This window comes from Miscanthus floridulus, chromosome 1 (assembly GCF_019320115.1).
Source record: "Miscanthus floridulus cultivar M001 chromosome 1, ASM1932011v1, whole genome shotgun sequence".
NCBI classification, from domain to species: Eukaryota; Viridiplantae; Streptophyta; class Magnoliopsida; order Poales; family Poaceae; genus Miscanthus; species Miscanthus floridulus.
Window position 1 is genome coordinate 84,548,671 of NC_089580.1, and position 72,089 is coordinate 84,620,759.

The following is a 72,089-nucleotide window of genomic DNA, read 5'->3' on the forward strand; positions in this document are numbered from 1 at the left end:
TCTCTGCAGCCTCCCACAGCTGAAGCATATCGTCATCGAGTTCAGCGTTTGCACCAGTTCCAAGGGGATAGAGGGCAGCTCCAGCACCATATGGTGGACAAGTAGATATTTTGTCCAGCTCAATATCCTTCATGATCTGGACTTGCTTCCCTTTGGAGACTTCAACATCTTGTTTCTCACGGTCAGAATATATTTCTTTTGCCTCCATGCGTGAGCTGCCTCTTGCTTTAAGCTCTTGAATTTCTGTACTTGCCGCCGCCAATTTAGCTGCAGACTCGGCTGACTCCTGATCTTGACGATCTTTAGCATTTAATACAACCACTTGAAGTGCTTCTATTCTTGCAATCAACCCTTGTAGCTTTGGAGTTCCTTTGGGTAAGCAATCAGATTCCAGCCCATCGTTGCCCTCTTGCATATGATGTACCCAGTGCAGTTTCCTGTAACAATCAAAGATCACTTGTCAAGAAGGGGAAGGATAGTATATATGACTGGAGGTGGCTTGATAAAGTGTCACATCCATGTAGTGCACAGACCATAATAGAAATATCCAACTAATAACAAGTGATGCTAGAAGGAAAAGAAGTTGCAAAAAAAACATAAGATTACAATCAAGTATTACAATATTAATATGATAAATATTAAGTGAATGGTCAAATTTTGCTTCACTGAAAGAATAGAATTGTTTTAAGTTTTAACTACATGAAAGATTTCAAAAAGGGTGCCTAGTTAATAATAAGGACAAACAAAGAAGCTTACCTCTTCGCCTTGTGTACTACATGGTTTCGACAGAGAACGAGCATCTTCTTCCAGCACACTGACATGATCAGCCAATGATGCTATGAGAACTAGATGTGTGTTCAACTCAGCTTTTAGTTCTGCATGTTCTTCCTGAATACCAGACAACTGTTTCTGCACCTCCTCAATGTGAGCATCTCGGGAAGAGATCTCCTTCATTAGCAACTCCTTTAGGGATATTGCTCTATTCTCTGTAGCTTTACCATTCATCAAAAGCTTGAATGCTTTTTCTTCATAGACCACAGAATTCACTGAAGATGTAATTGCATCATCCATCAGAACAACAAATTCCCTCTCACAATGCTCAACCTCTGATTGCAATGCCTCATTGTTTTGGTGAAGAAGTAAAATTTCGTCATCCTTGCTAGAACACTGTTCAATCAGTCTTGTGATTTTCTTCTCCAGTTCTCCTTTCACCACTTTAGCACCTTTGATTGCAACCTGAAGAGACCCAGCAACTCCACAGAGTTCCCGGTTCTTTTCTTGCAAGAGTTGAACCTTCTCTTCTGCTTCCATTAGCTCATCATCCTTCTGCACCAACTGTGTCATGCAATTCTCAAGTTCAACAACCAACTCCTGGCAGACACATTGATTGATGTCCAAATCAAACTCTGAAAGGACTAATCGAGTTCTGAGAATCTCTACCAAGTAGATGATATACTCCTTTAAGTGACTATTTTCTGATTCAAGCACCACTGACCTTCTGCTCAGCTCATTAACTTGGAGATCAAGATCGTCCTTAGCCAAACTCAACAAAGCCATCTCATCGGTAAGAGAAGCCAATGCAGATGCAATCTCATTATTATGTCCCCTAAAGAAGAGGCACAAGTTCTCGAGCATCATGCATTCTTCAAGAACAGTATCATTCTCATCTTCCAAGGAATTGTACTTCTCACTCAAGGACTGGTATTCCTTACACAAGGACTCATTTTTTTCGGTCAGGTTGGAAATTTCATCTTGTGAGGTCTGGTAGGACTCTCTCAAACAAGATAGTTTCTCTTGTATGAGGAATACTTCAGTTTTCAGCACCTTCCTCCCTTTCACTGCTTTCCTGTAATCCATTCCTTAGTTGTTCGTTCTGTTCCAACATCTGTTGGTTTTTGTTTTGCAAAGAAAGCGACTCTGCTTCTCCACTCTCCACTTCTTTCTCAAGGGCACACTTCCGTAAGTGCAGGTCTCTGAGCTCCATCCCTACTTGCAACAAAACTACTGAGAGAACTGAGAGCTCGGTGTCCATGAGCCTATTCACATCTTCAGTTTCATCCTTAAGTTTCAGAATGTTAATGGTTTCATCTGAAACAGTCTGCAACAGAACTTCGTCCTCAGCTAAATCAGCAGGTCCTAGATCTTTGCAGATATTCAGAACCTTCATTTGCTTTGAAATCCCTTCCCTCAGTTTTTCATTGTGCGTTAGCAATGTTTTTCTCTCCTCTCCATGATTTCTAGCTTCATCCATCAACTCTGAAACTAACATATTGACCGAATGATTTTCCACGGCATACTTCTGGCATTCAGTGAAAAGAGCGACCTTCTTGTCTTGTTCATCGACCAAACAGTTCTCCAAAATAACTGTACTAATAGAAGCACTTATGTTTTTCTGCTGTTCCTGTTGAAGCACCTCCTCCATATAATGGTTTTTCTCTTGCAGAGAAGAAATTTGTTTCTCATAGCTGTTTGCTTGCAGTTGATGTGACTTTGCTGACACTTCAAATTCCTCGTTCTTAATTCTCAACTGATCCTGCAGTTCCCTTACTTGATCATATGCAATATCCTTCTCTCTGGATACAGAGGAGTGCTTCAGTTCCAGATTGGCATGCATACCTTCTAGGGCTTTCATGGCCAATGTAATGCTCTCCAACTAAAAGAAAGAATTTACATAATACAATATATGAGAAAAAAAATGTATGTACAGAAGGACATGAGATGAGACCAGTTCAAAAATTATGACAGTGTAACAATATTAATTTCTACTTCAACAAAAAAAACTTAGTATGTAGGTTTACATCAGTATGTACCTGAGAGAACAGGTGGTTCTTTTCAGCAGAAAGAGCTGAATTATTTGTTAGGTGAGTCTGGCAGGATTCTTCAGAATCTTTCAGGTTTGTTCTCAATTCATCTAGCTCAGTTTTCATATCACTTAATGAGACATCCAAGATAGAATTCTTCTCTGAAACCTCAGATAAACTTTTACCAAGGATCTCTAGCTCTGATGCAAGAACAGCCTTTTCAGAAACATGACAGGAAATTGCTTCCTTCAGAGAGCTTTCTGAGGCCTGTAGTGCTTTTATATTCTCCCTCAATGCATCCACTTCACCAGAGAGAGCTGAGTTATTTGCAAGGAGAGCCTGACAGGATTCTTCAGAATCTTTCAGCTTTGTTCTCAAATCTTCTAGGTCCATTTTCATATCAGATAATGAGATATCCAAGATAGAATTCTTCTCTGATGCATCAGATAATCTTTTACCAAGGATCTCTATCTCTGATACAAGAACAGCCTTCTCAGAAACATGACAGGAAATTATATCATTGAGAGAGCTTTCTGAAGCCTCAAGTGCTTTTATCTTCTGCCCTCAATGCATCCATTTCACCAGAAAGAGCTGAGTTATTTGCAAGGAGAGCCTGACAGGATTCTTCAGAATCTTTCAGCTTTGTTCTCAAATCTTCTAGGTCCATTTTCATATCAGATAATGAGATATCCAAGATAGAATTCTTCTCTGAAGCATCAGATAATCTTTTACCAAGGATCTCTATCTCTGATACAAGAACAGCCTTCTCAGAAACATGACAGGAAATTATATCCTTGAGAGAGCTTTCTGAAGCCTCAAGTGCTTTTATCTTCTCCCTCAATGCATCCATTTCAGCATTTGCATCTGAAAGTGAGTTCTCCAGGAGTGAATAGTCTTCAGATAGCTTCTCCACCTCTTGGAGTTTTTCTGAGAGAAGTGCCTTCTCAACCTCACTCCTTGCACACACCTCCTTCAGTTTTGAGTTTGTAATTTGCAACTTCCTCAATCAACTTCTGGTTCATTGTTGCAGTGGCTTTTAGGGTATCCATCTCATCAACCAGAGTGTGGTGTATCTCCTCTAGATTTTCCTTGTCTTCCCTTTGAGAAGTAAATTCTCTCTGAAGTGCTTCTTTTTCACCTATGTGTAACCCCATTTCTGCCTGAAGTTTCACATTCAAATCCTTCAATGCGTCCAATTCAAGATGAAGGTCCTTTATCATAAGCTCAGTAGAAAGATTCTGTTCACGAAGGATATGGATTTCCTCCGTATGCTTGGTTACAATGTTCTCAAGATCAACCTTACTGTTCTCCACCTGTCTTAAATTACCATTCAGCTTCTCGAGTTCCAGTGCCAACTCTCTCACTTCATTTTGTGACTCGGAGTGAAGATTTGTCATCATAAGAAGAGATGCTTCACCTTCAAGCCGTTTTTTAGTTTCATCTTGTAGGCTAATTTGGAGGTTATCCGCTTCTTGTTTCTTATATATGAGTTCTTGCTCTATCATCTTAACTTTTCCTTCAACATTCTCCAGTTCAGTTTTCAAGGCCACGAGTTCAGATTCAAGATCCGATATTCTCGCTGAGGACTGCTGGTTCTCATGGAGGGTAGCATCTTTCTCAGTGTTTATAAGTAGGATGGTGTTGTTAAGTTCAGATGACAAGTTCTCCAACTCATACAACTTGCCATTCTGCTTCTCAATCTCTATCTGCAACCTACTAACGTCTTCCTGTGACTGGGAATACATTTTCTCCAATGACACAAACGATGTTTGGGCTTGTAGCCTCTTCTCACATTCATCTTTCAAACTTATCTCCAGGCTGTCGACACTTTCATTCTTCCGTGTAATTTCTTGCTCCAATAAGAGAATTTTTTGCTCAGACTTCTCCATTTCCAACTGCATCTTTGAGAGTTCTAACTCCAAATCAGATACTTTCTCTAAAGACTGCTGTTGCTGAAGGAGTGCTGCATCCTTCTCCGAGTTCAAACCTAAAATGTTGTTCTTCAGTTCTTTCAGTGTGCTCTCCAGGTCTAACTTATTATTTTCCAGCTCACTAAGCTTCTTTTTTGATCCATCAAAATCTTGTGTCAGCGTTCTCATTTCTTCTTGCAACTGGGAATGCAGACCCTCTGTCATGAGAAGAGTTGCTTCAATTTGCATACGCCTATGGCATTCATCTTGCAGCTTGAAATGGACATTGTCCGCTTCTTCTTTCTTCTTTTCAAGATCTTGTGTCAGCAACTGTATTTTCTGCTCAGCCTCATCTAGCTCTGACTGTAGCTTTGACAGCTGAGATTCGAGTACCGAAACCTGCTCCACAGACTGCTGGTGTTGAAGCACAGCTGCATTCTTCTCAGTGTTTAGCTGTGAAATGATGCTCTTAAGGCTTTGTATTTCACTTTGAAGTTCATTCTTTGAATCCTTGAGTGTATTTTTCTCGTCACCAAGTTTCTGTATAAGCACCTCAGAGGACTGGTTTTGTTCTGCAAGGTGCTCAACATCCTTCTTCAGCTCACAAACAGTGTCCTCAAGGACCTCCTTGGTCTGCTTGAGCTCATTCAACTTTTCATTCACTGTCTTTATTTCTATAGCCATCCTCTGTACTTCTTCATGAGATTGAGCAAGTTCCTTCCCCTGGGAAAGTAAAGCACTTTCAGCCTGCATGCGCTTTTCATGCTCCTCCTGGAAGCTCAAGCGGAAACTCTCCAATTCCTTAAGTTTTTGTTCTAGTTCTTGTTGCTGCATCTTCATCTTCTGATCCAAACCCTCAGCCTCAGACTGTATAGCAATATTGAGTGTTTCAGCATTAATTAGCTTCTGGACATCTGCAGCCATTTCATCAGTTAACTTCTCGAGGTCAGCCTGCGCCTTCGAGAGCTCAGACTCCAATGTAGATATTCGCTCAGAGGACTGATTATATTGCATAAGTGATGTGTCTTTATCAGCATTTAATTGCAATACTGTTGCCATGAGCATTTGCATCTCATTTTCAGCTTTGTTTGCCCGCTCTGATTCTGACAACATCTGCTGTTTCAGATTCTGGCTCTCGGCTAATAGTCTTGCAACTTCTTGTTGCAAATTTGCCATCTCATTGCTGATATCATCTTTCCCTTTAACTTCTGGGCTTTCAAAAGTTAGGCCTTTCCGCACCTTTCCATCAAAACCAGCACGAGGAGCATTTTCACCACTCGATGACAAATCATTGAACAGCTTTAGACCTTTTCGACTTGAAAATGCGCTGGTTTCCTCAGGGTGTGTACCATTCCTCTTGGAGGTGAAATGTTGTGGTGACACACCAACTCCATCCTTCTGAAGATCATCGGAATCAAATGCCGCACGTGTGAAAGTAGACATATCTGGAGTATGAGGCTCCATCTCTTGGCTGAAAGCAGAGGGTGACTCATCTGACATTGACGGCATCTGATTTGGAAATGCTTCAGAAATTGTTCTGTGAGCCTGGCGAAGTGCCCCAGTGGCCTGATCATATCTTTCTGCCAGTGCACGGTATGCTCGATAGAATTCCTCCACCAATTTCATTAGCTCTGGACGTTTCTTGTAGTACATCTCTGCTCTCCTTGCAAAAGAATCAGCATCTTCATTGATAAGTTTGATCATTGCTTTAACCTTTGTGTCCATGTCTGTTGCACAAAACAAGACCCAATTAGTTCATGGACCACACTTATAAATGCAGTCCTTTCATTGCAACCATATCTTCAAATTGATTCCATAGTTATGAAAAAAAGGAACACATATGGACCAATGTTAGTTACTTCGCTAGTGACAAAAAAGAAGGCATCAAAGGAAACATTTAAGCTGCCCAAGTGTTTCCAACAGAAATAGACTTCAGTTTAACTGGACCAATAAAAATGCCTCTCTCCCTCTCCCTCTCTCCAGAGAACTCTTTAACACATCAAAAGAAAACTCTTGCACAGATATATAGGGCAACAGTTTATGACCTAGTGTTAACAGATTATGAAAATATTTCCAAATTCAAATACCATATGTGCATTTTTTTTATCAAAGAAAGACTGACATTGAGAAAACAGTCCAATGCAGCAGAAACTCTCTCCAGAGAATTCTTTAACACATCAAATGAAAACTCTTGCGCAAATATATGGCCAACAGTTTAGAACGTAGTGTTAACAGATTATGAAAATATTTCCAAAATCAAATAAAATATGTGCAATTTTTTTATCAAAAGAAAGAATGACGTTGAGAAAACAGTCCAATGCAGCAGAAAGATTCATATGTAATTGCTCGGATCATGAGCAAAGAAATTCAGAAATGTTGTTCCAACTGAATAATAAGTGTACTGCATTGAATTTCCAAGTTGACTCGTATATACATTGTAGAACAAGGATAGGAATATCATGATAGATAGGACACAAACAGTGCATAAGCATGTGCTTGGCTGACTGTAAGCTTTGCCTTGAAGTAAAGTAGGAAAAATGCTCTTTGGTAAAGATGAACTGAAGATAGCAATGAACTCACCGCTGATATTTTCCTGGAGCCATTTCGAGTTCTTGGGGCTGATATGGCTAACCCACAACCAAGAGTACTGCCTTGAATCATGACGAACCAAAGTCGCCATTGGTGCCGGATAGCAACAGAGACTACTCCAACCAACAAATAATGCCTTACTTCTTCAGCACTTAGAACAATGCAGAGATGCAATATCTTATCCTCAAAACCATGAGGGTCCTCCCCTACTTTTCAGTTGTGGGATCAACGGAATCAGCACCTGCAAAGTTATTACAAACAGAAATGACTTGAATAAGATAAAGTAAGCAAGGTATCAGCAGCAACGATGAAGAGGACTCAAGGACACCATGCCTATGACTATGAGTTAGTACGTACCAGCGGCAAGTCTTGAACTGGCCCGAAGATACTACTAGTAGATAAATTGCCCACACTGCACCAAACTGGAACCAAGAAAAAGATAACACTGGCCCTCAGTAACTGGATGACGAGAAAAAATTATGCATGCACAGTAAGCGCTACCGAAGTGATAGTGCAACGCTTCCTTCGTGTGAAGTAAAAAAAGCAATCACAATTCTGTCAAACTGACCGAGAAACAAGGTAACCAATAGAACCGGTGAACAAACAAATCAAGGATTTATTTCACATATATCTATACTATAAATAAACAGGAAACCAACAGAACCCAAAATCCGTTTCCCCAGAAACGAAACCTCCCGATAAGACAGGAACATCGAGGCGCGATGTTTCTGCTAGGCACGATGCTGCAGACTGCTGCAGAAGGCAAGAAGCTGGTTTTGGAAGCAACATCTCGCGGGTCAGGCGCCATTCAGCAAGAAGAAAAAGAGAGGATATAGATCACATGATCCACGCCTGCTGCTCCACCAACCAAACCCACCCGTCAACACCAACCATTCCGGCAATCCAATTCCCAGCAAAGGCGAATCACGGAGCAGCAGCAGCAGCAGCAAAGATGGATCTTTGGAGCATCCAGGCGCGAAACACAGGTCAAGAAATACGATAAGCGGGTACTCAACAATCACGGCATAGGTGAAGGAAGCAAAGATCCAATCCAATCCAATCCTGGAGCAGCGGAGTCTGTCTAGTGAGAGGGGGAAGCGGGGAGAAGGGCATACCAGGTGGAGCGGAAGTGAGCGGCGGCGGCAGCGGCAGCGGCGAGATGCCAAGATCCAGCAGGCTGCCCACTTTGTGCCTCCATCTCTCCCTATCGCCTTTGCCTGTGGACAGTGGACTCTGCTGCGGGGTGCGGGCGGGGCGGGCGGGCGTAGTGCCAAGAAGAAAGCCTGCTTCAGCGCGGCAGGAGGTGGGCCCCACACCAAGCGGACGATACAGGAAGGGAACTCGTGACCCGCCAACCTTTGAAGAGAGACGGACGGAGGTGATGATGCCATGACCATGAGCTGGTGTTTTGGGCGTCTGTTCGGAGGGCCGAAAATTTTGGAGAGGGAATTATGAATTCATACGCTACCACGGACGAAGCCTTGAAAAAAAATTAGGAGAGGCCTGAATAAAATAGAGATTTTTTTATCTTTTCTTAACCTTAGCCTCTTATACCTAATATATATATGCATAAAATTTTAAGGAAAAGCTTAAGGGGCTCCACGTGCCCAGGATCGATAGGGGGAGCCTAGCCCCACCGCTGGCTCCGTCGCTGTACACTACTACTATGGAGTACTATGCATTTTTGATGCAACGGTTATGAGATATTAAGGCAGTGTTCAGCTGGGAAAGAAGCCGGCTTGTCGGCTTATTTTTCCAGCCGGAGCAGTATTTTTCTCTCACAATATTCTAACATGAACAGTTTAAAAATTCAGTCCAGCCGAGCACTGCCTGAGATGCTGCTAGGAATACGATGAGTATATTTTCCAAAGGATCGTGGGCAGGGTTTTTTATTTTAGCATTATTTTTTTTTGATCGCCCCTAAAATGATCAAATTTCATGAAATTCGGTCAAAAAATCTATTGAACTTTCTTTAGAGACTTAAACATGAAGAATGTGTTTTTAAAAACTTTCAGATCTAAACAAAATATTAGTATGATTTATGACTACACATATGTTGAGGAGAAGAATATAAAACATAAACAATACAAACTATAAATCTAGAGTTATATAGCACATATATTAGTGTAATACGAAATTTTGGGTTTTTCTTTTGGTCACCTCCGAAGTTGCTGGAATTCATGGTTTTTCAACAAAATTGTGAACCCTAATCATGGGAGATATTTTCAAATGCTACTGAATTATGCCAATATAGTAGTGCATGTCCTTTCTGACTATCATTTTTTAGAATGCACCATGCAGTTCGTCTAGTAGTAGCATAAAGACCTAGGGACAGGGCACCAAAATTTCGTCGAAAATTTTATCAATCTCAGAAATTTTGAGGGTGGCCGAAAGAAAATTTTATATTACACCAATACATATGTTATTATAAATATATAACTCTACACTCATATTTTCTATTGTTTATATTGTGAATTCTTCTATCCAATAAATATGTAGTCATAAACCATACTAATAGTTTATTTAGATCTAATTTTTTTTATGAAATCCTATCTCTTGCTAAAGTCTCTAAAAAAAAGGTTTCGATCAAAATTTCACCAGAATTTTAATAATTTTTTGGTGGTGGCTGAAAATTTTTTAGTACCTATACTAAAATTAAAAACCCTCCCTACTGACCGTTGGATGCTCCTTTGACGATCGGACAGTTGATGCTCGTATGGAGGTGCAAATTTTTGCGAAACTCAGCTCGCAACACCACAAGTTAAGAATTTTATTCTGATTCTCGGTGGATCTCCTTCTCCTCCCAACCGAAAACATTCGTGTTAGACTAGCAGCTTAGCTAGTGGTCTAGATCTAGCTATTCCAGTTGATTCGACATGTAAAAGCGCGGCGTGACTTTGCTGTTAGACTAAGCGTTTATTTTTACAACAATTAGACTAAGCATTTCCCCTGCTTGGCCTGCTTCCTTCATGTGCATTACTTTTTTTTTTTAGATGTCCCAATCCTTCTATTAAAAAAAAAGAACAAGATTATTCCGGACCATCGCGCAATGCAAGAAGAAGAATATATTGTATTAAATTACCATCGTCCTATTTGCTTGGCTTATAAGCCGTACTTTTTCAGCCAACAAACATTATTTTTCGCTCATAACAAATCATCCAACAGTACTTTCAGTCATGACTTATGATCAATCGAACAAGAGCTCATATAGCTCCACGAAGGCATGTAAGCTGACGGCCGTGGTCACATGCATGTCCACAACCACAATATAGAGTATTATTGCTGATGTGGATTATTTTTACTCATCATTAGGTACCATTACCTTTTGCAATGGTAGTACGTATTATTAGCCCTGGGTAAATTTAACCGAGAACCGAACCGAAAGAACCGGAACCGAAACCGAAAGAACCGGAATCGAAAAATTCGGTTCCTTATTCGGTTCCTGATATTGAGGAACCGAAATAACCGAAGAAAATTCGGTTCCTACTCTCGGTTAACCGAATTAACCAAAAGAACCGAATTATATGAATTATACTTCACTTACTTGTATTTTATAGGATTATTATGTTTGGTTTATGTGTAGTGTTTTATATTTGAACTTGTGTTACTATATTGCTATTGTTTTATTATATATTATTATTATTAAAAATGAATATAGTGTTGCATAAATTTGCCTTAGAACAAGTATATTTATTATTGTCTTGAGGTCTTCTGGAAAATTTCGGTTAGTTCGGTTAGAACCGGAACCGAACCGAAATGACCGAGAACCGAAATGCTCGGTTCCTAAAATTTTTTGGAACCGATCGGTTCCTATTTTCTAAGAACCGAATTTCATCGATAACCGAGGGAATCGAACCAAAACCAAACCGAGAACCGAACGCCCACCCTGACGTATTATGTCCATCCGGCAGGGAAACGGTGATGGTTCTTGGGCTGCCCTCTGCGTTCCAACGCAACGAGGCAACAAGTCGTAGTAGTCCTGCTACTGCAATCTGTCTTGTCCCTGTCGTTGTTGGGATTGTTAATGGTTTCTCGAGTACAATTACCAAGGGATCTGTTTGATCCGATCATTTTGCCTGCTGATTGGCTGTTACGGAGATCGAGAGGGCACAACAGAACGATGATCCCCATGTGAGGTTAAACATGTGTCACGTTGTTCTCTTCAACCGTTGCTGATCCGTGTGCAATGGACACACCGCCACACTTTCTTTGTTTTTTTCTTTGCTCCTTTACAAACACTGTTCTCAATTCAATGCCTCACTACCTTTTTCTTTTTCTTTTTCTTCCCGTGCGATTTGAAAATGCTGAAATCTATCCGGTCAGAATTCATTTTCGAAATTTATGCGGCACGTACTGTACCTTTGTCGCGAGAATTTCTGTGGAAGAAAAAATTGCAACATCATTCTCTGGTCGTACGCGCTGGCCGTTATAGGCCTCTGATGTGTGTGTGTGTGTGTTTTCTTTCTTATTGGGTCTCTGTTAATAACCATATAACATATTAACATCTGACAAGTCATCATCTTTAATCCCTCCATTAAGAATAGGTTTGTTGTCTTGCTCAACTTCGGGGGGAACGGGAAACGGACTGAAGCAGCAAACAGAGGAATTGGTGGTGTTGGTAGTTGGACAGGTACAGATGATGGGGTGCTGTCAGTCGTCGGTGGCAGCAGCTATCATCAATTATTCAGCAGCAAGCCTAACCACAAGGATTTCCCAGCGTTCTGTCCGTGTCATCAACCAGTGGTTGGAATTTTCCTTGTCTTCTTGTGTATGGTCGAGCTAATCTGACAGCGTGGATGGAAACTGATTTCGCCACATTGAAAACTGTCTCTGTCCCTGCTGATTCAGAGTTGAAACGGGATCGGAACTTTGCTGATCAGACCAGACTCCAAATACGACTAGGACTCTCCCCGCTTGTACGTAAAAGCTCCGGTTTCATTCAGGCACTAGTGTTTCTTTTTTGTTTATTAACAAGTGTGTTTCTTGTTCAAGGTTTGTGCTAGCTAGCCCTATCATTTGTCAATCGCTACTAGAGAGACGTCAAGTTGCCTAGACAGAGAGGATTGCTAGTTTCTGAAACCAGAACACACACTGCTACCATGAAGACACCTGATTAAACATGGCAGCGGTAACCGGATACGGACCGAGTGGATGACGCATGAACAGGCGATACGTTGCGGCAGACAAGAATTCGTGCGGTTCTTGCTCGCTGTCTGTTCTGACACCCCCAAGAAACTGCACAAGAAGAGTCTCAGTCACCAATGGCAATGGACCGGCAGCAGCCATCAAGCACCACGCCGTGCCCTGCCCACCCTTTCAGAACTTCTAGCAGTACTCCTACTACTGTACGAGTAACTGTCCACGGAAGGAATGATGGATGAAAATGGAAAAAAAACGAGATTCATCAGTGAGCTTGTTTGCTTGTTGGTTTCTGGACTGATAAGCTCGACTGGTACTGGTTTGTTGTGAGAGAAAAACACTGTTGGCTGGCTGATAAGCCCTCACAGATAAGCCCTGGCTGAATCCAAATGTGGGGATGGTTGGCTGGTGGTTGTTCTTCACAGTTCACATGGTCCGTCCTGCAGACTGCACGAGAGCATGCCTGGCCTGAGTGCCTGACCCAGATGATAAAAAAAAGATTGGCACTTTAACCAGACAGCCAGAGAGGCCTGCTGATATTACTCTCCCATTCATCAGTCATTGGGCGGTCACAAATAACTGGGGAGCTGTTGCTTTCGCAGGAAGGCTTCAGGTTCAGGGGGCCAGGGGGGTTTCAGCCGTTCAGTTTCAATTGGCTGGGTTCCTCGCAGAAAATTCAGAAACGAGTCCAATCAACTTAGCACAAGATCCAATCCAGAGTCCAGACAGGAAGAAGAGCAAGCAAGAGCTGGCCACGCAGCTTCCATCCAACCCAATCGGATCTCTATGGCGCTCGCTGCAAGTGCCATCAGCTCCATGAATGCCCAAAAGGCTCCGTCCGATCACACAATACATCACACCCCAACAAAACCCACCTTCATCTTCCACAAGATGTGGATGGAGATGGGAGGGTGGCCACGAGACACCAAAAAGACTCAGCACAAAGAACCACAAGTGTGCGTACAGCTAGGACCTAGGAAGGCATCCAGTCAGCCAGGGACGGCTATCTGCCTCTGAGCGAGCGGCACTGCGGCACATGAGAGTGAGATGAGACACAGCAGCTTCTGCTTGGACTCGCGTGCGTGCCCCGCGGCCACCCTCACATGGCGTCCATGTGTCTGCGTCTGTCCTTATATACGTGCTCTCTCGCCTCATGTGCGTAAAAGGAATATTGTCGCCGAATTATTCACTCCACAGAGAATTGGATTTGGATGCAAGTGCACCTCATCATACAACTATACAAGCAGAAAACGTCCGTCGATTAAGAAAATAAACTCCCCCCTGAATGAAGTGATTATATATATATATATATATATATGGATGAAGAGAGACAAACCTGAGAGAGAGTTGAAGTGATCCACGTGAATTTTATTTATTCATACTTTGAGTAGTTTATTTTTTTATAGAATAAAATAAACTGTCGCCTGAAGACTTAGAGACATCCCCTTCACATTGGGGAAAACACGCCCATGGTCCAACGTTGAAAGAAAACACACACACAAAAAAAATCTTGGGTCATAGATGGGCCTAGTTTGAACGTATGGCCTCATCGGCGCAACACCTGATTCCTAGGCCACATAAAAAAAAGGTTTGTGGGTCATACATGGGCCTAGTTTGAACATTCAATATGGCCTCATTGGCACAACACGTGATTCCTGGGCCACATGCTATATGACAATAGATTGAGTGATACAATAGATGGGTGATCTTGAGAAAATTAGTTTCTTGGCAAAAAAAAAAGTTACGCTTAGTTTCTTGGTTCTTTTTCTTTCGAACTTGCCTATTTGGCCCTAAAACGAATTTCGTTTAGTTTTTTTGGCCCTTCCTTTACCCCTGATGCCGAAGTCAACAGTCCAGCGACCTACAGTAGAGACATTCAGGCCTTTCAAACTGCTTATTATCAATAATTTTCTAAAATAAGGAATAATATTTTTTCAAGCATGAAATCATTATTTTATATATATATTGTGCAAAGATATATAAAATATATATATAAATAATGATTTCATACTTGAAAAAATATTTTCAGGTTGCCTACAGTAGAATCATGTGCAAATATATATATAAATAATTTTCTCGTACAAGTTATTCTGCATACAAGTAGAGGATTGTTGCCTTCGATGCTAGGGGTAAAAGAGTCATTTCGCGTACAAGTTAACACCATTAAACCATGGAACTAACATAAGGGCCAAGATACTAACCGGAATTCATTTTAGGGCCAAATAGGCAAGTTCAAAAGAAAAAGGGCCAAGAAGCTAAGCACAACTTTCTTTAGGGCCAAGAAACCATTTTCTCAATCTTAAAATAAATCTAGAAAATATAAGCATTTGTATCTTGGTGGGCAGGTTTTTTACCAACCCAACACAACCAGTTCACAACAATTTAAAGATATTGGCCTGCTTCTGGTGAATCACAATTGGGCCAATAATGCATTCTTTTGCAGCCCATGATAAGCCCAATCCACAACTGCTAACTAATCCCTATTCCGTTTCCGCTTGTTGAGGTTCATCGCTCAACCCCGCCGCAACCGCAACTGTAACGAGATTGTCTAAAGTCGGTCTCCGCAACTGCTCCCGATAGTCACTCCATCGCAACCGTCCGCTGCCATCCAACGGAGCAGCTGAGCCCAAGCACTATGCCTCATTCGCACGTTGGGGTGGCCCAATAACACGGCCTGTTAAGCCTAAAAGCAACGAGCAGCGAGCAACCCCTACCGAGAGCTCCCCATGGATAGGAAAATCGTCGCCGCCGTCTTCTGCTCGAGCGTCGCGCCGTCGCCATCCCATCGTGGAGAGCCACGCCATCGCCATCCCATCTCCCAGAGCCACGCTGTCGCCAACCCCTCTCCCAGAGCCACGCCGTCACCATCCCCTTGCCTAGAGCCACGCCATCGCCATCCCGTCGTGGAGAGCCACGCCATTGCCATCCCCTCTCCTAGAGCCACGCCGTCGCCAACCCCTCTCCCAAAGCCACGCCGTCGCCATCCCTTCGCCCAGAGCCACGTCGTCACCATCCATTCGTTGCGGGCCGCATCGTCGTTGTTTCTAGGCCGAGCGTCTCCCCGTTGTCGTCCCTTGCTAAGCGCCATCGTCGTCCTGGATGCTGCCGGCTTGCAGCGTTTCCACCTCGTCCAGGTGCTGTCTAGGAGCACGGCTGTTGTCCAGGAGCTGGACTAGCTGTGGCACAACTACTATCCAGGAGCTCTCTATCTCTAATGCTCTAAGTACAGTCTACAGAGAATGCCTGTAAAGTGCAATTTGTGCAAGAGCTTGCAAACTGTGTAACTTGTGGTTGTCCAAAGCATCAAAATCATGCAAATTTTTTAGATTGCCATTTTGTTGTAAATTGTCCTGGAATTGAATAAAAAGTATTGCTGAGTGTTACAAATTCAGAGATGCACAAAATGTTCTGTTGTTCTCTGGCATCTAGTAGGTGTATATGACCTTGTTTCTGGTGTAAGGTCGAGATGGCGGACTAGAGAGGGGGTGAATAGTCCTTTCTAAAATTAATCACGTCCGCTAACCGAAACAAGTGCGGAATTAAAACTATCGATCTAGCCAAGACTACACCTCTTTATCTATGTTCTCTAGCACCTTGCAAAGATCCTAATTAAGCAACTAAGGTATCAGGCTAGCTAGAGCTCACCTAACCAATTCTAGAAGTAAGGTCTCACAAGCTTATGCCACTAGTACTTTAAGCAACGAGGGAGCTCCTACATATGCTAGTAAGCAAAAACACAAAGCCACCTAAGCTCACTCTCAATGCTCAATAACAAGACAACCAATGCCAAATTAGAGAACTCAAATACTTAGCTACACAAACTAAGCAATGTGACTAATAAGGTTACACAAACCAAATTAGCCACGCAAGGGAGCTACTTCTATGCTACACAAGCTAGAAGGTAAATAGCAAGCTACACAAGCTAACTAATTACAAAAGCAACTACACAAGCACAATGTATATGAAAGTAATTACAAGCTTGTGTAATGAGGATGCAAACCAACGGGAATACAAGAATGACACGATAATTTTTTCCCATGGTTCATGTGCTTGCCAACACGCTAGTCCTCGTTGAGACAAGCTCCAAGGTTGTCACCGATCCTCTTGCTAGTGGTGACCCACAAGTCACACTCTCCCACATGGAGTGCTTACCATAAGCTCTAGCACTTAACCCTAGCTGGACCACTTGTTGCCCTTCACGTCTCGCTCTACTAGAGTTGTTCTTCGTGGCTCCCGTGGGGCGAGCACAATGCTCCTCACAAAGCTCTTCTTCGGAGCACCACACAAGCTTCTTGAGGGCTTTGATGGAGACCACCACCAAGTCATCTAGGAGGTGGCAACCTCTAAGAGTAACAAGCACCACCAGCTTGCAACTCTGATCACCTAGTGCCACTCGATGCAACCTCATGATGCAATCGTACTAGAATCACTCACTCACTCGATCGGAAGAACACTATCAAGCTAGAGTGAGTTAGAGGGCTCCCAAGCACCACCACATAAGCCACCAGGGCTCTAGTGTGCTCCACACCTAGACAAAGGCCAACCAACACTTCTATTTATAGCCCCATAAAAATAGAGCCAGTTGTACCCCTTCACTGGACACTGCTTGGGGTGACTGAACACGCCTGGTCGTATCGACCGGATGCACCCGGCCAGCGTCCGATCAACGGATGCGTGCCACGTGTCGCCTCCATTCAACCTAGTCGCTTGATCTCAATGGTCGGCAGTCGCGCGCCAACGGTCAAGAGATGACCGGGCGCACCTCTACGCCAAGACCGAACACGTGAGTCTCAGAGTTCAGTCATTTCCAGAGAGCTCCCTGAGCCTCTATTTTGCGATCGGGCACGTTCGCTCCTGGATGACCGGACGCAGACCAGCTAGAGTCCAGTCGTTTCCTGAGAGCTCTCTGAGCCTCTGTATTGCGACCAGATGTGTCACGTTGGTCATGATCGGACGCAGCACCTGAGTCCGGTCCTTCACCGCCTGCCACATGTCACTGCTGCTCTTTGCGCCAAGACGTCAGCGTACGTCATCACTGACCGGATGCAGCCATGCGTGTCCGGTCACTTTTATCGTGTAGTGTCCGGTCACTTGACCGAGACCGCACCCAACTGCTACCACTGACCAAACGCGCCGGTCCTACCAAGGCCAGCGTCCGGTCACTCACAGTGATCTCCTTTCGCCACCTTTTCTTCACCGAGTTGATCCTCATCAACTCCAACTTCTTCTCCTGTGCAAATGTGCCAACACCACCAAGTGTACACCACCATGTGTATGTGTGTTAGCTTTTCAAAAACATTTTTAAAGGATTAGCCACTCAACTTGGCACGCCACTCGATCCTAGCGACGATACAAAGTTAGATCACTCGAGTGGCACTAGATGACCGATATGCAAATAAGTTTGCCCCTCTTGATAGTACAACTATCTATCCTAAACCCAGTCATCAACTTCTCTACACACCTATGATCGATGAAATAAAATACCCTATGTTATACCTTTGCCTTGCGCATTCCATTCCATCTCCTCCAATATCGATGCAACACATGCACCAACACGATCAATAATGATATGATCCACTTCATATTATCACATGATCATATTGGTTCATTAGTCTTGACTTCACTTGCTTTTTACTGTTGCCTTCATCCATTGGTGCCAAGTCTTGCTCAAGCTTCACCGCCACACGGTCCATCACTCCAAAGCCTCCAACTTGTCCTTCATGCTTGCAACTGGTCCATCAAGCCAAGTCATATCTTGATCTTCTCCACCTTGATCACATGACTCAATGTCATGTCTTATGTGCAATGAGCTCCTTCATCATCACATGTGTGAGCTTTGCAACATCTCTGAGCCATTTCCACCTCCATGGCATATGTTGCTCACACACATGTACCTGTGAACTAGTCACCTGTGTATCTCGCATAAACACAATTAGTCCACCTAGGTTGTCACTCAATTACCAAAACTAAACAAGGACCTTTCAATCTCCCCCTTTTTGGTAATTGATGACAACTCTACAAAGATATAGAAATTAAGCTCTTTTGGATTCATGTTGCCTGCCCAAGCAATTTTACTATGTGTAAATGATTTTGGACAAGTACCACAAACCTAAAATGGTAGTATTAGCTCCCCCTACATATGTGCTAAAGTGTTTGGTTTGAAGCTCCTACATATGCATAGATTAGAATTGTGAGAGAGTAATTACTATCAAATGATGCTAAGGTGTATACAGTAAACCTTTAAAGTGTGATACCAATTGAAGTTGCACTTTTAACACCATCCTTAGCACCATGAGTAGCTAGGCAACAAAAATACTAGAAACCTCATGAAATCAACATTATAAGCAAGGTTCTAGTACCATGTGTAAAAATAAAAGTCTAGCTACCATCCTATGTATGCTAGTTATCAAATCATCATTCAAGTTCTACAACTAGCATACACCACACAAGCATGCATATCAAATTTAAAGAATTTATGCAATGCAAGCAAGCACATGACTATGCACATATCAAAATGCAACCAATCAAAGTTTATGAGCTTACTCTCCCTACTTGTGTGCTTCTCTTTATCCAAGAATTTTGATCCATCTCTTTTCTTCAATGTTGCTCCCTCTTTGTCCATGAATTTTGATCCATCTTTTTTCTTCAATGTTGCTCCCTCTTTGTCCATATCCATGTCCAACCTCTACTTCTTTGTCTCAATCTCTCCCAAAGCTTTCATATCTTTGTACAATCTCTCCCCCTTTGTCATCAATTTTCATAAAGGGTGTGCTTCTCATTGATGCAAAAGTTTGCATTTGGGGTAGATGGTTGAGGCTTGAATCTTGCATTTTTGATGGACATCACTTAATTATTGGAATGACACCACTTGGATAGCTTCTTGAGATACCACATATAGGATCTTTGACCTTGATACCAATTGGTGGGACACCCCCCCTATGTCATAGCATGGGTCATCTATTTGATAAACTTGAGCTCTTGTAGGTGAGGGGTGCATTCTTCATTTGATGATCACTTAAAGTTGAGGATCACATGTGGAACCATCGTCTTGCGTGATTGATACCATGTGTAGATGTGATACTACTTGAAAGAATTTGCTAGTATGGAACCACTTGTTGAATTTATCAATAAAAACCATTTTTTGGACCATTGCTATCTTCATGAGTACCACTTATAGGATATCACTTGCGAGTTGATCTAGACATCACTTATGAATTCTTGATGAAATACTTGAGTCTAGATACCACTTGAAACAAACAAACTACATATCCATTTGCATTGTTGTCTTATGCTTGTACTCTTATCATTATCATGAGTTTCTAATTTTGACTTGACTAAATTGATTTGCCTAAGCTTCCAAGTCCGGTTTGTACCAATGATAAGCTTTTTCACACCTCTTGCAAGGGTTATCTTGCCAATGTTGCACTTGTTACTTGTTGGCAATCCAAATTAAATCAAGTACTTGGGTTCACTAGCTCATGAACAAATTCATATACTAACCACTAGATCTACTAATCATTCAAGCAATAGTGGTAGGCTATGAATTTAAATATTTTATTTGTTATGAATGATCCTATGAAGCATGTACTATATGCACTAATCGCATACTAAGGAATGAAATGATCATGCACATTACAATGATACCTTTGCTATGTTGGAGTAGAGGATAGTCACATAGATTTCAATTCATTACTCCAATAGCAACGCGAAGTCCAATTATAAGCTTGGTGAAGACCAATCATGAATAATGAAATCCATTCTTCACCCATATGATTTAAGAACCACTAATATGCTTTTGATCAATGCTTGCATGAGAGCATCAATGTGAGAATACCACTTGAAATATCATGACTAGCTCTCTTTTGGGTGTTGCTTGCTTTTCTTGATCAACTCTTTTGATTGCTTCAACTAAGCATCTCAAATGTTCCTCGGATCACCACTTCCATGTTAGCCTTCCAAGTACTACACTTGGTTTACCTACACATAGGTGGCAAGCCTCTACACTAGGGAGAAATTACCTCTCTCCAAGAACCATTCTTGACACTCACTTGAAATAACTTGATTGATTGATCCAAGTGATGGACTTAACTTGATAAGTAACCTTGATTCTTTCTTTAATTCATTTTCTTTCTACTTGTTTAAGTCCTTTTCTTTCTACCAAATGATTTCCAATAGTCACTAGAACTTAAAATTCATCTTCCTCTTGAGTTTGTTCTTGATCTTCCAATTTAAGTACCAAATGTGTGCAAAGTACACTCCATAATCAAATGGCCTTGTACACTTTGCTTGTAATGCTTCTAGATCATCTCAATACCAAACTTAGGTGCCTCAATTACTTAAAAACATGTTTCCAACTTGAGGACCTTTCAATCAAAGTGACTCTAGATCAATCCAACATTGTCACTTTTCTGGCAGATTCTGTACTCTTTAAAGAAAAATACATTTCTCCCAAAGTACAAATCCAAATACCACGAGATTTGCTGTAGATGCGCTTCACTAAGTTATCTAGCAGCTGTAAAAATTTGAGCTTCATTTGACTTCTAGATTACTACCAGATTTCAATTCTTTCACCACTGCTATATGCTAAAAACTGTTGCACTATAGCTGACAAGATCTACTCTAAAACTGAAGCATCTCTTATCCACTTCTCATGAAATTTTTATAGCATCTTATATCATAAGTCTAGAGCATGTACATCAATGTTTATGCCAATCCAATAAGTTTGGTCACTCAAACATGGCTAAGATCACAGTTCACTCAGATTTTCAGTATAAGATAGATTTCAATCACTTGAGCTATACTTCATCAAATGTGAATCAAACTTGAAATCAACTTGTTTAAATACTTTCACAAGACATAGATCCATTCAATCCACTTACTAAATGTCATCTTATGAGCTTATCCAACACAAATCAATCCAAACTTGATTACTAAGCTATTTATCCATTCAAACATCTCATCATAGCAAGCAACATTGCATATTTATCCAATTCAATCAACTCATATGCACCCTAATGAAATGATCAATAGGAGATATATCTTGATTAGCTCATGATCATCCAACTAGCAAGCTTCAACTCAAATAATTTTGCAAGTCATCAAATAATCCAATAAATCACCACAACTTGAATATGACACTTGTATGTTGATAGCACTTGGACTTCACTCAATTTTCACTTGGCATTGGGTTTGGATGTGCACTAGGCTTCATATCTTGACTCAACATATGATGATCAATATGAAATCAATTGAATCAAGTCTCTAATGCCGATGGTACCTACAATCAATCATCCACTTTTTGATGGTACCCAAACAAGTTTGGGTCCTCTCAAGTTAGGAGCAACATACTTAGGCAAAGCCTTAGTATGAGTAGCAGGATGTTTTGCAATAGCAACCATAGAGGTACCATTACCATCCTTCCTAAGCATAGAATCATCATCAATTGAAATAGGCTTAGAATTTTTACCTAGGGGACATGAATGAGCTATGTGTCCCCTTTCCCGACATGAGTAGCACTTTCTCATTGCTTGAGCCTTTTCTTCATTGCTCATGTTGTGCTTCTCATTGCCTTGCTTCTCCTTGTTTGCTTGAGCCTTCTTCTCAAGCTTGTTTGGACAACCAGAAGCTAGGTGGCCCAATGTGTCACAACTGTAGCATCTCATGTGAGCAATCTTCTCCATTTTCTCTTCTTTGTTCTTGCTCATTTGCTTTTCATCTTGATTCATTCTTGGACGCATTGCTCTTTCTCTTATTTTTCCACCCCTTCTAGTTTTCTTCTTCTTTATCATCAAATCACTTCCATCATGGTTGATCTTGATTTGCTCTTGGGGTATCTTTTCTTGCTCAACTTGTGGCTTTGGTTGATGATTCACTTGTTGCTTCACCAATTGCTTGGTTGTGCACATAGAGGTGAGATGACCCTATGTGTGGCACTTGAAGCACTTGACATGCCTTAGCCTCTCTTCTTCTTTCTTCAACTTGAGCTTTTCTTCATTGGGGCAACCATTTACAGGATGTCCCACTTCATGGCACTTGAAGCACATGAAATGAGGGAGCTTCTCTTGTTCTTGCTTCTTCATCTCTCTTTCATATCTTCTCTTGCCCCATCTCTTGCCCTTGATCTTGCTCTTGTTGAAGCCAATGCCACTCATGTCACCATAGCTTCTTTTATTGTTCAACATATGCTCGGAGGTGACTTGAGAGTTGTAGCACCACTCTAACTTGTTGCTCAAGTTCTTCACTTCACTTTTGAGCTCATTGTTCTCCTTCAATAGGTTAGTCTCACAAGACGTAGAAGTAGAACAAGCATCTATTTGTGAAGAACGTGGTATAGCTAATAAATCATCATAAGAAGTGGATATATGCTTCTTGCCTTCATCACAAGGGTTAGCATCAACATGTGATAGATCAATTGACCCATGTGATGAGTTCTCACTAGTTTTAGATTCTTTATTTGAAATTTCCTTAGTGAGAAAAGCATGGTCTTGTACCAAATTATCATGAGCAACACTAAGTTCCTCATGAGCCAATTTTAGCTCCTCATGTGAATAAGTAGTAATATAAAGTAGATGCTTTTGTTGTTCACATGTGTTCTTTAGAAAAGAGTTTTCATTTTTCAATTTCTCGGTTTTAGCCATCTCTTTTTCTAAAGCTTTGATCATGTTACCATATCTATCTAGAAGCTCCTCATATGAATCAAGATCAATCACATTTGCATTAGATACCTTAGTGTCACCTTGTGATATGAAGCAATGTGATGTAGTTGGAGAGCTTGAAGAAACAACACTCTTATAGCCCGAGCATGATCCATCATCATCACTATCAAGTATGCATAGAGTAGCATCATTATTGGCATCACTTGTGGCATCATCATCAATCTTGTCACGTGATCTTGTGGTATGATCATCATCATCATCACTTGACCATGAGGTGGACCAATCTTCCACAATCACCAAGTTGTGGTCATGCTCAACATCCTCATGAGCCTCCTTCTTGGGCTCATCATCATTATCGGAGGCCGTCCCATACTTCTCATTGAGATAACTCCAAATCTTATGAGCGGTCTTCATGTCAATGATCTCTACAAATATGCTATCATCCAAAGATCTATACAAGATGTCAATAGCTTGAGTGTCGAGATCTAGGCATTTCTCTTGTGCTTGAGTTAGATTATCTTCATCCAATACATGAGAAAAGCCTACATCTACCATCCACTACATTTGAGGGCAAATAAACTTAAAATTGCATATCATCTAATTTTTCCACCATGGAAAGTGTGTGCCATCAAAAATATGTGGACACTCAACATCTAGCCCATAAGTCGCCATCCTCTTGGGTCGGTGAAGATCACAAATGAGATACCTAGCTCTGATACAACTTATAAGGTCGAGATGGTGGACTAGAGGAGGGATGAATAGTCCTTTCTAAAATTAATCGCATCCGCTAACCGAAACAAGTATGAAATTAAAACTATCGGTCTAGCCAAGACTACACCTCTCTATGTTCTCTAGCACCTTGCAAAGATCCTAATTAAGCAACTAAGGTGCTAGGCTAGCTAGAGCTCACCTAACCAATTCTAGAAGTAAGGTCTCATAAGCCTATGCCACTAGTACTTCAAGCAATGAGGGAGCTCCTACACATGCTAGTAAGCAAAAGCACAAAGCCACCTAAGCTCACTCTCAATGCTCAATAACAAGGCAATCAATGTCAAATTAGTGAGCTCAAATACTTAGCTACATAAACTAAGCAATGTGACTAACAAGGTTACACAAACCAAATTAGCCACGCAAGGGAGCTACTTCTATGCTACATAAACTAGAAGGTAACTAGCAAGCTACACAAGCTAACTAATTACAAAAGCAACTACACAAGCACAATGTATATGAAAGTAATTACAAGCTTGTGTAACAAGGATGCAAACCAATGAGAATACAAGGATGACACAATGATTTTTTCCTGAGGTTCACATGCTTGCCAACATGCTAGTCCCCGTTGAGACAAACTCCAAGGTTGCCGCCGGTCCTCTTGACTCTCCCACCTAGAGTGCTTATCACAAGCTCTAGCACTTGACCCGGCCAGACCACTTGTCGCCCTTCGTGTCTCGCTCTACTAGAGTTGCTCTTCATGGCTCCCGTGGGGCGAGCACAATGCCCCTCATAAAGCTCTTCTCCAGATCACCACACAAGCTTCTTGCGGGCTTCGACGGAGACCACCACCAAGCCATCTAGGAGGTGGCAACCTCCAAGAGTAAAAAGCACCACCAGCTTGCAACTCGATCACCTAGTGCCACTGGATGCAACCTCAAGATGCAATCGCACTAGAATCGCTCACTCACTCAATCGGATGAACACTATCAAGCTAGAGTGAGTTAGAGGTTTCCCTAGCACCACCACATAAGCCACCAAGGCTCTAGTGTGCTCCACACCTAGCCAATGGCCGACCAACGCTTCTATTTATAGCCCCACAAAAATAGAGTCATTGTACCCCTTCATTGGGCACTGCTAGGGTTGACTGAACGTGCCGGTCGTATCGACCGAAAGTACCTAGCCAGCGTTCGGTCAACGGATGCACGTCACGCATTGCCTTCGTTCAACCTTAGTCGCTTGATCTCAATGGTCGACAGCCACGCGCCAACAGTCAAGAGATGATCAGACGCACCTCAGCGCCAAGACCAGACAAGTGAGCCTTAGAGTTCTGTCATTTCTAGAGAGCTCCCCGAGCCTCTATATTGCGACTGGACGTGTCAGGTTGGTCACGATCGGACATAGCACCTAAGTCTGGTCCTTCACCGCCTACCACATGTCACTACTGCTCTTCGCACCTAGACGTCAGCATATGTCATCACTGGCCGGACGCAACCCCTGCACACCTGGTCACTTTTACCGTGCAGTGTTCGGTTACTTGACTGAGACCGTGCCCAACTGCTGCCACGTGGTCCATCGCTTCAAAGCCTCCAACTTACCCTTCACGCTCGCAACCGGTCCATCAAGCCAACTCATGTCTTGATCTTCTCCACCTTGATCACATGACTCAATGTCATGTCACATGTGCAATGAGCTCCTTCATCATCACATGTGTGAGCTTTGCAACATCTTCGAGCCATTTCCACCTCCATGGCATATGTTGCTCACACACATGTAACTATGGACTAATCACTTATGTATCTCACATAAACACAATTAGTCCACCTAGGTTGTTACTTAATTACCAAAACCAATCAAGGACCTTTTAGCTGGTCATATGAACTTTACAATTCCCTCTACTTTATACTTCAACCATAGATGCAAAAGCTACTCCAAAACAATCTCTGTTTCAGGAGGCAAAAGGCATTTTGCCTACTACAAATACCCATACTACTAGAATTCAGCAATGACATCATCTGTGATTGTCCCCTACAAAATAAAAGGTTCAGACATGTATGGTTTAGACATCTATGATTGGAGAAACAGTCTATTACTTTGAAATATTATCGTGAATAGTTGAGAGAAGGTATTGATGGCCATGTATGGTTCAGACATTCCTTCATTGGGCAAAGAAGTACTAGGAGAAATATTTTGAACCATTACACCATCATCGACTGTTGTTCTGCTGTTCTTTGGCATTTTTCCAGATTCTTGTTCCTTCAAATAAAAAACTGAACATGTTTCAATTGAACACAAATGAAGATAATCAATTATATTTTGTGTTATTACATACCTTTGAACCTTTTTCCTTTTTATTGCCTCCCTTCTTTGCTACCTTGCGCTTCTTGTCAAGCCAATTTCTTTTGCGCTTCAAGGTTTTTGTTTCCACCTCCTTTTTCTTTAGGCTTGCTGTACTCACCAAATCAATGGGGGGAGCAACATTTGTGGGAACAATGATAGGATCCACGGCACTAGAAAAAGCATTGATTTCTTCTTTGACTTGCTTGCTAAGCATGTCAAGTGTGTTGTTCACTAATAAGGTGCATCTTGGATGACTGGCAGCTCGATGAGCCAAATTGAGAAATTTGCGAGTCATATTTTTGTAGTGAAGCATATCATCTAATTTTGGATTCTCTATTATGTTTTGGCCTTGGTTGTCTTGTATTGTCCCACTACATGCTTCCCGTGTCCATCTCTTCAATATATATTGGGCTAGGAGTGACTTGATATTCATCAAATCAAGGACTTTTAGAGCATGGCCACACAATATTCTGATTCTATTGAACTGTCCACAACTACATGTACTGGTTTGGTGTGAAGGATCACCAGTAACTTTGTACTCCTTCTCAAGGGTAAAATTTTCATCAAGACTCCCAATTGCTATAAGATATTCATTTTTGCCTTCTAATGTCGTGGTGTATGCTGCCATGGACCTCTCATATTCATATTGAAAAGCTTCAAAAATAGTTGGTGTGTATAGCTTGCTAGCTTGGATTAACATAGGTGTCCTCATTTTGAGCCTAGGTAACTTTTTCCTTGATTCAAATTCAGCATTCAATTTATTATTTCTTTTATATTCCATGACCCTTTCAAAATGCTTAAGGAATCAAATGATATCAAAATCAGATTTGAAATATCGCTTCAAGTCACTGTTTAGACTCTCACTCAATTGTGTACTTCTCATCCCTAATGTGAACACACCCTTCATATAATATTCAGCCCATTTTTCTCTCACTTTGTATATACTATCTAACCAAGTTTGCTTGCTGACCTTTGTCCTCATGTTGTTAAATGCTTGTTCAAATGTTTGTTCATCTTCGTACTCATACATACATGAACTAAAATATGAGAGAATACTTGGTTCTTTGTTGCTACCATCGACTTCTTGTTTAGGAGAAGTAGCTGATTCTTCATCATTATGTTCAGCTAGATGTTTAACAACATTTTGCATGATGTGAAAAGTGCACATACCATGCCAAGACTCCAAAAAGACATCCTTAATTTCTTTTCCCATTGCAGCATCTTGATCAGTATAGATTGTTTTAGGTTCTTTGCCATTATGCACTTTTAGGAAAGTCTTAAATAGCCACTTCAAGGACTCAAATGTCTCATCATACATGAGAACAAAACCAAAAACCACGGTTTCCCTAAAATGATTGAACACAACAAATACACCAAAAGGCATATTCTGCTTGTTTGTTTCAAAAGTAGTATCGAAACTGACAACATCACCAAAATATGCATAGTCAGTGAGCATTTTAGCATCTACCAAGAAAATGTTTGCTATTTGTTCTTCCCGGTCCATTTGCAAAGCATATTGGAATGACGGGTTCTCAACAATTTTTTCCTGAAAATACATAAGCATGCTTCCTGCTTGACCATATGTCATCTCTCTTTGGCGCTTGCCCCTTAAATAGTTCTTGTGGTCTCGAAGAGTGTAACTGAGATAAGTGAGCCACCAACTTGGATGGAAGCCAACTCATGTGCAGCTTTGGGCCCAATTCATGCATCATCAGCTGTCTTAGTTTCAAAACCTTGTAACTTTGAAACTTTCCTTTGAGACACCATCAAGTGTGAGGTTTGCGGCAATTGAAGGGTGTGATTGTGTTCCAAAATTAGATCAGTTACTTTATAGTTTCCCTTCTCCCGGTCTAGTATGAGACCTATGCGGACTTATGAAGTCGACCATGCTCTTGATATGTTCAAACTTATGAAGAGGTGTGAGTTAGTGGATGCTTGTATATATGACCTACTTATAGAAAAGCTTTGTAGGATTGGTAGATTTGAAATTGGAAGAGCTGTGGGATGAGGCTACAAAGAGTGGTCTTGTATTAGGATGCTCACAAGATCTACTGAATCCCTTGAAGACAGAGGTATTCAGACCAGTTTGTCCAGCACAAAGGTTAAGCCCTCAGAACTATAAGCGCTTGGCCCGAAAAAAGAAGGCCCCGTTCGCATGCCCTTAAACCCGGCTTGATCCGCTTCTTTTTTTCATCCAAAATAGTGTTTTCCTCTCACAAATTCCTCTAGATTCATCTAGAATTCCTCCAAGCGAACGGGGCCAAAGGCTACTGCTGTTGGAGCCAAAAAGAACACTGCTATTGCAGCCTCAAGGAAGAAGTAGGGGTGTAGGTACTACTAAGTTTGTTAACTTGAGCAAATCTTCTTATTACTCTTGGAATTTTGTGATGGTGACCTGTGCTAGTTCAAATGTTAAAACCATCCCAGGACTAGCAGCTATGGTAAAAGGCTTGGAACCTATACTCTAGCAATTTTTGGTAGTTTTGAAACAGCTATCCTAAAACACTAGTTTGAAATGGCTGGTAATCTGGCATAACTGCTGGCTCTCATGATTTCAATTTGTCTATTACATTTGTTGTTCCCTTTTTTTGTTTGGCATTCTTTAATTTTTCCTTTTTTTACTTCAACCATTGCAACTTTGTTTCAAGTGGTTATTAGGCTTCATGGATACGTCTCAGGAGCAAGAACATGATTTTGGCGTACTACTGAAGCAGGGGGTAGAACCGCAGAAGGGGTGAGCAAAGAGTCGATATGTAGTTGCTGCTTGTCCTTTTGCTTGCTTTCTAAATAGTTTGTTTGTTTCTCTGCAGAGGGTATTTGCTTTGACATTTGTGGGACAAAAATGTGTAATCAAAGAGCAGTTTTCAAAAATGTACCGACACCCATTGTTGGATTCGAAGTTTAGGCTGTTCACTTATTGGTTCAGCCAGGGCTTATCAGTCATGATACAGTGTTTTTCTCTTATAACAAACCAGCACCAGCCGGGCTTATCAGCTCAGAAACCAACCAACGAACAGGCTGGTTGACTCTAAAGTGCTTAAATGCTATTAGTCTCTGTAACCAATATGTTATTATCATATTTGCTTTTCTTCACAACAACAACAAAGCCTTTAAGTCTCAAATAAGTTGGGGTAGGCTAGAGTTGAAACCCAGCAGAAGCAATCAAGGTTCAGGCACATGAATAGCTATTTTTCCAGCACTCCTATCTAAGGCTAATTCTTTGGGTATATTCCATCCTTTCAAGTCTCCTTTTATTGCCTCTACCCAAGTCAACTTCGGTCTTTCTCTACCTCTCTTCATGTTACTATCCTGGCTTAGGATTCCACTATGCACTGGTGCCTCTGGAGGTTTCCGTTGGACATGTCCAAACCATCTCAACCGGTGTTGGACAAGCTTTTCTTCAATTGGTGCCACCCCTAATCTATCACATATATCATCGTTCCGAACTCGATCTCTTCTTGTATGACCATAAATCCAATGCAACATATGCATTTTCACGTCACTTATTTGTTGAACATGTCTGAAAGGGTCAAGATGCCTAAGAGTGGGGTGAATTGGGCTAATTCTAAATTTCTTTGCAATAATTAAATCATATTGTTAGCCCAATTAACCCCTTGTGCCTAGAAAGTGTTTCTAATGTTCTACCGCATAAAAAGTCTTACAATCTAAGTTCCAATCCTACTCTAGCATGACAATTCTATGAATATAAAGACAAGTATTGAATTGCTCAAAGTAAATGCTCAAAGTAAATGCTTAAAGTAAAGAGAGAAGGAGGAACGCGGCGATGTTTTGCCGAGGTATCGGAAAGTCGCCACTCTCCACTAGTCCTCGTTGGAGCACCTACATAAGGGTGTAGCTCCCCCTTGATCCACGTAAGGATCAAGTGCTCTCTATGGGTTGATTCTTCAACACTCCGTCACGGTGAATCACCCACAACCGCTCACAACTTGAGTTGGGTCATCCACAAGCTCCGTCGGATGATCACCAAGCTTCGAATCACCACCAAGCCATCTAGGTGATGGCGATCACCAAGAGTAACAAGCACGAACTCTCACTTGACCACAACAAGCCTAATGAGAAGGGTGGATGCACACTTTGCTACTCTTGATCTTACTAATGAGGGCTCTCTTTAGGATTCTCAAATCTCAACCACCTCACTAGGACCTTGCTCTTCTTGGCACTCTCAAAGGTGTTTCTCAGCTGTTGAAATGAGCAAAAGTACCCCCACACACGAATGGAGGAAGTATTTATAACATGGGCTAAAAAATGAACCGTTATGTGTCTCTACGGGGTGACCAGACGCTCCGGTCATGTTGGCTAGACGCGCCGGTCAGTTCACCCTGAACTCCAATGTTTAAAGTGTGACCGGATGCTGGCCAGCGTCTGATCGGCACTGATCGAACGCGTCTGGTCGTGATTTTCCCTCTCTGGAACCTTACTGGAGTCGACCGGACGCTGGCCCTCAGTGTCCGGTCACTTCCAGATGACTTCACCTTTATCAAATGAACTGACCAGACTCTGCGCTAGTGTTCGGTCACACCAAAGCCAGCATCCGGTCAGTATTTGACCCTCCATTCACTTCCAACTTTCGAACATACATGAATGAAGTTTGCTCCAATGGATCTAAGGGCTTTTTAGGAACTACCTAGTGCTAGGTTTAGCAAGTGTGCACCACACCTAACCCACTAGACTCACCTAGGTCAAGCTATCCGTTCATACCCCTCTTAATAGTACGGCCAAAGGAAAAACAAAGTCCTAAACTACTCTAAGTGTCTCTTCAACACCAAACGACACTTAGAACTAGTCCATCCTTAACCTTGTCGTCCATCCTTTGAAAACTGAAACGATTTCCATCGTAGGGGCATGACCACCATGATAGCCCAATCGATCTTCATTACCATGACCTAACTTAATTGCCTCTACAAAACACACGTTAGTCATAGTAATCATATATTGTCATTAATTACCAAAACCCAACTAGGGGCCTAGATGCTTTGAATCTCCCCCTTTTTGGTGATTGATGACAATATCACCTCAAGTATGTGAAAGAGTTGAGATTTTTAACATGCTTGGTTCATATAAGCTTTTGACAATAAGAACAAGAGTTAGGCAAGCTTATATGACTCAAGCCAACATAATGTACTCAAAAGATATGAAATAAGCATGAGTAAGAGTAATAAAGCTCATTTGTATCGGAGTAAAACATGGAAGCAAAGCAAATGAGCGTAGCACAAGTGATATGACATATAAATAATTCAAAGTAGAGCGCACACATGTCATATATCACGGTCATGTAGATATCACTATCACATAAATATAGTTTGATGCATAAAAGTAAACACACGAATGCATAATAGTGTATCACACATAAAACTCCAAATGTAATAGATAATCTAATAGATAAACTGAGCTCCCCCTAGATATGTCGCTCCCCCTAAGACTAATATACTCGATCCCTTACTTGATCCCTCTCCCCCTTTAGCGTCAAACACCAAAACCTAAGGGTTGGTCAGTGGGGCTGTAGCGGACGAGTCAGGCGCTGAGGTACGAGGAGCAAGCTGGAACTAAGTGCCATCATCATCTGACCCTAAGCTCTGAGCTATCTAACCCTCTATAGCTAGAAGCGACGCTGATGTGGTCTGGATCAGATCGACAACTAGAGCTGCTGTAGACTGTGCAGGTATGACTAGAGCAGCCAGCTCTAATGATGCCACTAAGGAAGGGAGCGTCTCTGTAGTCCTGGTAATAGGTGCAACTATAGAAGGACCTAGGACATGCAAATATGGCTGAGTAGGCTGCCCTGTCAACTCACTGAAAGTCACTCCAAGACTCCTGGAGACTAAAGAATCTAGCATTAGTAGCGAGGAAGTCTAAGTCGATGTGAAACCCATCTAGAGAGGTGTGAACTATGGGGCTAACATGAGCGAAGCAAACCACTAGGACACCTACTCTGTAGGTGAAGCAAACTGTACTGGTGGTTGTCCCTAACTCTGAAGCCCACTAGGCTATAAAGCTAGAGTCATACAAGTGGTGGCAGGCTGACCAAGCTAGGGTGAAGGCTGTGGCAGTGGAACCCCAATAGCTAATACAACAAGCTGCATAAACCCAAGTAGCTGCTGCTGCATGAGAAGCTGCTGCTGATGCATGGCCTGCTGCTGTATGGCCTGCTGCTGTCGCTAAAACTCATCCTATCGAGTCTGGAACTGTGCAAAAGTAGCGGCAGTCTCCTGAGCCTGACGAGCCTGATCCTGCCTCATTCACTCAAGTATGTCAAGTAGAGCAGGGTCTATCTACAGTGTAGATGGAGCTGAACTAGAGCTACCGGCCTCATGATCATGTTGTCGAGGAGGCATCTGAGGGATATCGTGGTAGTCCTCATCTGAGCTGTCACTAGGGTCGCTCTCAACCATCCCCTCCTACTGAGCATCAAGCTACTCCTCCTCTATAGCTACTATGCCCCTGATAGTATCATCCTGCTAGGCTATAGTCTCTAGCACCTCTAGATGACGACATGGCTGGCTAGGTGCACTCGGTGTATTGTGGCAGATCATATGAGTCAGGTTATATGTAGGAAACTCTGTAGTAGTACCATTGTACTCAGCTAGCATCTCAGGCGGCCTCACTGTAACTACCCTGTGAATCAAGAATGTAATCTAGTGAGCATACGATAGCTGCCTGTGACTCCTGAACCCCTCTGCAATAATATCCTCCATCTTTGATAGAAGGAGATCCCAAATATCAAACACTGTCTGCTACATCAGATAGTTTAGTAACCATAACTATATGAGAGTCAAGCCCTCGCCATAACCCATCCTCGGAAGCGGTGTCCTCCTCATAATGGCATCAAGCACTCTAGTAGTGGGAGTGAGATCACTAGGTGTCCTGCTAGACCCCTCGCCGAATGGCTTTGTGAAGCAGTGGCAGACTAGATCTGTAGGGGGCACCATACCGCCATAAGGGCATCTAGGGGGCTCTGTCTATCCATAGCAAACCTCATGTAGCCAGATGGGCTACTCCTAAAGCCTGAGTTTCTCTCTGACCCTAGTGCTCGTCAGCCTATAATCTCTGCCACTAAATGCAAAGTGTATAAATCTATGCTACGGGTCAATCCAGAGAGAAGCATAGAACGGACGGACCCAAGATGGAACATATAAGCCTGTCTGTCCAAGTAAATATGTCAGCCTTGGCAGGTAAGATAGGTAGGGGTGAATGTGCTCTCTAGCCGCTACAACAATGGTCTCAATGTTACACACCCTTTGAGATTTGAATACAACCCCACTGTTAAGATATGCATTATAGAAATCTTCCTGTAGAGATGTGTAGAAACCCTCTAAGGCACGCTCATCCTGTCTCGGTGGAAACCACTACTCAAAATCCACAAATCTGAGCTGTTGAACCTGCTTAGCCGTGGCGGCCCTCAAATCCAAGTGGGTCACTAGGGGCGGACCCTGTGGTCTAGGCGGTGGACGTGAACCCCTCCGTTGAGTCTCTGACCTCGGAGTGACTGGCACATGAGTACGTCTAGAGTGGCGAAGCTATGGCTGAGGTGCCTACTCTATCTCCATGACCTATTCTCCCTCTTGAGTCTGCGCTGCTGGCTATGGCTCCTGCTGTGACCCCCTTAGTCTAACTCTCATCCAAGACAACTCACCGTCCCGCAACCATGATAGTTCCAGCTGGACCACCATGACGGCGCTCAACCTGCTCTAGTGCAGCTCTAGTAGAAGGTGAGAGCTGATCTATGATCTAGACTCCACTCCTAGCGCCTCCTACCTCTGCACGCTCTGCTGCTGCTACAACTATGGCTGCTCTAGCTATATCTGCATCTAGATACTTCCGCTTCTTTATGGTAAGCTTCTTCATTGCCTTGCCTTTTGGATCTACAAGCAAGCAAGGTGGGTGTCTCAGATCCTCATCACTGGGACCACCTCCAACATTCTTGACATGAACCATCTAATGGATCTAAAAAGAACAACTACCACTGATAAGAAACAACTGTCAACTGTCACTTCCGAGGCTTGGCCTCGTTCTGTACTCGCGAGTTTGGCCCCGAGTTGACTAACAACTGCAAATAGGACCTCAACGACACCGACTCGCTGCACGATAGAATAGAGGATATATAAATAATCTTAATTATTCATCTAAAGATACAAAACCCTAGGAAGCAAGCAATTAGGTATGAAATTGGAAACGAGGGCTTGCTACCTGACGAACCGGCGAAACGATGAGAAGAGAGATGGATCGGGGAACCACCGGGTCGACAACTAGAGATTAGGGTTCACAATGTTCAGTGAATCAATGGCTAGGGTGAGGGAGCTCGGCTGCGTGAAGCAAGACAGCAGCATAGCTAGGGCAAGTGCGGTGGTGCGTGCAGCGACATGGGCAGCGGCAGCGCACGACGGCGTGCGGCGCGGAGCAGCGCGGGCAGCACAGAGGCTATAATTCTTCGTGCTGCCTATTCCTAATTAAGTCCCAACTTTAATAAGATCCAAGTAAACACCAATTGGGACTGATGTGAGTGACCTCTCTCAAACCCTCAAGTTTTTTTTTAAAAAAATATTTTACCTTAGGCTATAATTCTTTTTAAGAAAATAGGCAATAAGAGGGCAATTGAAGATAAATGACAAAGCAACATTCATGCATATGCAATACAATACTTGAAAATAAATCTAGTTGCTTGTCAAGTTTGATCCAAGGTTAAGCTTCTTCACACGCTTTATGGCGGTTATCTTAACCATGTTAGACAAGCCCTATATGCATTACCAACAGTTAAACATGTTGTATATTACAATGCAATGCAAGGGACAACACAAGCTCATTTTTAGTGAAGTTACTAAAATCAAGAACATTGAGCTCATTCCGCAATTGACAAAAAGTTATCTCATCTAGCGGTTTAGTGAAGATATACGCCAATTGATCCTCGGTCCTTACACCTTCTAATGATATATCATTTTTAGCAACATGATCTCTAAGAAAGTGATGGCGGATATCTATGTGCTTGGTGCGAGAGTGTTGAACCAGATTATTTACAAGTTTTACGACACTTTCATTGTCGCACAAAAGAGGTACTTTTTCTAGAACTACACCATAGTCTAGCAAAGTTTGTTTCATATAAAGTATTTGTGCACAACAAGCACCCGCGACAATGTATTCTGCTTCAGCGGTGGACAAGGCCACACTATTTTGTTTCTTGGAGGACCAAGACACAAGTGATCTACCAAGCAACTGGCACTCTCTGGATGTGCTTTTTCTATCAACTTTGCAACCGGCATAATCCAAATCGGAATAGCCAACTAATTCAAATATAGCTCATTTGGGATACCAAAGGCCAATGTTTGGTGTGTGCTTGAGATACCTAAGGTTTCTTTTAACGGCTATCAAATGAGTTTCCTTAGGATTAGCTTGAAATCTAGCACACATACACACACTAAACATAATGTCGGGCCTAGATGCGGTTAAATATAGCAAGATACCAATCATAGAGCGGTAGAGAGTTTGATCAACCGTATTACCTCCCTCATCTAGGTTGAGATGTCCATTAGTTGTCATTGGTGTCGTGATTGGCTTACATTCATCCATCTTGAATCTCTTGAGAAGATCATTTGTATATTTCTCTTGAGAGATGAAAATCCCTTCTCTCATTTGTTTGACTTGAAAAACAAGAAAGAATGTAAACTCTCCAATCATTGACATCTCGAACTCCTTTGACATCAATTCACCAAACTCTTTGCAAGAATCTTCATTTGATGATCCAAAGATGATATCATTAACATACACTTGACAAATGAAGATGTGCCCATCAAGCTTCTTGGTGAATAGTGTGGTGTCAACCTTCCCAATGGTGAAGCCCTTCTCAATGAGGAAGTCCCGAAGGCGCACACACCAAGCTCTTGGGGCTTGCTTAAGCCCATATAATGCCTTGGACAACCTATAAACATGATTAGGATATCTAGGGTCTTCAAACCCGAGAGGTTGATCAACATAGACTAGTTCATTAATAAAGCCATTTAAAAATGTACTTTTCACATCCATTTGATATAGTTTTATTTCATGATGTGATGGATATGCAAGGAGGATATGAATGGCTTCTAATCTTGCAACCGATGCAAAGGTCTCTTCAAAATCTAATCCTTCAACTTGAGAGAACCCCTTTGTAACTAGTCTTGTCTTGTTCCTCACAACTACGCCTTGATCATCTTTCTTGTTGTGGAACACCCACTTTGTTCCAATGACTCTTGCACCTTTTGGCCGCTCTTCAAGAGTCCAAACTTCATTGCGGGTGAAGTTGTTCAACTCTTCATGCATGGCATTTATCCAATCCAGATCTTGAAGAGCTTCTTCTACCTTGGTAGGCTCATAGCAAGAGATGAAAGAGTGATGAGCAATAAATGAAGCAAGTTTTTATGAGCGAGTCATTACACCCTTTGATGGACTCCCTATGATGAGATCTTGTGGATGATCTTGTAGTAGAGGTGTATTTCTTCTATTGACCACTTGAGGAAGAGGTTGTGGAGCATCAATATCTTGTGCTTGTACCACCATTTGATCATGGGAGACATGAGTATCTTCATTTTCTACTCTCCCATCTTTATCACAATCTTGTGGCACACTTGATGAAGAAGGTGGATCAATCACTTATACATCATCTTCATCATCTTTAGGCTTGATGTCTCCAACTGAAATGTTCTTCATAGCCTCCCTCAATGGTTAATCACCTACATCATCAAGATTCTCATGTGCTCCTTGGGAGCCATTAGATTCATCAAATTTCACATCATATGTTTCTTCAACCAAGTCGGTGGCATGATTAAATACTCTATATGCTTTGGACTTTGATGAGTAACCAACAAGAAAACCAATATCACAACATCTTTGAAACTTCCCTAGGTGTTGCCGCTTCTTGTAGATGTAGCATTTGCAACCAAACACCCTAAAGAAGGAGACGTCTGACTTCTTCCCATTGAGCAACTCATAAGGTATCTTGCTAAGGAACTTTTGAAAAAATATGCGGTTAGATGCATAGCATGCGGTGTTGATAGCTTCCGCCCATAGAGCTTCAGGGGTGTTGTACTCATCTAGCATTGTTCTTGCAAGAGTGATCAATGTCCTGTTCTTTCTCTCAACTACACTATTTTGTTGAGAAGTATATGTTGCAGAGACCTCATGCTTGATCCCAACTTCATCACAATAGGCTTCTATGTTTGTGTTGTCAAATTCCTTCCCATTGTCACTTCTAATCTTCTTGAGCTTCACTTCAAATTTATTTTGTGCTCTCTTGGCAAACTTCTTGAAGCAAGATGCAACTTTGGATTTGTCATGAAGGAAGAATACCCATGTATATCTTGAATAGTCATCAACAATCACAAGACAATAAAGATTTCCTCCCAAACTCTTGTATATTGTTGGTCCAAATAAATCCATGTGAAGAAGTTCTAGCACTCTTGTGGTTGACATGAAAGCTTTGGTTGGATGAGTATTTGCAACTTGCTTGCCGTCTTGACATGCACTACAAAGCTTGTCCTTCTCAAACTTCACATCCTTCAACCCTCTCACCAAATCATTCTTCATTAGCTTCTTGAGTGAGCTCATCCCAACATGAGCAAGTCTTCTATGCCATAGCCACCCAAGTGTTGTTTTGGTGAATAGGCAAGTCTTCCAATTTGCATCTTCGGAGGTGAAATCCACTAAATCCTTTGAATGTCACTTGATCATTATCCTTCTTAGATACAACAACTTCCTTCTCGGTGAACAAGCATTGGAAGCCAAGATCACACAATTGTCCAACGGATAGCAAGTTGAAGCTCAATGAAGCAACATATATAACATTTGAGATAGAATGATCATTTGATATTGCCACTTTGCCCAATCCTTTAACCTTGCCCTTTGAGTTATCTCCAAATGTGATTCTTTCTTGTCCATCTACTTCTTCATCTAGTGAGGTGAACATACGAGGATCACCGGTCATATGTTGTGTGCAACCACTATCAATAACCTAATAACTTCCACCGGTCTTGTAGTTCACCTACACACAAGAGATCAAGGTTTAGGAATCCAAACTTGTTGAGGGTCCTTCACCTTCTCAACAAGTGACTTTGCAACCTAAATTTTCTTAGGCCTATTCTTGTTTGGAGGTCCTAAGAACATGACTTTCATCTTTCCACTAGAATCCTTTCTAAGCATGTAGTGAGCATTGAAGGCAAAAGGTCAAGCATGCTTGGGCAAGGGTTGTGGTGGTGGAGTTTGGCACTCATGGGCAAAGTGACCTTCTTGTCCACACTCAAAACATCTCTTTGGCTTTGACTTTGACTTATGTTGTTGTTGAGCTTGAGCCTTCTTCTCTTGGTTTGCCAAATACCCAATACCACTTCTATCCATCTTCATGACGGTGTTCATAAGTAGCTTACTTTGTAGATACTTGCCTCTTGTGAACTTGCTCAATCCAATCTTGAGATGCTCTTTCTCCAATTTGAGCTTCTTGTTTTCTTCCTTGAGAGCATCATTGTTTTTCTCTTCCTTGAGCTTCTTGTTCTCTTCTTTGAGCTTCTCATTCTCAAGGATCAAGCCAACATCATGATCAAGAGTTTCTTGCACAATAGTGTTGTGGCTTTTGATCTCTTCAAGATCTTTCTTGAGCTTTTCATTGTCATTCTTGAGCTTGACAAACTCATTATAATCATCGGCCTCAACCACTTGCTTGCCCTTTCTACTAGAACTTTGCTCAATGCTCTCAATGATCAAATCATCACATGATATAGCTATATCAATCTTAACAACATCGTTAGTAGCATCATGTGGATCAATGGATAAGAACTCTTGAGCAATAACAAGATTATCATGATTGATCTTTAGAGTTGTATATTCTTCTTTTAGCTTGTTATGGCTAGTGATGAGCTCATTATGTATCCTCTCAAGTTTATCATGTTTATCTCTAAGCTCTTTCTTAGAAGATTTGAGCTCCTTGAGTTTGTATGATATAGCATCATTTGCTTCTCTATGCTCAATACTAGCCTTTTCTGCCATATCACATTCTTCTAAAAGTGAATCATTCTTAGCTTCTAACTTTTCATTCTTAGCTCTAGCCTTTATAATGATCTTAGTGTATTTGTCGATAGAATATCATCGGCAGTCCTCCGAGGGGTATCCCACGAAGGTAGATTGATCGGCAGAGGAGCGTGAGATCAAGAATAAGAAGGCAACAGAGACACATGAGTTAGACAGGTTCAGGCCATCAGTATGACATAATACCCTACTCCTATGGTCTATTGGTTTGTATTAGCTATCGTATGATCTTGTATGAGTTTGGAGGGGGTCCCTGCCCGCCTTATATAGTCCGGGGAGCAGGGTTACAAGTCAGTTAGATCTGAGAGATAACCAGAAAGTAATAACTGATTACAGGAATCTTGGGATCATACATATCCTAACAGATCTTGTAGTATCTCTAGGATATCTTCCCGGTGTCTTGTGGGAGGCGTCGAGCAGAGTCGTGCCCTGCAAGGCTTTGTCTTGTGGGCTGGGCCACCCCAGGGGGCGCAGCCCATGTGGTCTACTATGGGTATCCAGGGTCATACCCCCACAGCTAGTCCCTGAGCGCCTTGTACCCATTGTGCAATGCCATTTTGAGCTCATCCAAAGCATGTGTGAATAAAGCTGGGCAGTCAAACTCATGGTCCAACCACCATGATGAGTTGCCGAGCAGTGTGAACCATCGCCGAGCAGCGTGAACCGTCGCCGAGCAGCGCGACCTGTCGCCGAGCAGTGTGACCCAAATACAGCTTGCCATAAGGGTGTAAGGAGCTCAAGTTTAGAATAAAAAATTTCCTCATAGTAGACAAAGTGTGCCCACTTAGAGTCTAACCACGAGTGAAGGAGATATTCTTATTTAGCTTCTAGCGGCATGGAGTCTTCCAGAACAAAGCAAACACATTCACTACGAGGTGAAGTGTGCCCACTTAGTCCCCAAGCCTAACAGTAGATGATGTAGTCATGTGGTGCCAGGGTCAAAAAGTAGAAGAATAACAGAAAACCAGCTGAGTAGGCAGCTAGTCCCTGGGCGTGTCCCAAAAAGACACAAAGCATAGTCACCGCAAGGTGAAGTGTGCCCACTTAGTCCCCAAGCCTAATAGTAGGTGACGTAGTCATGTGGTGCCAGGGTCAGAAATAGAAAAACAATCAAAGACCAGCTGAGTAGGCAGCCAGTCCTCGAGCTACAAGTGAAGATATCAGAGAAATCAAACCTTGGAGAAGAAACTAGAGTAATGGCTATACAGTGTCAGTTACTGAGCCTCAATAAATGGCTGAGAAGTCGGCGATCATTCGGCGAGTAGCAACTGACGGCGATGATAAATGAGCTACGTGGGTTGCGGTTGCGCAAAAGCCCACGTTACGGCCTGCCTTGCTGTTGCAGAGGATTCGGAGAGGCGCAAATTACAGGAATGGTTTCCCAAAAACCCTCGACTGCGAAGAGGTGGGGAAAGTGCTTTATAACTATGCCACCACATCCCAAGTTTCCACCTTCGCCACTTTGCCATTTCATCTTCCTCCGTAGTCCTCACACTTCCAGATTTGCACCAACGCACGCTGCCGGCGCTAGCCCCCAGCCAGATCCAAAAGATGGTGCCAAAGAGGAGAGCTGCAAACTCGAAGAGAACGAGCCCAAAGAGAGCAAGTGCTGGAGCCAAACATGACGAAGAGTGGACGTCGTCGCGCACGGGAGAAATGGAGCTCGAGAGATTGGTGGCGGAGGGCGTGCTTCCTGACCGCGTCACCGCCGGATGGTAGCTAGCCAGTGTTCAGCCCTTCCCTATGCCTAACACCGATAAAGTTGTAGTCTTTGAAGATTATTTCTAGCGTTTGTTGGGGTTCCCTGTTCATCCATTCCTGAGGGATCTATTGGAGCTCTGGGCGGTTAGTCTGTGCAACCTCCATCCCAACACCATTCTTCATATCTCAATCTTGATCCATTACTATGAGGCATTTCTTGGGGTTCTGCTGCACTTCAACCTCTTCAGACATCTCTTCTGGTTGAAGAAGAAAGGCGGTGGTGGCTCTAGGGTGGTCGGCGTTGTCTATTTGCAGCTCTAGGACGGAATGGCCAGCGAGTATATTAACATACTGCTGAACACTTCTTCGAAAGGATGGAATTCCAAGTGGTTCTACATGAAACAGAGCCACCCTGCAATCTACTGCGATGTCCACCATATCCTGGAGAACCAGAGGAGCTGGTTGGAGAAATCGAACAGTGTTGACATGGAACAAGTGACGGAGCTCCTCGACCTGATTAGAGGCATGGAAATTAGAGGCGAACTGGTGGTAGCAAGCTTCATAGTGCATCGCGTCTAGCCCTGCAAGGAGAGGGCCCACCCAGGTTTTGACTACAGAGGTGATGGCGATGGAACCTGGGAGAGGACAGAATGACTGATGAAGAAGAATGTCATGGAGCAGGCCGCAGAGCTATTCGCTCCCAATATTTCGTTCGTCTAGCCAAAGCAAACAAGGGCCTTCAATTGCTCATATCCACCCCCAGAGGTAATCATCTCGATTTTTATTCCTAAGACTTTTAATCCTAAAACATTAATGAGCAGTAAACTGAGTTACTTATGCAAAGATCCACTTGGAGGAAAGAGCGGTGTATTTCTCCAACATCCCGAGGGGTGATTGGCCGAGGGGAGTAGATGCCCAGCGATCAGCTTGGGCTGAAGAAGATGCGGCCAGCACCTCATCAGAATCTGGAGGCACCAACCCTGGTCGAACAGAGACTTCGCCCCTAGTGATGGAGAAAGTCTGGGGAAAGAGGGCAGCGACAGACGAGCTAGCCCAAAAGAAGAGAAAAATGGCGGCTACCGCTCCCCTTAAATGGGGTGGCATCTCGCTTGGTGGCGACTAGACCACTTGACAGCGAAGGACCATGGTGCTCGAGTGGTTTGATGACGACGAAGATCTAGTTGCTCCTCCTCCGAACACCCAAGCACCTCCAAGCAGCACACGCATGAAGGAGCAACCAAGGGGAAACGAAGAAGTTCCCGAGCATCAGGCGACAGAGGTTCCTACTGGGTAGGTGACGGGAGTCCTCGAGCAACAGGCAGAGGTAAATCTAGAGCAACAGATGGAGAAAACCCTGGAGCAGCAGGCAGAGCAGAGGCCGACTGTGGAGGAGATGAGACCTTCCCCCCAAGTTAAAGGAGTCGACCCCACAGCCACGCCTAGGGGCTCAGGTAGGCATCGACGATTCAAAAAATTGTACCGGCAGACCAAACAATAAGTATTCTCATGTTAGAGTTACTTTGCTGTCTTGTCTTAGCTGTTTTGCTGCTTGACCAAATGAGCTGATGCAGTGCAAGGCATACGAAGGGTCTGGACCCATCCGCCCATACTAACGAGTAGCCTCGGGCTGATCCCAGAGCGGAGGTAACGTCGTTAGCTCCCATGTCAGGGTCCCCGGGTGCTCAGCAGCTGACGAAAGACTGAACCACGCTGTGGGTGGACTTGGAGAGGATGAGAGGTTGGTGTCGGTGGGGAACGGGTCGGCGATAATACCTGAAGCAATGGTGGTTGCTACCGGGCCTTCGGGAGCTGAAGCTGGAGTTGCCAGCGAAGCACAAGAGTCCGGGTTGGCGGAACCAATGGTGCTCGAGGAGCTAACGTCACCCCAGAGGTGTCACAGGGCGTGGTCGGACTCGCTGTCCGGCCATAGAGCCCCCCGACAATTTCTTTCGCTGCTGTGGAAGAAGAGGACGAGGTGGAGGAGATTGTTCGTGCTGAACCTCGAGCCCAATCCATCTGAATCCTCTGTAGGCGCGGTGACAAGGTGGTAGTTGTCAAGGAAGAGGACACCCCCAAGGAGATAAGGAGGATGAAATCTGCCCTTGCCAGAGGAATAAAACAAATCGAGGTTAGTACTGAATCCAGAGCATTCATTTTTTACGTTGGGGATCGAATACCATTATTATCCTTGTGAATTTTAGGGAATAAATTGGACTATCGAGCAGTGGCACAAGTTGATAAAGAGGATGGAGCCCCTCACCGAGGAGAACCAAAAACTTAAGGAGGCGATAAACCTCTCGGAGAGACACACCCAGAGGGCCCAGCGCGAGCGAGACCTCGCTGAATCCAATGTGCGGGACCTGGAACACCAGAAGGGAGTCCTGTCTGAACAGCTAGCAACTACAAAAGAAAAGCTATGGAGCAAGTCTGAGCAGCTGGCCACTGCCTCCACACAACTGAAGGATGCTTCCAAGCATTTGGAACAGCTGCAGAAAGTCTCCGAGCAGAAGAAAGGTATGTGTGAAGGACAAAAGTGCTTTGCATAGTTGGATACGCTTACTTTTGGTGCTGACTGTTGTACTTATAGAACAAGATGTAGAGCTCAGCCAGCTGCGCCAGGCCCTCGAGCAGCTCCAAGAGGAGAAGGTGAAGGAGACAGGGTGAGTAAACGAGCTAGCCAAGGAGCTGAACGGTGAGTGTTCCCTGGTCGGGGTTACCACTGAAGTAACATTCTCGCTTAATGGAACTTTGTAATGCTTGCAGACTACTATCGGAGGGTCAAGGCACAATTCGATGTGCCAGAGTAGGACGCCCAGACTCAAAGGGATAAGTTTGATGTTGTAGTTACCGGAATCAAACCGGTGCTCAACTGCATTGAACCAGAATTGGCTCCTCAGCCCGATGGCAGGCCACCGTGCTCGGACATCATCATCGAAAGATGCAAGATGGCGTGGGACAGCTTCAAGGGCTTCAATCGTGATGCCATTGTTACCGCCACTACTCATGCCCTTGCTGTGGTTTGGTCCCACTATCTAGCCACTGACCTTCAGGCGATAGGGGGCAGGTTCATCGAAGGACTGAGCGAAGCAGAGACCCAGCGGCTGGAGGATGAGGTGGAGGACGCAACGAATAAATTAGCAAGCGATATAGACCTATTTGGCAAAATGGATGGCAATGACGGAGCACAATGATCTGCTCGGTAGACATCATCTATAATTTCTGTACAATGTAGTTAGAATGTGTGAAAGCGTAAAAACACTTACGAATATGATAAATGTTTTTAGGTGCATGTGTATGTAGTTTGCATGTATTTCATCAAAAAAATCTTCATAGTTTTAACCACGTAGTGTAAGTAGAGTCCGAGCAGTTAGTTCGCTATTGACCCTTATGGCCTCGGCTAGCTCATAGTCCATAACGTCAAGCGCAGAGCCCATGCACGTGTAGGAGGAACAGGTATGACCAAGGAACCATAGCCGACCACCCATAACGTAGAGCATGGAGCCCATAGCATGTGTAGGGAGAGATCAGAGACTGGGTTTTTCCCATAGAGAAAAGAACAGGACATGTGCTGCGTGGCGGTTATCAAAATAACTTGGAGATATAGGTAAAATGAGCGACATCCGAGCAATTAATTCTATGCTGAACTCTCAGCCTTGGCTAGCCCATAATTCATAACGTCGAGCGCGGAGCCCGTAGACATGTAGGATGAATAGGCATAACCAAGGAACCACAGCCGATCACCCATAACGTAGAGCATGGAGCCTGTAGCATGTGTAGGGAGGGATTGGAGACTGGGTCTTCTCCGAAGAGAACAGAAAAGAAAGCATGTTGCTCACTGATCGGTGAAATATCTTGGAGGTTTGGAGAAAAGTGTTCGGTGATTTGGAGAAAACGTGTTTCGGTGAATTGGAGAATACATTCGGCGAATTAGAGATTACGTTCGGTGAATTAGAGAATACGTTCGGTGAATTGGAGAATACGTTCGGCGAATTGGAGATTACGTTCGGTGAATTGGAGATTTGGAGAAACATGGTCGGCGACAACGTTGGTGGAGCTTGTCATGAAGTGGCATAAAAACCCGATGATTGTAAGTGGAGATTTAAACCATAGTGGAGAAAAAATAGAGAAAAATTACGGAAATCAAAACTTTATTCATCATAAAGTGGAGAGTACATATCTGAGGCGTTTCAAGGATAGAAACGTATGAGGTGCTCTATATGCTAGGAGTTAGGAACATCGATTCCATTTAAGTAACATAGGCGATAAGACCCTGGTCGAGTAACGTCTTTGACGACGTAAGGTCCTTCCCAGGGGGAGGAGAGCTTGTGCATCCCTTCAGTTTTCTGCTTTCTACGAAGGACAAGGTCGCCGATAGCAAATGAACAACCTTTAACGTTGCGGTTGTAGTACCTTCGCAAGCCTTCTAGATACTTGGCTATGCGGACACAAGTGATTAGGTGTTCCTCCTTAGCCCTATCGACGTCCTCTATCCGAACAGCTGCGGCTTGTTCTTCATCAAAATTTTCCACCCTAGGTGCTCGGAAGGCGATATCCACTGGAAGTATGGCTTCTGAGCCATAAACCAAGAAGTATGGAGACACACCAGTGCTGTGACTAGCTTGAGTATGCAATCCCCAGACTATGACTGGTAGCTCTTTGAGCCATCTACCCGGATGTTTATCGTCTTTCTGAAATAATCTCTTTTTGAGGGCATCGAGTATCATACCATTCGCCCGTTTGACCTGACCGTTGGCTCTAGGATGGGCAACGGAGACGTAATTGACGGAGATACAATGGTCTTCACAGAAATCCCAAAAGTGATGGCCAGTGAATGTAGTTCCGAGGTCAGTGATGATGCTATTCGAGAGACCAAATCTGTGGATGATATCTTCGAAGAGCTCGACTGCTTTCTTTGCAGTAGCCAAGACGAGTGGTTTATATTCAATTCACTTGGAGAACTTGTCGATGGTGACATACACGTACCGGAAACCACCTAGTGCTGGTTTAAAAGGGCCGATCATATCCAGACCCCAGCATGCAAAGGGATAGGAAGCTGGGATGGTTTGCAGTTCTTGCGCCGGCACGTGTATTTGCTTAGCAAACAATTGGCATCCTTCACAACGTCGGACGAGGTCTTCTGCATCAGAGATGGCTATGGGACAATAGAAACTAGCTCAGAAAGCCTTGCCGACTAGTGTTCTTGAGGCCACGTGGTTGCCGTAGGAACCAGAGTGAATTTCGAGGAGCAACTTCACTCCGTATTCTTGGGTGATGCATTTTTGCAAAATCCCTTCCTTGGCACTTTTCCTCGCCAAGTTGCCATTTACCAGCACATAATGTTTGCTCCGATGAGTTAGGCATTCGGTTTCAGTTTTATCAGCTGGTACCTCGGTGCTAGAGAGGTACTTGATGAATTATTCCCTCCAATCGGTAGCCGGCAAAGCTACCGTAAGTACTAGCTGCTCGGTGGGTGGAACTTCCTAAATTTCTTTTTCTTCTTTAATGTACGGCGCCATAAGATCTTGGACGAAGACCCCGGGCAGAACCATGGCACGAGAGGAGCCCAACTTGGACAAGTAATCGGCGATCTGATTTTGGTTGCGTACTACGCGGTGGTACTCGATACCGTAAAACTTCCCTTCAAGCTTGCTGATTTCGGCGCAATAAGCGTCCATCTTATCATTGGAACAAGACCAATCTTTGTTAAGCTAGTTGATAACCAGCGCAGAGTCCCCGTATACCATAAGGCATTTGACATCAAGCTCAGCAGCTATACAGAGTCCATGGAGACATGCTTCATATTCGACAGCAGTGTTGGAGGCCACAAAGTGTATCCGGAGGATGTATCGGAGCTTATCCTTGGTCAGCGTGATGAATAGAATACCCGCACCAGCACCGTTGATGTGAAGGGTGCCATTGAAGTACATCATCCAGTGCTCAGGGCAGGTAGCGGCGATGGGCTCTTGGATCTCAGTCCACTCAGTGACAAAAATCAGCGAGCGCCTAAGACTTGATCATAGGCCTGCTTCTAAATTTAATGGAGTAAGTGCCGAGCTCGATCGCCCACTTGATGATACGACCGTTGGCCTCTTTGTTGCGAAGGATGTCCCTAGAGGGAATTCGGTGACCATGGTGATCTTATAATACTCAAAGTAGTGGCAGAGTTTGCGCGACGTAATCAGGACGGTGTATAATAACTTCTAGACCTAAGGATCATGAGTCTTGGGCTCATTAAGAACCTCACTGATGAAGTATATCAGACGCTGCACCTTATAGGCGTGTCTGGCCTCCTCGCGTTCGACCACAATTGTTGTGTTAACGACGCGAGAGGTAGCGGCGATGTAGATTAGGAGAGTCTCGTCAGACCGTGGCGCCGTCATGATCGAAGGCTTTGTAAGGAGCAACTTAAGCTGCTCGAAAGCTGCGTCTACCTCTTTCGACCAGGAAAAGTGATCGGAGGCCTTGAGGAGTTTGAAGAAAGGTAAACCTTTTTCGCCGAGGCGCGATATGAAGCGACTTAATGCAGCCATGCAGCCAGTAAGCTTCTGTATATCCTTGACGCATGTTGGTCGTTTCATCTTGGTGATGGTAGAGACCTTGTCAGGATTGGGTTCTATGCCTCGTGCGCTGACAATGTAGCCTAGGAGTATACCGAATGGAACTCCAAAGATGCACTTTGAAGGGTTTAGCTTCCATCGATATTTTTTTAGGTTGGCGAATGTTTCTTTCGAGGTCGGCGATAAGATTATTGGCGGTCTTGGACTTGACGACCACATCATCGATGTAAGCTTCAACGTTGCGGCCGATCTATTGATCGAGGCACATCTGGATAGCCCATTGATAAGTCACCCCAGCGTTCTTGAGTCTGAAGGACATGGTGGTATAGCAATACGCACCAAAAGGCATGATGAATGATGTCTTGATCTAATCTTCTTTCTTGAGAGAGATCTGGTGATAGCCAGAGTAACAGTCAAGGAAAGAGAGTAATTCGTAGCTAGCGGTGGAGTCAAAAACCTTGTCTATCCAAGGCAAACCGAAGGGGTCTTTAGGGCAGTGTTTGTTAAGATCAGTATAATCAACACACATTCTCCATTCTTTATTCTTTTTTTGAATGAGAACATGGTTCGCTAACCAATCAGGATGATACACTTCTTTTATAAATCCGGTAGCTAAGAGCCATTTTATTTCTACCCTAATAGCCTCCTTCTTGTCTGGCGCGAATCGGCTAAGTTTCTGCTTGATCAGTTTGGCTATCGGCGAGACATTCAAGGAGTGTTCGATCTTCTCCTGTGGTACCCTCGGCATGTCTACAGGTTTCCAAGCAAACACATCGGCGTTGGCACGTAGGAAGGAGACGAGCGCGCTTTCATATTTGGGGTTAAGGTGCGCCCCAATCTTCATGGTCTTGGAGGGGTCATCGAGGCCGAGGCTAACCTCCTTGACTTCCTTTGACTTGGTAGAGGCATGAGGAGGCTCCACCTCTGGGATCTCCATGTCTTTGGTAGGCACCATCTTGGCTTCGGTGACCACGCTAGCCATCTGGATGGAGAGGTTGGTAGCTTCGGCGAGGGCAAGACTCTCTGTCTCACAGGCATAGGCGATGGTGAGATTGGCTTGTAGGGCCAAGACTCTAGCAGGTGAAGGCATCTTCAGCACTAGATAGGCATAGTGTGGCATGACCATGAACTTGGCCAGAGCTGGCCGACCAAGTATGGTGTGGTAGGCGGTGTCGAAGTCGGTGACATAGAAGTTGATGTGTTCGACACGGTAATTGCTTGCCGTGCCGAACTGTACTGGTAGGGTAATCTCTCCAAGTGGTTTGGAGGCCCTGCCAGGTACCACACCCCAAAAGGAGGAGTCAAAAGGTGTGAGATCTGACAAATCAAGGCCCAACTCTTTTAGGGCTCTAGCGAAGAGGAGATTCAGAGTGCTCCCACCGTCGACGAGCACTTTTATGAACAACACCTTTTGGATGGTTGCGTTGAGGACAAGGAGGAAGTGCCCTATGTAGGGGATGTCTGCCCACTGGTTGTCCCTGGTGAAGGTGATGGGAACCTCAGACCATGGGTGATAGCTGGGGTTAGTGATAGTGTCCTCCGCAGTGACGTTGAGCACCCGCCGTACGGTGAGCTTCCATTCCCTTCTGCTTTCATTAGAGGCAAGGCCCCCGAAGATGGTGGCGACCACCTTGTCATGGTCCTAGAAGGCGTTGCCATTGCCCTCAGGTGGTCGGTGACCTCCAGCTCTGTCATTAGCGTCGTTGTCCAACTTTTTGTTCTAGAATTCCTTAGCCAACCTGAGGCAGTCCTTCATTTTGTGCTTGGCATTCTTGTGGAGCGGGCATGGGCTGTCGAGGATCTTCCTATATTGCTCATCATAGTTGTGCTTGGCACGAGGTTCATTGATGGTTGCAACGATGTGGTCTGGCCAGCGGTGGTGATTTTGGCTAGACTTGGGCCCTTCTTGTCGATCTCGACTGCTATTATAAGGATAACTACAGTCGTCGAAACGGCGATTGCTATGGCATCGGTCGGCGAGGTGGTCGTCATCTCGGTGTGTTGGTCATTGGGTGCCCACATCCTCATTGAAGCACACCTTGGCCTCCTCAGCATTGGCATACTGGTTGGCGGTTATGATTATCTCGCCGATCCTAGTAGGCGGCTTGTGGTTGAACTTGGAGCAGAGCTCGCGGTGGTGGAGTCAGATGAAGGCGGTGATGACCTCAGCTTCTGTGATGTTGGGGATAGAGTTCCTCATCTCAGAAAAGCGTCGGATGTAGCTATAGAGGAGCTTAGATGGCTTCTGGTCGATGCAGTTTAGGTCGTGCTTGGTGCCCGACCGAGTGCACGTGGCCATGTAGTTATCGGTGAAGACTTTTTTCAAATCCTCCTAGGATCCGATGGAGTCCGGGGCAAGGCTGGTAAACCAGCTCATGGCGGCAGGCGTCAGCATGATAGGAAGGTAGTTTGCCATGACATTAGAGTCTCCTCTAGTGGCACGGACAGCAGTGGCATAAGCCTATAGCCACTATGTCAGGTTCATTCTTCCTTCATAGGGCTCGACCCCGGTGATCTTGAAACCATGGGGCCACTGAAGCATTCAGAGTGTCCTTGTAAATGCTGAAGGCCCCTTAGAGTTGTCAACATCATCATCAGCGGTATTGCCACTAGCGAGTGGCTCGACAGCTGAGTCTGGGTTACCGTACTCTTGTTCGTACTCCTGACAGCGGTGGATTTCATCTTCATGGTGACCAAATTGGCATTCATCGATGCGTCGTCGTGCATCTCGACGATTGTTGAGATGCACCCAGATGTCCTAGTCGACCTCCTGGTCATGTTGGCGGTGATGTTCGGTGCGATCGCCCCTAGCTCCACCTTGGGGGGCTACCTATCGTCTCGGTGCTGGTCGGTGAAGCGACTTTGGTGGTGGTCGGTCCTTGTGGCAATGGATCGGTGGATCAAAGTGGTGGAGTAAGAGGGTCTCTGATCCTAGCAGATCTCATTGACCTAATAGTGCGCTACTTTAAGCATGGCAGTGACCTTGGCGAGCTCAGGCGTCTGCTGGAGGCGGGTGAGCTCATTGGCGGCCACTGCCAGATTGGCGCTTGGAGTCTTGAAAACATCATGGTCATCGATGTGGAGAAACTCTTCATCGAGGTTGCATTAGAGTGGCCTCCCTTGCGAGTCGAGCTGCTGCTCGGCCATCAAGAGGGCATGCTCGTTTGCTCAGCGTTGTGCGCGGTTGACATTCCGGTTCTCGTGAGCAGTGCATTCCTCCTCGGTCTCGCCGTTCCGAGGGGGGCTATCGACGCTGATGTTGAAGATCGTGCCCCTTGGAGAGGAGGGAGAGGAAATTGTTCAGTGGAGGTTTTGGCGAGGGTCTCTATGGAGTCTTGGGACTCGGAGCCTAGGCTCTCCTCTAGGATGGTGTGGAGGGATGCCCCAGGGTGCCGACTGACATGGAGCATGGTGACGGCCGGTGGAGGCTGGTCGGTGAACTGGTCGGCGAAAGGATGAGCGTCTCCCACCTGGTCAGTGAATTTGCCCCTTAGGGCATCTTGGAGAGTGGCAGCGGCATTAGCGAGCCCGAAGGGTAGAGCCATAATTCCTAGAGTCTTCCGAGCAGCCTTCGAGAGGTCTAGATTGGTGGGTGGTCGGCGCTGAACAAGGGTATCCAGAGCTGATTCAGTGATGGAGAGGCAATCGGCGAGCTTGTGACCAACCTGATCGATGGATGCGATCAGATCGTTGCTGTTGATCTGCCTCCTCTGGTAGCAAGGAAGCAGACAGCGGGTTGTTGATGAAGGTGACCTTGGAAGTGGTTTCGAGATCAGATCTACAGTCATAGGTGCGGGGGCGATCGACGCAGAATCCATCTGCACAGGCTTGAGGAGCTCTCCGACTCCATCAACATTGATGATCCACGAGATTGATCTGACCGTGAAGATCTAGTCGGGCTATGGGGGGATGAAGAGCCTATGGAAAAAACCATCTTGTTCGACAAGGAAAATAGCACACACAGCCCCTACCTGGCACGCCAACTATCGACAAAATATCATCGGCAGTCCTCCGAGGGGTATCCCATGAAGGTAGATTGATCGGTAGAGGAGTGTGAGATCAAGAACAAGAAGGCAATAGAGACACACGAGTTAGACAGGTTTAGGCCATCAATATGACATAATACCCTACTCTAGTGGTCTGTTGGTTTGTATTAGCTATTGTATGATCTTGCGTGAGTTTAGAGGGGGTCCCTGCTCGCCTTATATAGTCCTGGGAGCAGGGTTACAAGTCGGTTAGATCTGAGAGATAACTAGAAAGTAATAACTGATTACAGGAATCTTGGGATCATACACATCCTAACAGATCTCATAGTATCTTTAGGATATCTTCTCGGTGTCTTGTGGGAGGCGCCGAGCAGAGTCGTGCCTCGTAAGGCTTCGTCTTGTGGGCTGGGCCACCCCAGCGGGCGCAGCCCATGTGGTATGCCGTGGGTATCCGGGGTTGTACACCCCATAGTATTGTTTTAGCAATCTAGCAAGATCATCAAAAGAAGATGATTCATATTCATCATTATCACTATTGCTATCATCATTACTAGCATGTTCATCACCACTACTATCATCAGCATTTGATACCTTGCAATCGCCCTTGGCCATAAGGCATAGGTGTGTAGAGGATGATGGCAGTGGTGGTGGTGAAGATGATGAAGAGTCAATTACAATGGCGGCCACCTTCTCGTTGTCACTATCATCATTGGATGAGCCACTAGATGAATCAATGTCCGTGAGCCAATCACCGACGATGTATGCCTTTTCACTCTTCTTCTTCTTGTGGAAGTCCTTCTTCTTGCCATCTCTCCTCTTGTATGTCTTGTTTTTCTTCTTCTCATCTTCTTCTTCATTACTTGAGTCATCTTTCTTGCCCTTGTACTTGTCTTTCTTGGGCTTGGTGCATTGGTGTGCTAGATGACCAAGTTCTCCACAATTGTAGCAATCCATCTTAGAGATTGGTTTCCTTCTAGAGTTAGTGAAGAACTTCTTCTTGCCATCGAACTTGATGCCATTCTTGTTGAGCTTCTTTAGCATCTTGGTGGTTTTTCTCACCATGAGGGCAAGACTTGCATCATCAACTTCATCATCACTTGAGCTCTTATACTCAAGTCTTGCTTTGCCCTTCTCTTGGCTAGCTTTGAATGCTAAGTCCTTGTCATTCTTCTTGGTAGAGGATGAGCCATCTTGTGGTGTGATGTGCATATACATCTCATGAGCATTGATCTTTTCCAAGATTTGTGTCGGTGTAGTGGTGGAAAGATCACCTTGATGAAGCACGGTCAGAATATGCCCATATTTGTCAATAGGGAGGACACTCAAGATCTTTCTTACAACATCGGATGGTTGCATTTGAGTGAGTCCAAGCCCATTGACTTCCTCTACAAGAACATTCAAGCGTGTGTACATTTCATTAGCATATTCTCTAGGAAGCATCTCAAAAGAGTTAAGCTTTTTCTTGACAAGATGATAGCGTTCCTCATGCTCACTCTTTGTTCCCTCATGGAGCGCACAAACATCTGACCATAGTGCATGGGCGTCTTTGTGGTTCCTCACCCGGTTAAACACATCTTTGCAAAGGCCTCTAAAGATGATGTTTCTAGCCTTTGCATTCCATTTCTCGTAATTTACCTCATCGCCTTGTAGGTGTGTAGCATCCCGAGGTTTTGGGAAGCCATGTGAGGCGGCTCTAAGTATTCCAACATCTAGAGCTTCTAAGTACGCCTTCATGCGAATTTTCCAATATGGAAAATCATCCCCCTCAAAGATAGGAGGAGGTCCATCCCCGTGAGACATCTTTCTCTAGATGGTTAAGTCTAAATACGTGAGCACGAGGCTTCGATACCAATTGAAAGGATCAAGATGCCCAAGAGGAGGGGGTGAATTGGGATAATTCTAAATTTCTTTGCAATAATTAAATCCTATTGTTAGCCCAATTAACCCCTTTTGCCTAGAAAGTATTTCTAATGTTCTACCGCACAAAAAGTCTTACAACCTAAGTTCCAATCCTACTCTAGCATGACAATTCTATGAATGTAAAGACAAGTATTGAATTGCTCAAAGTAAATGCTCAAAGTAAAGAGCGAAGGAGGAACGCGGCGATGTTTTGCCGAGGTATCGGAGAGTCGCCACTCCCCACTAGTCCTCGTTGGAGCACCCGCGCAAGGGTGTAGCTCCCCCTTGATCCGCACAAGGATCAAGTGCTCTCTACGGGTTGATTCTTCGACACTCCGTCGTGGTGAATCACCCACAACCGCTCACAACTTGAGTTGGGTCATCCACAAGCTCCGCCGGATGATCACCAAGCTCCCAATCACCACCAAGCCATCTAGGTGATGGCGATCATCAAGAGTAACAAGCACGAGCTCTCACTTGACCACAACAAGCCGAATGAGAAGGGTGGATGCACACTTTGCTACTCTTGATCTTACTAATGAGGGCTCTCTTTGGGATTCTCAAATCTCAATCACCTCACTTGGACCTTGCTCTTCTTGGCACTCTCAAAGTATTTCTCAGCTGTTGAAATGAGCAAAACTACCCCCACACACGAATGGAGAAAGTATTTATAACATGGGCTGAAAAACAAACCGTTATGTGACTCTACGGGGCGACCGAACGCTCCGATCATGTTGACCGGACGCTCTAGTCATGTTGATTGGACGCTCTGGTCATGTTGATCAGACACGCCGGTCAGTTCGCCCTAAACTCCAGTGTTTAAAGTGTGACCGAACGCTGGCCAGCGTCTGGTCAGCACTGACCAGACGCGTCCGGTCGTGATTTTCCCTCTCTAGAACCTTACTGGAGTCGACCGGACACTGGCCCTCAGCGTCCGGTCACTTCTAGATGACTTTACCTTGATCAAATGAACTAACTAGACACTGCGCCAGTGTCCGGTCACACTAAAGACAGCGTCCGGTCAGTATTTGACCCTCCATTCACTTCCAACTTTTGAACGTATGTGAATGAAATTTGCTCCAATGGATCTAAGAGCTTTTTAGGAGCTACCTAGTGCTAGGTTTAGTAAGTGTGCACCACACCTAACCCACTAGACTCACCTAGGTCAAGCTACCCGTCCATACTCCCCTTAATAGTATGGCCAAAGGAAAAACAAAGTCCTAAACTACTCTAAGTGTCTCTTCAACACCAATCGACACCTTTGGACTCCAAAGTCTCCCGCCATAACTTCAGTTTCTGATTCACTCCTGTTCGGCTTTCATCAACTAGCACTACATCATCCATGAAAAGCATACACCAATGGATGTCCCCCTTGTATGTCTCTTGTGACCTCATCCATCACTAAGGCAAATAGATAAGGGCTCAAAGCTGACCCTTGATGTAGTCCTATCCTAATCGGAAAGTCATCCGTATCTCCATCACTTATTTGAACACTAGTCACAATATTGTTATACATGTCCTTAATGAGTCTGATGTACTTCGTTGGGACTTTATGTGTGTTCAAAGTCCACCACATAACATTCCTTGATATTTTATCATAAGCCTTCTCCAAGTCAATAAAAACTATGTGTAGGTCCTTCTTATTCTCACTATACCACTCCATAACTTGTCTTATTAAGAAAATGGCTTGCATGGTTGACCTTCTGGGCATGAAACCAAATTGGTTCATAGAGACCACGTTATTGCTCTCAAGCGATGCTCGATAACTCTCTCCTAGAGCTTCATAGTATGGCTCATCAACTTAATTCCCCAGTAATTAGTACAACTTTGAATATCCCCTTTATTTTTGTAGATCAGTACCAATATACTTCTCCTCCACTCGTCAGGCATCTTGTTCGATCGAAAAATATGGTTGAACAGCTTGGTTAGCCATACTATAGCTATGTCCCCGAGGCATCTCCACACCTCGATTGGGATACCATCCGGTCCCATTGCCTTACCTCTTTTCATCCTTTTCAACGCCTCTCTGACCTTAGATTCTTGGATTCTCCACACAAAGCGCCTATTGGTGTCATCAAAAGAGTCATCCAACTGAAGGGTTGTGTCCGTATGCTCACCATTGAACAGTTTGTCAAAATACTCTTGTCATCGATGTCGGATCTCATCATCCTTCACCAAGAGGTGCTCCCTTTCATCCTTAATGCACTTAACTTGGTTGAAGTCCCTTATCTTTCTCTCATGAACTCTAACCATCCTATAAATGTCCTTATCTCCTTCCTTTGTACTCAAATGTTGGTAAAGGTCTTTGTACGCTCTACCCTTTACCACACTTATAGCTCGCTTTGTAGTCTTCTTTGCCACCTTGTACTTCTCTATGTTGTCCACACTCCTATCATGGTACAAGCGTCTATAGCATTCTTTCTTCTCCTTAATAGCCCTTTGAACTTCCTCGTTCCACCACCAAGTATCTTTAGCCTTGCCTCCACTTTCTTTGGTTACTCCACACACCTCTGAGGCCATCTTTCGAATGTTGGTTGTCATTTTCTCCCACATGTTGTTTATGTCCTCTTCTTCCTTCCAAGAGCCATCTTTGATAACCCTTTCCCTGAATACCTCTGACGTCTCCCCTTTCAGTTTCCACAACTTTGTTCTTTCAATCTTAGCTTGTTTATCCCTACGGGCATGCACCTGAAAACGAAAGTCTGTCACCAAAAGCTTATGCTAAGAAACAACACACTCCCCTGGTATCACCTTGCAACCCAAGCATGCTTGTTTGTCCTTTCTTCTTGCGAGGACAAAGTCAATCTGGCTAGAATGTTGTCCGCTACTGAAGGTCACTAGATGAGATTCTCTCTTTCTAAAGAAAGTGTTGACTATCATCAGGTCAAAAGCTACCACGAAGTCCAGAACTTCCTCCCCCTCCTGATTCCTACTACCATACCCAAAACATCCATGAACTGCCTCGAAACCTATGCTTGTAGTACCTACATGCCCATTAAGATATCCTCCTATAAAAAGCTTCTCACTACTAGGTACAACTCTAATCAGGCCATCTAAGTCTTCCCAGAACCGTCTCTTAGCACTCTCATCGAGGCCTACTTGGGGGGCATACGCACTAATTACGTTCAAGACCATATCACCAATGACAAGCTTGACTAAGATAATTCTATCTCCTTGCCTTCTCACTCCCACCACACCATTCTTGAGGCTCTTATCAATCAAAACTCCTACTCCATTTCTATTCGCGACTGTCCCTATGTACCAAAGCTTGAAACCTGTATTGTCTACCTCCTTCGCCTTCTGACCCTTCCATTTAGTCTCTTGAACGCATAATATATTTACACATCTCCTGGTCACGGTATCAACTAATTCTCTTAACTTACCTGTAAGCGACCCTACATTTCCACTACCTAAACGGATCCTAGTTGGTTCGACTAGCTTCCTTACTCTTTGCACCCGTCGACTCAGATGTGAAGACCATTGCTCATTTTTCACTACACCTGGCCGCCGATGTAGCGCGTCACTAAGGAAGCGACGACCCAATCCTTGCTCACTTGACACCATGCCTAGATTGCGACACGGTGCGTCACCAAGGGGGTGCCGACCCGGCCCTTGCCCATTTAACACCATACCTGGGTTCCGATATGGCACGTCGCTAAGAGGGTTACGCCTCAACGGTTTTCTTTCAGGTTTCATCTCCATTAGAATGGCTAGATTTAACGTTGGCTCGTCACGCCTATCACAACCCTCCTCCTTTACCAGGGCTTAGGACCTACTATGTTGAGACAACATAGGCGGAGTTACTTGTTTAGTGTTTACAAACATAGAGTTCAGTTTGTGCCAAAGGTTTAGATTATTGATTGAGTTGTAGTTATGATGAGTTGCAAGACATGGCCTGAACAGTAGCACATAACAACTGATTTTACCGAGATTTAGCTTAGTATAGTAATATTAGTGTGGTCTTTTCCATGCGCAGGAAGCTCGGTGCATGACAAAAGCAAGAAGGCTTGGTGTTCCTACCCCAGTACTTTATGCTGTGGATCCACTTCTGCATACTTTGACCTTTGAGTATGTGGATGGCTTGTCTGTCAAGGATATACTTCTTGGGTTTGGTTCAGATGGGGTTAATGAGGAACGCCTGAATGATATTGCCACACAGATAGGAAATGCCGTTGGCAAACTACATGATGGAGGCCTTGTTCATGGTGATTTGACCACGTCAAACATGATAATTAAGAACAGTAACAATCAATTGGTGGGTACAATATCCTTTTTGTCAACACCTTCTCTTTAATGTATTCACTTTATTGAGCTATGAAGTCAAGTTTATCATAATAATCAAGATCAGCAGCAATTGACCCGGTGGAGTTGCATCATGGCTATTGATTTGCATCTTATATATATGTTAATCTTGGCAGGTTCTTATTGATTTTGGTCTGAGTTTCACATCAACAATTCCCGAGGACAAAGCGGTGGACCTATATGTGCGGCTAGAGAGAGCTTTGATTTCCATGCATTCGTCCTGTGGGGATGTGGTGAGGAGACTAAATAAATTGATATTCAAGTTGCTTTCATTGAAATGTTTGGTCAATATTTGGTTTTGCTTGACTGTTATTCTGCACTTGGGCCCGACTGATCTGTGCAAACATTTTCGACTTTACATCACAAATTAGTCCAGTTTTGCCATGTGGATTTATGATTTTTTCCTTTTGTTCGTGGCATCTTATTTACTATGGTTTCTATGCTGGTTTGTTATGTTGTGTTAATCATGCCTTAGCAAACTTAGGCCTTGTTTGGATGTATGTGTATCCACTTCAATCCACATGTGTTGGAGTGGATTGAAATAGAACTTAGTTTAATTCCACTCCAATCCACTTCAACACATATGAATTGAGATAAATACATGCGCATTCAAACAAGACTTTACGTGGGTAACAACACTGATTTTGATGATGAACCAGATGGAGCACATCCAAACAAGACTTTACGTGGGTAACAACACTGATTTTGATGATGAACCAGATGGAGAAAATCCTGGCGGCGTACAGAAAGGCTTGGAAGCAGTGGTGCTCCACCCAGAACAAGCTGGCTCAAGGTATGGCGTGGTCCTGGCCCTGTGGCAGCGCGGGGCCCTTCGTTTGTCTTATGTAGCTGTGCTGATGTGAGTAATGGCCTTCTTATTATGTACTCTTTGCAATCGATTTTTTTTTTTATTTACAAGTGAGGCAACAGGGCAGGAAGCGCACCATGGTCGGATGAATGAAGAAGAAAAATCTATGGCATGGAATGGCTGTGTCTTATTAGAAAGACGAACTAAACTGAGAGTATTGTACCACCATTTGGTTGCTTGCTGTATTTTTGTAGCGGTGAGTGGCTTTGGCTGCTGTAACGTTTGTGGATGGAAATTTGGAACTACGTTGCCCACCACCACCATTTGGTCAGAACTCAGAAGCAGCGTCGTTTCGTCCAGAAGTGGGAGAAGTTTTCTTCGTCTCTTGTGCAAAATAACTGGGAGACGTGGTTGGGGTAATGTCTACCTGTTTGTGCCCTCCATTGAATTGATTTTCATGGCAAATGTGTTGCTAGTGCTGTGGGCAAGGGTGGGTCTCCTCGCTGGGCCTTGTGGGCCGAATGCGACAGACGTTCGTCGTGGGTATTTATCGGACGGGGAAGCTGGAAATGGGCTCCTCGCTCCTTTGTCCTTGCTAGGGTAGTAGCAAGCATGATGCGATGATTGCGTGCTAGTCTTTCCCTGCTGATGGTGCTGGCTGGCTCGTGGCTCCCGATCACGACATGCTCAACGTCTCCGCGGCCGAAAGGAAAGGCCGAGGGGCCCAGCTGGAAGGCGCGGAGGGACGTGGGGGCCCGGGCCTAGCTAGTCGCTGCTGCGAGTGCAAGCAAGCAAGGCAGGCTGGTGGTCCGTGCCTGCACTACACTGTACTGCATGCATTCAATATAGTATAGGAGTATCATGCATGTGCGACAAAAGGGAGGCAAAGCCGTGTGCCGAGGTTGAAGAAGAGAAGAAGGCTGCAGCGCAGAGGGCCAGACGGCATGGCGATCTCAGTGGGCAAGGAAAGGAAGGTAAAGCAGGAGCGGGGCCCGGCCGGATCGTCAGTTGCAGTCATCATCAGTACAGTACGTACTACTGTACGTTTCAGCGAGCAGTGGCCGATCCGACGATCCATCCTCCGGTTCCGGTCTGGCGGGCGTAGCTAGGGCTAGACCGCTAGAGGAGGAGAGGAAGAGTAGAGGCTCGCGCAGACAGACAACGACATATATCTAGCGTCACCTCCCTGCTATATCACCCGCCCCGCAGCCTCTCGGCCATGGCGGATCTCCCATGCCGCGTTGTGGATCTCACGGAGGCTGGCACTGAGCTGGCGTGCCGAAGTCGACGCCGAGGTCCTGCTCATCGTGGTGACGTTGGTGTGGTAATCGCAGTGCCGTGGACGGAGGTTTGGACGTTGGCGGCAGCAATGACTCACAGTTTGTAGGAATAAGAAAAGAAGGTAGCTATTGTAAGACCCATATTATTATATTAGGGGAGATGCAACCCCCTTTATTTGAGGGGAGATGGGGTATTTTTTTTTTTTGGCAAAAAGAAGAATGGCTATTGGAGAACTGCAGGAGGAATGAAAAATTATTACCTCATCCCGATCCCCCAATATGACAGGGATAAGGGTTGCTATTAGTGAAGTGCTGGAGATACTCTTAATGAGATATTTTTAGGGTTTATGAAAGTATTTTAAAAAAATCAACATATATACCTTCACCAATAATTTCTCCTACAATATATTCTCGGTTATGCTATACATCGAATGCCCTACTAAAAGGCATGGGAGATATGGATCTACGGATGCATCATATCTTTTGTACACTAGACGTACCAAAATTTGGATAATTAAGAAGACGATGATGGTCAAAGTACTACCGTATAGTATGTCTGATGTCAGTGTCTGAGCCTTTTCGTCGACGCCCGTGCATCGAGCCTAGGGATGAAAACGGATCGGATATCACCGATATTACATTTGTTTTTATATTTTTGTTCGGATTCGGATTCGAATACGGATAGTGTCAACTATGTCGGATAGGATACGATTAGATATCGACATCATAAATATGCGATTTGAGTATTCGGATATGGATACGGTATCGGATGTTGAATATCCGGACTCGGATACGGATAGATCACAACTCCTCTAAACGGATTCGGTTTCGAATACGATCGGAAAATATCCGTACAGTTTTCGTCCCTAGTCGAGGCGCATGCATGCAGCGGTCCTCGAGTGCTGGAGATCCCGGTCGGTCGATGAACCGACGACCATCCCATTCCCACCGGCCGGCCGGCCGGCTACCAAAGCAAGAAAGGGGGCCGGGCCGGGCCCCTCTGGCAAAAGCTGCATGCAAGCCCAGATCCTGTTTTGACCGCCCCCACGGCGGACGACACGCTCAATGCCCAAACCCACAACACCCATCATCATCATAACAACCCTAACACCCCTCCATTAGCTGCAACGACCTACGCATGCATGCATGGCGCTGCGCGCTCCATGCCACGCCCTAATTAACCATCCCACCGGGCCCTATCTCTACTAGCTAGTGTACCGCCTACTGCTTGTTGGCCTCTACATACTAGCTCCACAGCAAGCATCGATCATTAACATCTACTTGCGCATTTCTTCTTAATCTGTTTAATCAGACGGTAATCGCATTGATCAGGATCAGCACGGAGGCATGGCCGCTAGCTCCAGGCCTTTACTTTACTTGCATCTTAATTAATCTAGCTAGCCACCACTGCATATATATATATATATATATATATATATATATATATATATATATATATATATAACTACTGTTCTGTAGCTGGCCATAGAATAACTTATTCTGTGGCCACTTTGAGTTACGATAATTACTATGCTAATTTATGAGATTACAGTAACTCCTTACTAAGTGATTTACTATAACATTATCGTAAATATCACCGTGAGTTGTAGTAACACGAGTATCGTAAATGCATATTCATGTTATCGTAAATTGGTACAAATATTATCGTAAATCAAGATGGCCATAGAATAAGTTATTCTATGGCCAGCTGCAGAATAGCCTTACCATATATAACTACTGTTCTGTAGCTGGCCATATATATATATATATATATATAGTACGTACACACACAGCAGCCAGCCATCTCATGCCCTGCCTGCCTGCCATTCCCCTGACACATATTATGCACTCAGCCATTCTTAACTACTACTCAAGCCCTACTTGATCCCTAAAACAGAAAGAACTAGACTAAACAAACATTGTTTCATTCCCCTCTTCCTCCTGTAGCATGTATCTAATTAATGAATATGACTCTGGTCAAAGTGTTGCCCACAAGACACAGGAGGGCTTTTAGCTAGGTTTGCTCTATACAAAGGGAGCAGCAATGCATGTTAAGGGTGTACTTTAGTATGCTATGGATTTAATTAGTGATCGAGATGCTAACGACCTGGGCGACATGTACTTTGCTGCTCTAAATCCTAGATTGACACCTTTAAGTAGACTACTAATCATATCTAATAATGCCCACTCGTGGATCGGACTAAAAATGTACAGTAAGAGAGACGCTCCGCATGCATGCAGTGTAACTGTTTCCAGTTTTGTTGCGCCAGCGAAGGACTTTTTATAATATATACATATAATTCCAAAAAAATGTCTCATAGTCTCTTGCTTGTTGAATATGTATATAATAATGCTACTTGTTACTTTAGCATGTGTTTGGATTGGGGTTGAAGTAGGTTGGAGCGGCCAGACCCAATTTTCATGGTGTTAGGTTGGGAGTGGGTCGGACCCAGATGGGGAATATTCCTCTTAGATGCGGGTTGCCCTATTCCACCAAAAAGAGCGGATAGGGTCGACCCACACGGCGCTCGTCACGTGTGCGGAAACAAAGGGACAGGGGCGCAGCGTCGTCGGTGGCCGCAAGGACGCAGCGGCGGCGGCGGTCGCCGCGAGGAGAGCAGGAGGCGAGCGCAGGGAGGCCCAGAAGGCGCGACCCCATTGGTGGTGTTGAGGATGAGCGGCCTTGACTCCTTGGTGGCGCAGGGGAAGCTCCGCGGCCTCCTCTACGCAAGCAGCGGCTGAGTGGCATGGGGCGTAGCGTAGTAGCGCGGGGCCGGGCGAGCGCCGGCGTGTGGGCGAGGCGAGTGGTGTGGGGTGGAGCGGGGTGGCGCAGGGCCGGGCGGGCGATGGCGCTGCTTGCGGGCGAGGCGAGCGGCGTGGGCCGGAGTAGGGTGGCGCGGGGCCAGGCGAGTGCCGGCCCGCGGGCGAGGCAACACGGCTAGAAATATCTATTTCTATGACGAAAATCTTAATGACGAATCCGAAACCATCATAGAAGATCGCTTTTTATGACTAATATTTTCGTTTCGTCATATATCAGTGGTGACGATCCTGCAACCCTCCCTTTCTATGACGAAATCAGGCATCGTCACAAAAAACGTCATAGAAGAGCGCAGAGTTTCGTCACAAATCACCTATGCGCATATATGGGCATGCAGCCCGGGCCCGTGAGCCCAACACGAAGCCTGGTATTTTGGCCCCGCCCAAGCACGGCCTGGCCCGGTGGCCAGCGGGCCTGGGCTAGCACGGCCCGGAGGAGGAGGCCGTGCCTGGGCCGTATCCCAGGCACGTGGGCCAGTACGGCATGACCCGCTCCCCAATAGTAGGCCCGGTGCCGGCCCACCTCCCCTCCTCATCGGACCACAGCCCACCTCCCCTCCCTGGCTCCCCGCTGCATTTGGCCCAGCCCACCTCCCCTCCCCGCTGCACCCCTCGCTCCATATAAAATGTAGGCGCCGCGACTGCCCCCCTCACTCCCAAAACCCTAACTCAGAAATCCCCTCCCCTCCCCCACCGCGTCGCTCTCTCTCGCTCTCGCTCCATCGCTCGCACTCTCGCTCTTGCTCATCTCCGACCGTCCCCATCAACCATCATCCTCAGCTTCGGTGACCTCGCTGCCGCTCCCCCACCTCACCCTGAGTTCCCTAATCCCCTCCCTTTTCCCTCTCTCTCCTCTGTCCTCTCACTGACCATGTGAGTTTGTGTCCCCATCACTCCCTCCACTGGCACTCATTGTCCTTGCTAATCCGTTCCCTGTCTCATTGCCTCTGTGTGGCCCTCGTCTTCTCCGGTGCCAGGCTCTGGTTGTGCAGGTAAGAGCTAAGCCTAACCCTAACTCTAACCCTAATCCTTTCATCATTTTGAGTTCTGACCTTCTCCTTTTGCATGTCGGTTACTAATGCCTCGTCCTCTAGCTGTGGCATAGAGTGGGTAAGGCGGCCGCGCGCACCAGTGAGGAACGGGGCTAGAGAGCTACCGTCCGTGGCCGAGGTCCCGATGGTGGATGACGATATCATCTATCCTATTACTGGCAATGAGGACCTGATCGTGGTAGGGCTGTCCCCCAGCGCGACGATGATGTCTATGATGCTGCTGCAGCATTGTTCGGTGTCGACATCAGTAGCAGCCCTGCTCTGATCGATCTCAATGGCAGTGATGTAGGGGCGACAGCGACAGGGACGGCGGTGGCCTCCAACACCAACAACATAGACGGTAATGGTACTCCAACCTCTTCTTCTGTGGGTAAGTGCAAGTCTGCTGTCTGGGCTGATTTTGAGGAGATTTATGAGGATGTGAATGGTAACAAGATTTGAACTACTGCTATCTATAGAATGTGTAAGGCTATTTTATGTGCTAGATCTACTGCTGGTACTGGTCATTTGATTAGGCACCAAAAATCTTGTAGGAAAAAGGTTGATCATGCTACTAGGGTTCAGTCTAGGCTTGCTTTTAATTCTGATGATTCTATGCATAACGAGAACTATAATCCTACTGTGGCTCGATATGAGTTGTGCTGGTTGATTGCTAGGCTTGACCTTCCATTAGGTATAGGTGAGACAGAGGCCTTCGAGGACTATATTGTTCATGCTCATAACCCTAGGTTTGTTAAGTCTTCTAGAAGGACCACCACTAGAGATCTTGGTAAGCTATTTAATGAACACCATGATGTGCTTAAGAATTCTATGTTGTCTGCTGCTTCATCTGTTGCTTTGACTTTAGACATTTGGTCTAGTAATGCTAAGGAGGACTATATTAGTGTTGTTGCTCACTATGTGAATATTGATTAAAAGTTATAGAAAAAGGTTATTGGTCTTAGGTTGATTGAACTAAAACATTCTGGTGAAAACATTGTTGAAAGAGTTGCTGCTGTGGTTGAGGAGTTTGGTCTGATTGATAAGATTTTTGCTATCACTTTAGATAATGCTTCTTCTAATGCTAAGGCTATGGAAACTGGACACCCATGTTTGCTGGTTATTTGGGTTCTGATCCTTCACCTAAGCCTTTAGATCCTAATAAACGTAAGTATACTCTTGTGCATCAACGCTATGCTTGTCATATAATTAATGTGATTGTTAAATCTGAACTAAAGAGGTTGAAACCTTACCTAGAAGATTTTAGAACTGCAATTAATTTCTTAAATTCCTCTAATCAATGAATTGCTATGTTCAAGAACTACTATAATGCTAAGGGTGTTAGACCTAGAAAGGTTGGCTTGGATATGGATGTTAGATGGAATGCTACTTATCTTATGCTGAAACACTTGGTTCCATATAGTGCAGTTTTTTTCCATGTTCATTAATTCAAATTATGGATCTGCATTATTGTATCCAAATCACTCATATGTTGCTGAGAAGATATTGGAGTTTCTGGAACTCTTTTATGACTATATTGTTGTTTTATCTGGTGTTTATTATCCCACCAACTTGTACTGCACCATGTTTTGGAGATTGCATCTCATTTGCATGCTGCTGAAAGAGACCAGAATCTTAGACAAATTGTGTATCCTATGAAGCTTAAATTCCTTAAATACTGGTAGGACATACCTCTGTTATACTCATATGCATTCATTCTTGATCCTAGAGCTAAGATGAGAGGTTTCCATAGGGTTCTCCAATTACTTGCTAAAAGCACTGGTACTCAGTACAATTCATACTATGTTAATATGAAAACTGAATTATATAAATTGTTTAACAAATATGAAAGGAAGTTTGGTGCAGCTAGGTCTCAAAGGGTTACACAGCCTTCAAACCATATAGGTAAGAGAAAATAGGCTTGGAGAAGAATCTTTGGAGGAGCAGGTGTTGTTGGTCCTTCTCCTGCCACCACTTCATCTTCTTCTACCTCTGCTGCTTTTGAACTCTCAGTCTATTTAGACAGTGACAATGTCACTTCTTATGAGGATGATTTTGACATACTTCTTTGGTGGCGTGATCACAAACTAATCTATCCAATCCTATCTATAATGTCAAAAGATATTATGTCAGTTCCTGTGTCTACTTGTTCTTTAGAATTTTGTTTTAGCTTATCAGGAAGGATCATTGAAGAACAGCGCCATCGCTTGTAACCTGAAACTATTGAGATGCTGACCTGCTTGAAGGACTAGGAGTTAGGAGAAAAGAGGGAACAACATGCAGCTACTGATAACAAAGAGCTTGAAGAAGCATTCAAGAATTTGTATCTTGATGAAGATGAAGGTGGAGCTGCTGTTGCTGGTGACTGAGAGTGAGGCTAAGAGTGGACTCGATGAAGATGAAGATGGAGCTACTGCTGCTGGTGACTGAGAGTGGACTTGAATACTTGATGAAGATGAAGATGAAGGTGGAGCTGCTGCTACTATGCTTTTGTGTGAGTTGAGAGTGGACTTGTCACTCACTCACTTGTGTAACATTTGCATTTGAATAATGGTCTGTAATAACTTAATACAATCTTTAGAGCTGGCTGCACTCTTTTTTCCTTTCTAGGATTTCTCATAAGGGTGAGTTTTACCTAGAAAGTTTTTTAATGAGGCAGCATTGCACAAACAGCTTATTTTGTTATCTAAGTTTCTATTATCTATGTCATTATGTCATTCTAGTGAGTTGATACTTGTTATCTATGTTGAATTATCGATGTCGTTCTATCATTCTTGTAAGTTCATAAGTATGGAAGTGAAACTATGAGTTCAAAAGTTACTATGATCTTTTCTTACTTGGTTGCCAAAGTGTGAAAATGTTAGCCTTTGAGGAGATGTGTTCTCTGAGGTGTTTCATGTGAACCGGGCTATGGGCTGGTATGGCCCACAAATTCTGGCATGCCTGACGGGCTAGCCTGACATGAAAAAAGGCCCATAGGGCCATGCCTGGGCCAAAGATCAGGCCCGCGTGCCTATTAGGCATGGCCCGCAGGGCACGACGTGCCTACTTGACCCGAACCCCATTGGGCCATGCCAGCCCATTACCGTGCTGGGCTAGGCCATGCTGGCCCGTTGCCCATCTATGCCCATGCGACTCATCTGTGATGATCTCCTTTGTCGCAGAACCGACCAATTTATAAGAGCACAAGTACAATGGCAGCCCGCAAGCGGTCGCACTATCATACTTGAGCCCATATAAACCTGGTAGTCTGTCGAGTACCACGACTGGTCTCAATAAACGATCCACATACAACCAAGATCATACATGATTCAACATACATGTCACATATTATATAAAGTTCATGAATACATTTCAATCATTAGAGTATGGAATAAAGTTATTACAAACCAAGTTTGATAGATAATAGCGAAAGTAAATTAAGTTCGAAAGTAGCATTTGCCAACATAGTTTAATACAGTGCCAACATACAATCACAGTCCACAAAAGCATATAGAGGGATTAGTAAAGAAGCCATTATCCATATCCATATGAAATCATCCACACAATCAAAACTATACATGCAGCCTTGTATTTGAATTATAAAGTGATAATTAGTTGGTTGCATACAATCAATGGCTTCTACACCTTACTATGAACATCAACAGTTACTATGCCTCACAAGAATCATAGAAAACATCATGGTGAACCCCAATTTAATTACTTAAATGCCTTTATTAATTTAATTAAATAATTAGGGTAAATAATAAACATACACTGAATGTGCACAATAAATTCTTAGAAAATTATAGTAGACTCCTAATGCTCACCATAGGCTACTGTGAAAATTTTATACCATTTGCACATGTATAACATCCTATGAAAAAATGATAAGCTAGCAAGGGTTATTTCAGTGAAAATAGAAAACCATATAGAAAAGTGTCAAGCAGCAGATTATATATTTTTTCTAGCTTCACATTAGTGCCATACTACTGTACAAAAATTTGCATAGCAATATATTACATATTTTTATCCTTACAAATTTCCTTAGAAAATGCCATTTATTAATAATTAAATAGAAAGACCATATTTAAATCAAGTTCCTAGTAAGTTTATTATTTTTACTCGCTAGAGCATGTCAATACAAAACCAACAAAATTAGAATCACAATTTTAGGAGTTTTCTAGCTCAAGATATCTAATTTACCAAATTGTAACCATACAAAACTCATTTATCTAAACACATTTAAATCTCCAATAAAAATATCAGAAACTGTACATATCATATTTTTATAAAATACTACACTTCCTAAGGAACACTACAAAATTTGGTTCATAAGATTTGGATCTCTAGAACTCAACTTACCATTTTTAAAAAATTGCATCTAAATCTGTGAAAGAAATAGCAAAAACCCTAATACACAGTCGCTGACAGAGGGGTCCCATTGGTCAGCGGCGGGGGCCACCCGTCAGCGAGCCGGAAGCAGGGCATGACATTTCCCCAGCGGTATCTCACCGACGGCGAGGTCTCCGGCCAAAACAACTGCACCGACGTGATCTACAGACCAACCCGCATCTAGTGACCTAGGTGGTGGCAGCGTAGGTACGGCGGAGCATGCTCATTGCCGGCCATGGTGGCACGGCGGCGCTGCTCTATGGTGCGCCAGCCATCTCCGGCCTTAATGAGTCCAGGCAAGGAGCGCACCAGCATAACGGTGACCATATGGATCTATCTAGGTGACCTAGGTGGCACGAGGTGCTCCGACGAGCTCGGTCCACGTGCACGGTGGCGTGGAGGTGTGAGCGCGGCGGCACGGGTCGCCGTGTTCTGCGCCAGTGGAGCAACGAGTCACAGTAACATCATGACACAAGCTAACACACATCCTAATCAAGCCCTAACATGAAGAATAAGGAAGAATGCATGTGTGAGTAGTGCGGCGGTGAGCTCGCCGTGGAGGTGGCCATGGCGGCTAAGATCTCCGGCGAGATGAAAATGGCAAATATGCCTTCACCGAAGCTCTTTTGACATAGTAGCTACATTGAGGAGGTGGAGGAGGACGTGGCATATCTGTGGGCTAGACATAGGCGGTGGCAGTGCAGTGGAGCATTCGTGAGGCGATGGCAGAGGTGGTGCGGTGCTCGATGGCGCTATGGACGAGCGCTACGGCGAAGGAGGAGGCAGGGAAATGCAAATGGGAGCGCAGGGCGTCATGGGCGAGCGCTGGGGGGGTTCAAGGCGTGTTGTGGCTCAACATGGCCTGGTTGATCAGACCGGCAGCGATGTGCAGCCTCATCGCCTCCACACGGCATTCGTGCTCTAGCGGCGGCCGGCCACCGAAGCCAAGCTGATTAGGCCATCAGACCCACGATCCCAGCTTGACGACGCGATTTGCTAGCGATCAAACTCTTAATACATAGCTCTTTAGTGCAAACCAACTGAACAAAACCTATAGCCCTAAGTATCGGCTACAAAAATGCTTAAGAAACCTTCTCCTAATTTGCAACAGTTAGGGAGTAAAATCAGCCCAAAGTTGAGCTCGTCACACTATCAGTCGAAAAATGACTTAGCAAAATTCTAAGTGTTGAAAAACAGTGAAACCTTGATTCTTGTGAGCTAATTTCAAACATGTTAGGAGCTGAACTAGCTTATGACCCAAAAACAAAAGTTGTTCCTCTCATGAAATACTACAACTTTGCTTCCACATCCATGCAAAGTCTCTATCATATAGTTCAAACTAGGTCAAACCTACTATATTCAAATGATGACTAACACTTGAACTATGACTTAGTGACCAAATTAGCCTTAGTCATGAATACTAAAGTTATTCATAATGACATTCTAAACATGTTTAAGCTATCCATAAGGTCACACAAACATTTCATACATTGGTTACACATTTCACTTTCCAGGTCAACATACATAGCATCACTTAAGGACTTGATTAGACAAAGTGATCTTCATGAACAATATTCCATTAGTCATCCTAAGTGTAGCTAAGATGTTTTAGTGACTCACATCAACTATTTACATGTATTCACTCATGATCATATGCATATATACAAGGAAACATAAAATAACAAATATGTTTCATATGTTTCAATCACATGTTTCAAATGTAAAAGCTTAAATATGAATGCTTGATGCTCATGCTCATGCAATGCAAGTCAAATTATGCAAGCCTAACACCTATGGTGTTATAGCCCCTCCCCCTTATAAAAATCTCATCCTAAGATTTGCAAGACCTACCATTCTTGGAAAAAGGCAGGATAAACCTCTTGTAAATAATCCTCTCGTTCCCATGTGGCATCTTGTTCACTGTGATTGTTCCACACCACCTTATAGAACTTAATGATCTTACTCTGGGTCACTCTTTCCATCTCTTCTAACACTCAGATTGGCTTCTCTTCATAGGTCAAATCCGATTGGAGCTTAATGCTGGTGGGTGCAATGGCTTCCTTAGGTACACGAAGACATCTCTTCAACTGAGAAACATGGAAGACATCGAATATTGCCCTCATCTCCGATGGAAGTTGTAACTTATATGCGACATTCCCTTTCTGTTCAATAATCTTGTACGGCCCTACATATCTAGGCACAAGCTTTCTTTTTACTCCAAATCTCTACACTCCTTTCATGGGTGACACTTTCAAGTACACATAGTCTCCCACTTCAAAAGTCAGTGGTCTTCTTCTTTTATCAGCATAACTCTTTTGTCTGGACTGAGTGGCTTTCATATGCTGTTGAATAATATGCACTTTCTCTTCAGCTTTAGTGACAATGTCGATACCAAAGTATCTCCTTTCACTGAGCTCAATCCAATTCAACGGAGTTCTACATTTTCTGCCGTACAAGGCTTCAAAAGGAGCCATCTTGATGCTTGCTTGATAACTGTTGTTGTAGAAAACTCGGCTAATGGTAACCATTTCTCCCATGAACCCTTGGAAGATATAACACAAGCTCTCAACAAATCTTCTAAGATCTAGTTCACTCACTCAGTCTGTCTGGAAGTTTATGGATGGTATGCCGAACTTCTAATTAGCTTAGTTCCCAAAGCCTTGTGCAAGTGCTCCTAGAAACGAGCTATAAATTGTGGTCCTCGATCTGAGATTATGGCCCTGGGTACTCCCTATAGTCTCATGATCTGAGAAATATACAACTCAGCGTACTTCCCCGTGTGATATGCTATGTGCACCAGTGTAAAATGTGCTGACTTGGTGAGGCGATCTACAATGATCCATATGGAATCATGACCTTGCTGTGTCACCGAAAGGCCTGTGATAAAGTTCATACTGATTTCTTCTCATTTCCAACCTAGAATAGGCAATGGCTGAAGTAATCCGACAGATTTCATATGAACAACTTTTACTCTACTGCAGTTATCGCACCTAGCGACATAGGCTACGATCTCCTTCTTCATCTTAGTCCACCAAAAATGGGTTTTTAAATCTTGATACATCTTACTACTACTTAGATGGATAGACAATTTGGACGAATGAGCTTCATCTAAAATTTGATTTCTAAGCTCATAGTCTTTTGGTACCACAAGTCGGTCCTCAAACCATAGCACACCTCTTTCATCTAATCTGAAATGCTTCGTTTCCTGCTCTTGCATCTTTCTCTTGATGTGAAATATACCTACATCTATCTTCTGCAGTTCTATGATTTTACTCTCAAGTGAACAACTGATAGTGATATTATGCAGTACAACAGGATGTAGTAAATTAAAGCCATCCTCCAATAATGCTTCCATAGTGTTGCAATGAGCTTTCCGACTAAGTGCATCGGCTACAACATTGGCTTTCCCTGGATGGTAGTGCACTTCCAAATTGTAGTCCTTAATCAGCTCTAGCCATCTTCGTTGTCTCATATTCAGCTCAGGTTGGGTAAAGATATACTTGAGACTTTTGTGGTCCATATATATATGACATACATTGCCCAACAAATAATGTCTCCATACCTTTAATGCATGAACAACTGCTGCAAGTTCTAAATCATGAGTAGGGTAGTTGACTTCATGTTTCCTCAACTACCGAGAAGCATATGCAATAACTCTTCCTTCTTGCATGAGCACACACCCCAAACCTATACCCGATGCATCACACAACACATCGAAAGGCTTTTCAATATCGGGTTGTGCTAAAACAGGAGCTGTAGTTAACAAGGTCCTTAGTGTGTGAAAAGCTACTTCACACTCTGGTGTCCACTTGATTTTCTCATCTTTTTGAAGTAGCCTAGTCATGGGCTTAGCTATCTTGGAGAAATCTAGAATAAAACGACAATAATATCCTTCTAACCCTAGAAAACTCCAAACATCATGAACCAAAGTTGGGGCCTTCCAATCCATAACCTCTTGTACTTTCGATGGGTCTACCGATATTCCATCTCTGGATAAGATATGACCTAAGAAAGGTACCTTGCTCAACCAAAATTCACATTTGCTAAACTTTGCATATAGCTTATGCTCCCTCAATCTGGATAGAACAATCCTCAGATGCTCTACATGATTTGCCTCATTTTCCAAATAA

The 72,089-nt window shown here is 44.0% G+C and overlaps 2 protein-coding genes and 1 pseudogene across 2 annotated transcripts in view; 1 reads left to right on the forward strand and 2 right to left on the reverse strand.

Moving 5' to 3' along the window:
* Nucleotides 1-8,520, reverse strand: part of LOC136537097 (protein NETWORKED 1D-like) — a 9,552-nt gene extending 1,032 nt beyond the window's left edge. Inside the window, 10 exon segments of the mRNA XM_066529181.1 lie at nt 1-427; nt 429-437; nt 757-1,824; nt 1,826-2,653; nt 2,811-3,362; nt 3,364-3,798; nt 3,800-6,438; nt 7,292-7,541; nt 7,658-7,722; nt 8,416-8,520. The exon segment at nt 1-427 is cut by the window's left edge and continues 560 nt beyond it. Coding sequence (XP_066385278.1) covers nt 1-427; nt 429-437; nt 757-1,824; nt 1,826-2,653; nt 2,811-3,362; nt 3,364-3,798; nt 3,800-6,438; nt 7,292-7,391 — 6,058 coding nt within the window. The 5' untranslated portion in view covers nt 7,392-7,541; nt 7,658-7,722; nt 8,416-8,520.
* Nucleotides 8,521-25,869: 17,349 nt separating this feature from the next.
* Nucleotides 25,870-28,773, reverse strand: LOC136459772 (protein FAR1-RELATED SEQUENCE 5-like; annotated as a pseudogene).
* Nucleotides 28,774-28,787: 14 nt separating this feature from the next.
* Nucleotides 28,788-58,603, forward strand: LOC136488814 (uncharacterized). Its single transcript, XM_066485625.1, has 7 exons — nt 28,788-28,876; nt 28,955-29,041; nt 47,403-47,427; nt 57,321-57,599; nt 57,763-57,879; nt 58,367-58,439; nt 58,566-58,603. The coding sequence occupies exons 1-7, from the start codon at nt 28,806-28,808 to the stop codon at nt 58,601-58,603; spliced, it is 690 nt and encodes a 229-aa protein (XP_066341722.1). The 5' UTR covers nt 28,788-28,805.
* The last annotated feature ends 13,486 nt before the right edge of the window (nt 58,604-72,089 follow it).

Bases quoted from the DNA above. Each gene is read 5' to 3' on its own strand.
- LOC136488814 (XM_066485625.1), top strand. From the start codon at position 28,806: ATGGATACGTCTCAGGAGCAAGAACATGATTTTGGCGTACTACTGAAG. The intron at 47,428-57,320 runs GCCATGCAGCCA...TTCCATGCGCAG, and splicing joins ATATGAAGCGACTTAATGCA to GAAGCTCGGTGCATGACAAA. The intron at 57,600-57,762 runs GTGGGTACAATA...TAATCTTGGCAG, and splicing joins AGAACAGTAACAATCAATTG to GTTCTTATTGATTTTGGTCT.